This window comes from Sinohyriopsis cumingii, chromosome 2, assembly GCF_028554795.1.
Source record: "Sinohyriopsis cumingii isolate HCF-2022 chromosome 2, ASM2855479v2, whole genome shotgun sequence".
Lineage (NCBI taxonomy): Eukaryota > Metazoa > Mollusca > Bivalvia > Unionida > Unionidae > Sinohyriopsis > Sinohyriopsis cumingii.
This window is the reverse complement of record NC_142962.1, coordinates 105,188,336-105,260,424: the sequence shown is the minus strand read 5'-3', so window position 1 is coordinate 105,260,424 and position 72,089 is coordinate 105,188,336. Positions and strand designations below refer to the sequence as shown.

The 72,089-nt window shown below is 38.4% G+C and overlaps 1 protein-coding gene and 1 long non-coding RNA gene across 4 annotated transcripts; one reads left to right on the top strand and one right to left on the bottom strand.

The window, feature by feature from the left end:
* Positions 1 to 25,569: 25,569 nt before the first annotated feature.
* Positions 25,570 to 46,107, bottom strand: LOC149805543 (retinol dehydrogenase 7-like). Of its 3 annotated transcripts, XM_089950149.1 has the most exons (6): positions 45,871 to 46,107; positions 44,556 to 44,756; positions 39,994 to 40,146; positions 28,963 to 29,156; positions 27,689 to 27,922; positions 25,570 to 26,061 (listed from the first exon to the last, which is right to left on the bottom strand). In XM_089950149.1, exons 1-6 carry the CDS (start codon positions 46,058 to 46,060, stop codon positions 25,972 to 25,974), a joined length of 1,062 nt encoding a protein of 353 aa, XP_089806275.1. In that variant the 5' UTR covers positions 46,061 to 46,107; the 3' UTR covers positions 25,570 to 25,971. The 3 variants fall into 3 exon arrangements, with proteins under 3 accessions (XP_089806275.1, XP_089806276.1, XP_089806277.1); XM_089950150.1 differs by lacking the exon at positions 39,994 to 40,146; XM_089950151.1 differs by lacking the exon at positions 44,556 to 44,756.
* On the top strand, positions 27,935 to 30,772 carry LOC149805544 (uncharacterized). The gene is made up of 2 exons (XR_016419688.1): positions 27,935 to 28,186; positions 30,441 to 30,772. It is a non-coding gene; the product is annotated as an uncharacterized LOC149805544 (long non-coding RNA).
* Positions 46,108 to 72,089: the final 25,982 nt, after the last annotated feature.

Below are 72,089 nucleotides of genomic sequence, written 5' to 3'. Positions count from 1 at the left end.
CGCTGGTGACCTGCTTGTATTGTTTTTAAGTGGTCATCATAGCCGCTCAGGTTATAACTCAAAACGGAATTTTGTTTTACCGCGATAAATTCGCAACTTTATATTACATGGGCTGTGTGCAGCTCCCGGTACGCGCTAGTACTATGGTACTTATCACGAATTTTAAAACTACTATCAATCTCGGAGGGACCATCACAGATAAGGCAATGATTGATCGTAGAAAACTCGCAAATGTCACCGTTGGCCATAATCATATCTGAGGACGAGAAGAGCTGTTGTAGGATCGTCGGATCTACTTCGCGGTCTACTCAGTAAAATTAATCAGTACTTCAACCGATTTTTTTCCCACGAAACAACATCGGCTGCACAGTTTGTCCATCAGATCTTACGACAATGAAATAAAACGCATGGTTCTTGTTCAGATATTTGCGTTGTATTCGACTGAATGTTGTTACGTTCTCATTGGAATGTTTAATCATTTAGAGTCAGCTTAAATCACACACGGAACTTTCATCTAATATTAATTTCCAAATGATCATGCTGGGTTCTGACATGATTGTACGAAGCGGCTTTTCATAAATTCATGTTGCTTAGAAACAGCAGATCAATCTCGGTTCGCCTATGTGAATCTTTGTTTTGTACATGTGGGGATAATGCAACAGCATAAAAGACCTTTATCCCAAGCGTAGAAATTAACAACGATAATAGAACTAAGTTCTTCTAAAATTGTTGAGTGCGGCTTAAGTGACTTGTATTGGAAATTCAAAGTTTCCAAACTAATTTTCACCCAGATATAACGGTATTTCTCTGGATGGTCTGTTTTGTCGTTTACGGGAAATAATGCGGACAAAATCGCCCATTCAAAAGATCGGCAGTCTTCATTTGTTGCACTGGTCACTAGCCACGACGGAGCATACTTTGGTGTTTCAGTCTAATTAGACCCGCGAAATATGTTTGGACAAGTATGAAGTTGAACTTCCACTCATCTGTCAAGAGTACATGCTGAACATACGTGGGTGAATTTATCCAACATCTCTAGATAGCCCTAGTGTGTTGACAGTTTACGATGTGTACCATCATGAATCCGTGGGGTTGCGATTTTTAACCCATCCTTGTCAAATGATTTACGATTAAGTGACAGAGCTATCTGTTTTAATTCCGAAGGTACCAGAGCGTTGTAATACATGAATCATCTTTGTTAAAGTTTTCTAGCATTGAGCGTTTTGAATAATTTTCAAAATCATCACGACGATTAGGTAACTAAAACTCAGGAACTTGGGTTTGTTGAAGAATATATTCGACTGTATCAGTGACGATATTGGCTGTTGAAGCGTCCGTGATTTTGTTCATCCTGGACCATATGTACAATTTCCACTCGCTTGACTCGTGGAGGAATTTTGATATATCATATTCTCACTAACTCTGCCAGTATAAAATAATTTCCACAGAATATTTTGCACAGTGTAATGATGATCAATAATTTTATTTCTGCAGTAGTATAGATACAATCAACAATATAAGCCCGAGTGCGGATGCTACAGTATAATATCTTCACTTGCGAGCACACACGGGGAAAGATCATACAGGTCTTAATTGCTTTCGGTTTAGTATCCAAGAATGTAATTGCAGTCTATTTTCAGAGCATTTGTCCTCTCTCATTCCGGTAGTGATGTCAGAGCTAGATATTAGTATTCTTGTTATTGGGTTAACGGTGATTGTTCTTTAAAATAAGAGCATTATTGTGTGCTTGCCTGAATGTATTTTGGCGACACTGTACAGTGAGTAATGACTTATTGATATTGACCCGGAAGTGAAATATGTGACCCATTGCACATTGCTTTATTTACAGCCCAGCCTCTCAAAAGATGCCAGATAACCTATGCAAAAAATTCACACTGATTTCATCCTTGTAGGTACTTTAGATTAAAATATGATATATTAGGATTTGGACACAGTGAAAGCTCAGTACTGAGAAACAAATGTATGGACTATAAAGGAAAACTAATTGTGATATGAGTCCAAAATGAGTACCACAGATTTTGTATACACTTGCTCAAATCATGCACTCGCGTGTGATTCCATCGTAAAGTCGTGGGATGTAGACCTTATACCAATTATCCAAATTAAAATGCTCATTATGACACTACTACTAATCACGGCATTCCATAACGAAAATTTGCAGCACAGACATGTATGTTTTTCTTGTGATTATCAGATACCTGGCTTTTTCTCCTGGTTTAGAATTCATCTGAGAAACCTGTGCCAATTTTCATGTATAGAGAGCGTATAATTTATTAATGAATATCATTGCTGGTCAAAGACTTTTTATAATGTAATTATAGCACATTATATCGGAGAAATTTTCCCATGTTGAATATAAAAGCAAATAATTGCCCAAGCGGCTTGAGTTTGCTCCTTAAACACTGATCATATCACACACGATCCTACACAAGATATAACACCAAAAGGAATGAATTTTTATGTAAACATCACAATATTTTGCTAGAGGTATATTAGACTCATTCTTTGAACCGACAAAAATGGACGTACCTCCAGAGGAAGAAGAATATCTTTCCCAACCGAAGGCTCCCCAAGGAACCGCTCATATGTGGGAAAGTTTTGATCACTCTGTGTGTGTGTGTGTGTGTGTGTGTGTGTGTGTGTGTGTGTGTGATTTTGATTTTTAATGTAGCTTTAACAATTTTTCAGTAATATCGCTACGATGTCTGCAGTATGACAGTTTATAGTGATGTCTATCACTGGGGCATCATGCCGCAGAGTCTAACCTCTTAATGCTGAGCGCCAAGCGAGGCAGCTGTTAGCACCATTTTTATAAGTCTTTGGCATGACTCGGCCGGGGATCGAACCCACGACTCCAGCATCCGAGGCGGACGCTCTAACCACTAACTAGGCCACCGGAGAGTTCTTTGATCTCTGTGCACAACACCGAAAGGCTGTAAACCAACATGGATCAAATATGTCTGCTAATCAACAACAAGTAAATGACCTCTTGGATAGGATGGAAACACTAGTGACATCAGTTCGCATGGTCAACAAATCACACGAGGACATCAATGAGGCCGTATCGCTTTGTTAGCTGTTGCTCATCAGTGATATCAGTAACCCAGGGATGTTCCGAGCGTTAATATACGAACTTGTTGAAGACATCAAGATTCATAAGACGAACAAAGTTCATACATCGATGATGAATTCTGAATCACTTCGAGTTGAGATGCTTGGCGGCTTACATGAAATACGTGTCGCGTTGCAGCATGTTGCTGTAAATACACCGTCAATTGTTGCCTCGATAATTACATAAAAAACACCAGATTGTTGTGTTGTTTTCTCTGCGCCAATCACCATGGGGTAATCACGCACACTCGAGATCGCATTGGAGACGTTGCTTTCATTTTGCTTGCATTTTAGGAAAGTAACGTTCAGCGGTTATCATGGTAAATAACTACCCAACAAGGTGTCAGTGCACAAAGACATGCGATCGTGGCGTTGCAAACTGATGTTAGGTCTGCGTACTGGACAAATGGCTAGTAAAATTATATTTGACCGGTTAGGATTGTTTGAAATCTCGTTGCGGTTAAATGGATATCAGGAAGTTGCGGAAAATGTTTTACTTGATTTGGACAACAATCATGTCGCACGTGCATATCACATGCTGTGGTCTGCAGATTTCCAAGCAGGACTTTGTTACGTTGTGCCCAATTTATGACTTCGTCTGAACGCTTGGATAAAGTACAGACAGTCTGTGGCCCATTTATATATAATTCATGCATTTTTAACTGAGGTACTCGTAGGCGACGCTTGGCGGTTACAGATGTATTACTGTAATTCTGTCTGAAAAAGATATGTTGTTACATGGCTAAGGTGGTATTATGAGGGTTCTTGACGCGCCTGTGGAAACATGTAATTCATATAGTTGTTGTAATTGAACAATAGAATAAAGTCATATCACGAAGTTAAAGTTGGCCTTAACCCCAAAATAAAGAGCGTAATAATAAAGGATTATGGCAGTGCTGTCCAACCTTTTTTACACCATGGGCCACTGAAAAATGTTTTTATTAAAGCCGATGGCCACAGCAGAAAACTGAGAAGCAACGACTATGTAACTGCTCGAGCTCTGGCGGGTCATTTGAAATCAGCTCACAGGCCGCAGGTTGGACAGCACTGGATTATGGGGTCACACTGAGGCTTTCCCCAGCAAAAATAACTGGAACTGTCAATGTGAGGTTGATTCAAGCACAATTTGATCAGCTTAATGCGGCCAACCGAAAGAACACCTCGGGAATGGCTTTCAGAAAGGCTGTTGAGGGGAAAAAATTATAAAATTTCGTCGCGTAAAGAAATAAGTAAACGAAAAGACCTTCGAACAGCAGGGACAACTTACAAAATAACCTCAGGCAGAAGTCTACTAGGTACGGGTTGATAATTCCAAATACTGGCGATGGTAAAGTGTGCTAAGTATTTTCGAAGTGTCTTGATACGGAATGAGCTGTTAACGATGGTTTCACGCACAAAGAAAAGCCGCATCGTCAACCTAGTTTTGACAACAAGACCTGGGACTCACTGGGTTTCATACGTGTTGACACGCAATCGTATATTATATTTTGACTCGTACTGGATTGCACCGTCATGAGAAGTTGTTGATTATTTAACCCGTGGAGCTAGCGTACGTGCAGGTGGACGACAACCACAGTTTTTATTCTACTCTGCCGTTACAAAGTCAGCTGGACGGGCCAATATGTGAACATCTTGTTGCTGAAACGTTGCATGCACTAGCGGGAAGCAAAGTGTCCTCAACACCAACACATAAGCATATATATTTTTTACGTTGTCACTTAGAAAGTACGTTTACTAGTACATAAAATGTACATTAATATTTACGGGCATTACTCAACCAGATGGAGCACTGATGTAGACCAGAACAGGTTTGCCACTAAAGCGGATTTGATCGAGTTTATAACCGGATTGTTGTTGACACTTACACAGACTAGCTTGTGATTTTCAAGATCGAACTGGAAAACTGCCAACGTAGAACGAAGTAATTCAAGATGTAGATGTGAGCTGCGAGAGGCTGTTGCAAAGAACCTGGCCATGATCAGTGAAATCGGAGGAATCAAAGACTCTGAAAGAATAGCATTTAGTATATATTAAACCTACATCATTATCAATTGGTCATTATACACTCTGAGAAAGTCTAATATTAATAATAACAAATATCACTTCATTTTTAGAATCTATGGATGAAATATTATTTGAAACGCCTCGTATCCTTAATGCACGTTTGAAACAACTGAAAGATATTCAAATTTTGCTCAGTCGCAAGTTCATTTGTGCCAAACAGAAGAGTGTTTGTAGAGATTGGAACGAGCATTTCATTAAGACCAAAATTTTGCCTTTCAACTGTGTATTGATAGCTAATGATAATATAATGATATGCACTTTCTGTTACTACCCCAGAGTTGCATAAGGGATTATCTATCAGGTGATTGTTATGTTGATCTTTTTTTTAAGGTCGCCACATTGGTTTCCGACAGTATGAACAATAAAGTTTTTGCGATCATAGAAAGATAATAAAGATAAGAAGAAGCGCATTTGTTTAGCGGAGTAATGAACTCTTTAAATTTTAACAAAATGCTTTCTGATTTGACATAGTCAGGTTGGGCATTCTATATGAGAAAAGAAAAGTTAAGGAAAGATTTGTTTCTCATGTTTCAAGTCTGGGATTTACTGTAGAAACGTTTTGTCCATTATGTAAATTGTATCTTGACGTTTCTTCCACAAAAGAAGGAAACATTTAATTAACTAACTTGGTGAATCATTATAAATAATTCTATTAAAATTACTTTGTGAGATTTTCTTCTTTCTGAGAGCGGCGACTAGCCGTATTCCTAATAAATACTATGTTAGTCGGCACTCCTGTTTATATCTGTGAATATTATAGGAGCCTCTAATATCTATCATCTGTCTGAATCTGCTTTTGACCATCCGTCGCATACATATGCATATTCTAATATAGGTCTACTATATGATAATTACATTTTAAGTAAGAATTTTCTACTCAGCTTATTTTTTATGCATCTAAATATATTTAGCAATTTAAATCCCTTTTAACTACGTTTTAACTATGCAGATCCCAAGTACATGTGTTACTACATGTAAGGCCTATGTTTTTATGATTGTGAGCAAAAGCAAGTGATTCGTTTTCGAGTTAAATGTGGGAAAGAGTGGACAATTCTTCTTGATGAAAAACATGACATCGGTTGTTGCTTGGTTGAAGATTGCTAAACACTGATATCACCAGTGATGTAAACTTTCTAAATCCGCATGAAGTATATTGGATATCTTCCCTAAGAGAGAGAATTCTTGTAGGCAAAAGTCTGCTGAAACTAAGTAGATCATCATTGAAATATGCAAGTAACAATAACGGTCCTAGAACTGAACCCTGTGGCACCTCAGCTGAAACAGATTGAATTCAAGATTCTGTGGTTTTGAGAACAATAGTTTGTTTTCTATTGGAAAGATAGTTGGTGACCATTATAAATCGGTCGAATCCTTTCGAAACATCGCAAAATATTTTACAAACATCTTCTCCACGAACTAGTGCTTGACAAATATCATGATACATATATGTCCGTTGAGACACGGTTGAGTCATTTGGAAGAAAGCCCGATTGACATTTGTAAAAAAAAAAGAGACCATTTTCATAAATGCAAGTGTATGCATGTTTGAAAATGCACATTGCCATGAATTTGTCTAGGCAGCTACCATTAAGCAAAGACATCGGTCTGTAATTGGTGCAGTCATTTTTGCTATCTATCTTGCAATACTACCGCTTTTTTCCCAAACATGTTCTCATTAAGAGCGTTGAATAAAATACACATTAGTCCTATGATTGCTTGTTCTACACCCTTTAAAAGATTGTGACTTATCAGAGCCAAAAATTATTGTGACTTATCAGAGCCAAAAATTATATTTAGAGGAACTTTTGTGCAACATTAAGAATTTATTGTTCATCTAATTACAGTGCTTGTCAATTTGTTCATTGTGCGAAGCAGTAATTCCGTAAGAGCTACGGTGGCATCGCCGTTATTAGAGACATATGTGTAAAAGCAATTTAAACACAAGGCCTTCTCTAGATCGGAGAATGCAGGGTGTAATGTGCCATCAGAATGCGTAAATAGTAACAGTGGCATATCATTTGATAATTTTTGTTTAACTAAGTGTAGGGCTAGCCTCCAAAAATCGTTTCAGTCGGTACTGACAGTGTTCAAATCAGGTACACACACGTTAAACAATTGTTTTGATATGGAGGATAATTTTTCCTGCGGATTCTTAATAGGTATTTTATGGACAGGTGTCACTTATATAAAGGTATCCTTTAAGGCAGATGTTAATGTGCAGCAAGACCATCTTACTCTTGCGATCCGGACACCTCGGATTAAAAAGAATAAACAACAACATAGACCATGTAGCAGTTTAGATAAATAGTTGCAACTGAATGAAATGACTCGAAATTCGTTTCAATTTTGGTATACTTTCAAATATTGAAATGCTACAGAAATGATAAAATGTCAGCATTTTGTACCAAATTCTTCACCCAGGTTGTTGCTTTAGAAGTAAGATGCCCCGAGAAAGTTTTACATAGTGCTTCTAATATCTCAGTCATCGGATCTGACGAATATATGTCACTTGCGAACACCTAATCTGAAGTGTAAGAGGTTTTGATAGTCTTCTGTGACATCTCGAAGTGACAAATGAAACTATGATTCATCGAAAGTGGTCAAGAAATGTCCGAGTCCATAATTTATGCAAAGATAGACAAAATACTACTCCAATTGCGGTTCCAGTGCCGCAAAATATTATTTTGTTTTTACCTTTTCCCCACTAAACTGGAATAACCTAACCACCTGCATTTGTCCAGTTCACACTGTAGAAGTACCCTAAGGGTGACGAAAACGTAATATCGTAATACTATTACGACCATATGGTCTTAAACTAAGTAATAGACAAGAGCGAAAACCAACCAGTTTTCTAAAATTCACAAGTAATTTCCCTCAAATGCAAAGTGTAAATTTAAAAAGAACTTGCAGTATTATGAATTAAATCCCAAATAGTCCTAAATGTTCTATCACAAGTCCAGTGTATTAAGTTTCAATGTATTAACAGTATTTTGATGTCTTACAATAACATAATCCAAAATGTTCTTGACTTAATTCACACCAATTCCAAATTAATGTTTTATACCAAGAATATTATTGTGCACTTTGTAATTCTGTTAATAATATTTCAGATTAAAAAAAAATCCACCTAAATTAGAAAATGAGCACGAAAATGAAACTGATTTCGCTTCTGATTTTAAAGCAAGGATGAATAAACCTTCAGTAAACTAGTTTACCCCTCTACTTGACCTAGGTCGCAATAACCATTTTCTATGAATATTCTGCCAATTTATTTGAGACTTTCTTTTCTGGAACTTTGTAAGTATAGAATCAAGACTGTATCTTTAACTCAAATTGAAGTAAACATGTTTACAATGAATAATTATTTGAATATCTAATCTATATTCATAGAGAAATATTAGCTATGTATTATGTTGTTTACAAAATAAATGCCAATAGTCAGGTAGGCCATTAACTTGATTTTCTTTTATTAAAGGTCAGCTACAAAATACAGAAATACATAACACATAAACACTGAAAAAGCCAACAAACAATACAAATTAAATATACATATTAATACTAATAGAACCAAGTCTTGTTTGCATCCAAATGAAGTTTAAAATAATTAAAGCTTTGCAGCCATGTGACAAATCAATATGAAGAGTAAGTACTTCTGTAATACGAATCTTCGGCTCCATCTGATGACTCTTCCTTATTCATAAAGGAAAAGCTACTCTTTTTAACATTGCATTCTCCAAAATACGCACCAAGCATTATTTATTTACTTATATCGCTTTAATGCATAAATTGGTATGAATGATCTCTATTCAATCCAATTAATATTCTTCACTGATAAACAAATGTCGAGAGAAAAAAAATTACAGGAAAATAAATAATGATTTTCTCGGGGACAACAATTGATTGGCCAAATTTAGTGTACTTGACACTTTATAGATCAGTGGAAGACGTGGCAAGATAGATGAAACAGGCTTAATCAAGCTGCCTTGTCTGCTACGAAGTTCACTCTGCCTTGTTTGTTTAATCATCTAGACCGTCGTTGTGGTCATGCGTAGTGCAGAACTGTAAACATATCATTTTAGGTTTGCACAATCTAATTTCAAAAGAATCACATTTTGAATACACGTTGCCTATTTTTCAAATAAGCGTACTTGATTAATCCATGTTGTTCCGCCGAAATAACCCGGTTCAGTGATTGACACCGTTACACCAAACATGATCATCTCCAATTGAAGGGAGTCGTCGGTGCTTCGTGGCATGGTATGGAGAGTCACACAGAAACGAAAATAAGCCTTTCGTGCTCCTAACGACAACTACTTATCCCGTAATAGTACAATGCATTAGGAATGTGCATAATGTCTACATTAGGCAACATTGTTTCTTCTATGTTTTTTAAAGTAATTAATTGAAACGCAAAGGTAGGTTCCAGGTGAACTTGCAAAATGACTGGTGTTAAAACATCCGTCAAGTCTTTATTTTGTAAGCTTCATATCTTTTTTTCCATATGATACATAATGGCCATTATATTTTGTTGAGGAAGAACCCAAGAAGCCCCCTGGAAGATCCACCTACTTCTACTGGTAAGCTTTCTGAAATGCCCCCATTGATTGAGCCAAGGTTCTAACTCACGCGGACAGAGATGACACGTCAGTGGTCTGTAAAGGCGAGCGCTTTAAACCACTCGGCCACCTGGAGTCAGTGCTGGATTAAACCTTGCGGAGCCCTTTAGTCAGTCGAAATCTTGCCCCCCCCCCTCGCAAATTATCTTATCTCCTAATAAGTTTTTGATTTTACCAACCAACAATTTTATTACACAAAATATTAATAAATATTAATTATATTAAACTAATTAAAATGTTATGTTATTAAACAAAAATTATTAAATAGTATTAAACAATATTATACAATTATTTTGGTGGTGAAATCTTTCAGGATATTTATTTTATATCTTTTGAAAACAATTTAAGAAAGCTTGATTATAATTTTCTTTCAAGATCAAATCAATATTATTTTGATCCGTTGTCGCGGGGCCCCTAAAAAGCGTGGGGCCCATAGGCCGGTGCCTACTCTGTATATTTGGTAATCCGGTACTGCCAGGTATCCTCTGTATCAAAGCCAAAGGAACGTAGTTCATATGAGATGGAAATATAAAACAATTAATGAAAGTCGTGCCATTCCTTCCATATATAATAAACCAATTATCTGTTTTCTGGCGTATTTTACGTGTCATGGAATTAATTATAAATGTATCCACTCATCTCCCCTAAAATCCAGCTTCAAACGGAAAGTAGTTGGGACTAAAATGTAAAGCAAATATTACGCCTTCTTGATATCTTCTCGCTCATAATAATAATTTGTAATCCTCAAGAACATACATAAAGAATGCCTTTTGTCTTGCGAACATATGGTAGAAATGCCTTAACCAGTCAGATGGTGCCTTAAAAGTTCATTACTATGTGGTATAACTCTATCGCCATCAATTCTACATCACCAAGCATGTTAATCCGTGCATTAGTCACTATACCCTCCACCATAAATCTGGTGAGAAATTATTATTATTATGTAAAGCGAAGCAGCATGAGAGAACATCGTCGTAAAAGCAAGAAGAAAAATCTGGTAACGTTACACATATAACTCTTTCAAATAATCAGAGAATAAATAATGACACAAGCACACCGCAACGACGACGCATTCTAGCTTCACTTTGACCCGAAAGTCCATCCGGTGAAATAGAATTTAACAAATCTGATTCGAATGTGACGAAAAATGGTTTAATTAGGGAGTGTTACATTTACTAATGGTAACTGCAATTCATCAAATGACACTGAAATTTCCCGTGTGACAGAAATACTTACCTTTGCCATGGTTTTATAAACGCATTGTTTGTCTTTATCAAATAAAATTTGAGATGAAGAAAATACAAATACATAAAACATAATAATTTCCACTGAGTCTTCTCGACAACAGACATTCCAGACATCTGCATATTCTAAACGTAATCGTTTAAATGACAAGTGTACTTTTTTTCTGAACACTTTATGGTTAACTTGAAAGTTTAATATCGTCATCACACAGTCTCGCAAGATTAAGGATATCACCAGCAAAATCCTTATTAATAGAATAAAGAAAATCGTATCTAACATTAATCCCTACTGACTACCTGCTTTACCTGGCAAAAATGTCGATTGACACAAGTTATCAGCAAGCGATGATTTCTCTCAGTTAGCGTTTAAAATATTCAAAAAGTGGATGTCTAATTATAATGGTTCTTGATTTACACAAAAGATAACCGTGGCAAGCCGTGTAAAAGGCCTTGAAAAAATCACATAGGAATATGGCCATCCTTTTTTTTTTTTTTTTTTTTTTGAGTTTTTTTTGTTGTTGATTAGTAGAAGGCTAGAGCAGGAATAATGGCTGGTACTTTTTAAAGAAGACTGTTTTCATAAAACTAATTATATAGATATTTGAATATAACCTTTTCCATATTTTTCACACACAAATTGAAAGTTATATTTGTCTATTGTTGGTAGCATCGCTTGCCATCTTTTCACAAAAAAGCAGCACATAATGATTGCTGTTTTCCAAATTCTAAGACAAACGTCCTAAGTGAATTTTTATGTAATAACTATACCGGCTTACTAACAGCAAGAGCTGTGAACTCAAACATTCAGTGACTAGTTTTGTCGTAACCACTTGCATTATAAAAGAGTTGAACTGTTTCGTAGTACATCCCGAATATCTTGTACTTGGATACTAATACAAGTTATATCTTGGCTTGGTCTCTGTCTCAATACTAGCGGTCTAGTCTGAGTGTCTTCAGTAGTCAATACTGATGTAAATAAAATCGTTCAAATAACAAGTTTTCATAATCACGGTAATATTAATAGCTTTGCAGGATTACCGAGCTGCCGATGACATAATAGCATATACAACATATAATAATGCATATTTCTCTCATATTAAAACAGATGATAGATAAAATAAAGTCCTTTCATCCAAACATTATCAGCCGCTTTTAGAAAATAAATAAATGCATTGACTATTTTCTTATTCTGAGGGAGAAGTAGGTCGACCAAACTACGCAAAATTAAAATATTTGTTGTTGAGTTCCCTTCGCAGAATCATGCTTGTGATACAATTATACGTTCCCTATCTTAAGCATGTTTTGTTAATTTGGTACTTAGAATAGAAGTCAAAGGTTTTCCCCAAACAGGTCAAGACAAATAATAGCTCGATAAATAGACTGAGCTCTCATACCTCCTTATATGGATCTCTCATACATCCTTATATGGATCTCTTTCATCTCATTATATGGATCTCTCATACCTCCTTATATGGATCTCTCATACATCCTTATATGGATCTTTCATACCTCCTTATATGGATTATTAACATACATATGTCATACCTCCTTTTATTATTAACAATTGATGGAATATAATCAAATTTGTAATAGTCACGTTAATTTAGAGTTTTGAAATGCTTGTCGGATGCGCCTGACGACACGTATTGCGATCGTCTAATTTACTGCTACAATTTAAGATCAGCCAATATATTTTATGGGACACTTTTAATGTATACCAGCTTGCGTTTATTTTATTACGCTAATATAGTTTTAGCACAGTGCGACTGTTTTCGCGTTAACTGACACTCCCTATGAAACCAAAGCCTGCTGAAAAAAAAAAAGAAGTAAACATTGTCTGCATTTTGCTTATGTAACATGTTATTTAGCCATATTTCTCTATGTTGTCAAAATAATTGTACCTAAGAATTCATCCAGTTAATTATCTTTGAAGGTCTGACTGCGTTACTAATTTCTCTGCACGAAGCTCCCTCAGCTAATCAGTTGCTAACATATTTGCACACTTGACGCCAACCATTGTGCAGTATTAGTTTCGTCTCTCTGAGTTTATCTTTGCTCCGCCGACGCCCCCCGCCTCCCCCCCCCCCCCCCGGAAATTCTTGTGGACGCCCATGCTTTCACATTGGCGTTCTTACGAGTCGCAATATGGGTATTTTTCTTCTTAGACTTAAGTGTTTTACACATTTAAATATCTCCAACATACTTGTATACGCTTCCATTTGGCGTGATTCAGTTAACAAACATAAGACTAATTTAAAGACATCTGCCATCACCGACGTTCATCAGCACATAAAGAAGTTTTCAAGACGCATTGCTAATCAGAGACATTGCATTCTCTCCGTCGGATAACACACATCAAGCAAACACGGTAAAACTGTCATCGAGTCACATGGCCAGATAATATCCACATCCTTGAGAGAGAAGATATGTAACAAATAAGATATACCATTATGTATCAAATGCGATGGTAATGAACTTGTCAGTGCAGTTTACTTGATCCCGTAATTAACATTATATTTTTGCCTGATTGAATACTAATCAAAAAGATACCGCTAAAGCAGAAAACTAGTCTTGCGCAAAAGGTCTTACATTTTCACGAGCCACGGTTGCTCAGTGGCTTGCTGGACTCGTGACCGAAAGGATGCAAGTTCAAATCCTACCATTGAATTAGCCCGGGTTAGTTACCGTTGTGTGCACTTGGGCAAGGTACTCCAACATATACGCACTAAATAACCAGCTTGGTATGCGGTATCATAATTACACCAACCAAACCAATGAAAACTAAACATGTTGACCTATGCATATGTAGTCAACTTTACCCATGATCCTCATTACCAGATAGTGTACTGGCTTAATGTAGACAAGGTTCAAAACTGCAGATTGAAAGCACCAAGAATGCAATACTACGCTTGTTTGACATTTACTTGCATGTGATTCTTTGAGTGAAAACATATACAGGCGAATGAGAATCAAGAGTTTCGTCGAACTGAAAGAGCTAGAAAGAAAATATTTTGCTTAAGGGTAACATCAAAAGTTATGTAAAAGGAGACGTTGCGAAATATAAGTTATTGTATCTTTTAAAATCAATATTATATTTTTTTATTATTTGTTTATTTATTTATCTATTGCATTGAAAGATTTGAGAAAATGAAAAGCTAGCACAGACAACAGCAAAGTATATAACTGTGTTAGAGTTTGACTTGATAAAATACCCACCATGAATGTATCACCTGAAGGTTCAAAAATGAGAAGAAAATTAGTGTGTGCTTTATATTTCCAGTTGTGTTATCAATTGTTCTGTTATAAATTTTGTTTAATCAAAAGGGGAATAATAATGATGGATAGTTTTGCTCGAATCACATTCCGAGATGATGACACCTTGAGTGTTGGCTTCAATCTTTCTGGTATTCAGTGTATGTATCTGCTGAAGACACGAGTGCAGAGAACACAGACGTACCAGACAGTCAGATATCAAAATATATAGGATGAAAAGAAGACAGCAGAAGAAAAGAATAAACAAGACCTCGTATGGTGATATTGCAGATGTTCAAGTATTCTACCAGAGAGCCTGATCAGATATGATGCATTACATCCAATGATACACCGTCTATGGCAATTAGCGTCGGATCAGATGCAATGGGTGCAACTCGAGAGACTCTACTTCCTATCTGTACACGTAGCGACAGACTTTAATTTGCTTTATTTCATGGCAATTTTGTCCTTGGCATTTAGGAGAAAAACAGTTTGGCAAGTAGTGCAAAACATCTTATTTTATAAAGTTTACGCACCGTCCATTTTGCTGTAAAAACTGCACAAGTTCTGTTCAATTTAATTTTGCAATGCAGAACGCAGTTATACGCAGATTTTTTTTAACATCCAGATTTTCGACTATAAGGGGACCTTGGATTAGAAAGCTTTTTTATCGATAATAAGGTTGTGTGTGATACAATAGATGTTATGCATCAGAAAGTTAAGGGATAAAGATAACTGCTGTAGCTGATGCAGCTAGTCAACAATACGAAAAAGCTCTTCCAGTAGGAGATAGATTAATTCGTTGTATATCAGGGGATCAGGTGAGTGGAGACTCAAGTGTCCATAAAATGTTATTCTGGCGTAATTAGAAAAATCCACTTTCCGGCCATCTTGGATTGGACCATTATGGTGTGTAAGGCAAATTTAATATGGGTCAGTTTTGGGGTTTATGGGAATTTAATATTAAAAACGCCAAGAACTTAACATGGTGCAACCAATAGAGATATCCCATTACTTCTAGTTAAGATATCGCATCACGTCTAGTGTGCATGCAAACTTAAACGTTTTGAATAGCTTGCGCATTTGAAAACAAAACTAACATGTACATACATGAAAACAAACAAAAATATAAGCTTCGGGTTAGCATTATCTGGGTAGTCCTGGATATGGTCTTTTCTCTAATCAGAGAGGGAGTTAATGCCCACACTTACAAAGACGACCTCCACATTCAGAATATCTGTTTCCCCCACTTATCCTCCTGCCATGGATATGTAGGGACCGACAGAGAAAAGTTGTTTTGATTATCTTCGCGCTCTCAATCGTCCTTCCTCTGGAGTAACTCATCTAGTGGTAACGTTTAATGTTGTTGTTGCTGCTGCTGTTGATGCTGCGGGTTCCACTGTTCAAAACAGCTAACACGGTTCATCACGGAACTGTTGTTGACAGATAAATTCATAAAATAATTACCATTTTATCCTTTCCAATTTAACATTTCTTACTACGCTCTGCTTACTCAATCATCAACAATGAAAAAAGATGTATGTCAGGGCAGCCTCTCTCTTCATGCACAATATTTGAATTATCTTGTCGTTGTTGTTGTTGTCGGGTTTAACGCCATTTTTCAGCACAAGATAGACTATACATGGCGGCCAGTATAAATGATAGAGGAAGAACCGGGAAAAACTATCGACCCACGAGAACTACGGGTAAGCTTTCTCACATACCCACATTGGCTTTAATTCTCCAATCAATACAAATACAAGTAGAACAATTTAAATATGAACGTATTTATAAGGTTGGCAAAGTTGATAGGTTTGACCTTGGATCGAATTATCTATGAAGGTTTCGCTTTGCAATCGATTAATAAATACTACGCTCATGAGCTAAAGAAAAAAAGATAGCATATATTATCATGAAACTACATTTATATTTTGTCCCATTGTTCCAGGGAAAGTGGATATTTAACAAGTCATTAAATGTTATGAAGGGAATCCAAGGTTTTGTTGATGAAGAAATTGCACACTATATTGTCCACATTCCATCGAATTTAATCATTTAAATCTCGCGTTATTCTATTGCATGGAAACAGCATTTCTTTTCATAAAGACTGTGGGTTAAATCATGTGAATCGATATATTCCACCATGTTCTCAAAGGAAGAATAGACAGCCACCCATTGGGTTCTTGTTCGATGACTGTCGTCGGAAATTCACCATCGGTACTGACAAACTGGATTCCAAAGAGTTTTATACAAACTTTGTTTAAGGAGGTCATGAAGTTTCCATTCTCGTTTGATGATAATCAATGATTCTTTGTACTGGTCCGTCAGTGAGGTATATCTGTATCAAGGATTTGTGCTCTGATGTATCAGAGATTCGAGATAAAGCAAAATAAAATAAATTTTAAACATTTAGAAAAATATATAAACAGAATTTAATGATTTTACAAAATGAAATACATAAAATAAATTACAAAGTTATAAAAAGAATAAAAAAGTATGATTTTTTTTCAGAAACAGTTTAAAAAATTTTAAACTAAGCGAACACAAAATTCCAACAAACAATATATAAAAAATACAAAACATTATAAGACAAAAAAATATATAAATTTGTAAGTGAAAAAATACAAGCAAAAATATTTTTTTACGAAACATTGATAAAATTACAATTTAAAAAGCCAAATATGTATATGTAAATTACGTAATTAACGTATTAAATTCTTGGCCCTTTCAATTCTAATATATCATTGCGCTTGTTTATTAAGCTCACCAAATTATATTTTTTGGAAAACCTGAAAGAATATATTTTAATTTTATTTCGAATAGCAGGGGAGAAAAAGTTAAAGATTTATAATTATAAATCCTATCAATAAAGGAGGCCCCGGCATGCCACGTTTAATATCCTATGAGAAGGCTTAATTATCTAAGTTAAATAAACTATATGACCCATTTAAATGTGCAATATGGAAACAATACACAATAATTTCCCTCTGATCACTGAATAACCGCACATCACAAAACTATAATAATTTCACGTCTGCATGTTTTTCTTGTTTCACATCTACATGATTCACCAGTAGGCCTTTCTAAGCCGATTATTAGTACTTATGCCATGCAATACAAAACACAAGCCATCAACTAACACAAAGAATTATCGCTACCTCAAATTGCTAAACACTTATGCCTAAAAGTTCCAAAAAATTCCCTGCGTTAAGAAATTAAGGAGGGTGCATTTTTATAATAATAATAAGATGTTCCGAATGTTTTTTCTCTTCTAATTCTGTGTCAGTTTTTTTTTTAAATTTTAGTATTATCTGAAACATCAATAATTTAATATTCTATTCCTGAATACTCTCCACTAAGTTCCGTGTCAGTTTAGTAACTTGGACCTTAAGTTTAGTCAAATGGAGGGGGCTTTAAATCCCATACAGACCCCAAATCTTAAACCTATGAATGTTTTCAGCATTAATATTCACATAGATCCCAACACTGTCGCCCAATGTTTGATTTATGGACATTTTTCAACATTAAGTTCCCGTTAAAAGCCATAGCGACCTAATTCAATGTGGCAGGAGCATTGAGGTATGAGTAACATTTGTGAGACTAGAGTTCGCCACCAACACCACTACCACCAATTACTTAATGTCTAAAGGGATTTCCATGAAATGTAGTGTTAGACGTATGATCATAGGGGACGAAGCCATTATTTAAGTTGGTGCTGTAATGTCTAATTTATCAACTTGCTAGAGAAAAACCTCATTAGCCTAGAATTTACCTAATAAAAATTTCAGTTATTTTAAAGGATTTGCTGAATATATCCAACTGTATTATCAGTAAAAATCAATACTTAAGACAAACTTTATCTAAACCTTGAATAGGTTTGAAGTATTCACGAAAAACTTCAATGCAAGTGCTCCACCTAAGCTACGATAAAATGATAACGAATTTGAAACCATGTTCTAATGGCCGGTATTCTTCAACTGTTCAATCTGTTTGATAATAGTCAAACATTCTCGATAAGGCAGCCAATCGAAATTTAGGATTAAATGATCTATACAGGCAAAACAAATACTACCAAAAACATGTAATCAATATTAACGCTAGCCTTTTCCATTATAAGAAAATACGGGTTTATTCAACGAGTAACCTAAAAATAACATTCTACAGAAATTCAGAACTGAAAAATGAATGTTTTAAGATTCTTTTCGCAACAGGGTTGGGGCAACAAAAAAAAAAAAAACAAAAAAAAAATCCAGTTGCCTGAAGAAAACAAAAACCGGTTAAAAAGAGAAAACTATTCGCGTCTTTATTTTACTAATTTACTTCCGACATGACTGAAAAGGTGGTTCCGGCCACCAAGTCCCGCAAAAGGACAGCCGAAAAACATAGTGAGCTTGCAAGAGTACTTAAAATACTATAATTTAGTTATATCATAAAGGTACATAATGCACTTACTATTAGTGATATTCATTCATTTGTCTATGCGTGCACAACGGCTAATTTTAGATGAATCTTAATGAACTTTAGTACAAGCAGTGAGTTTCAACAGAAAACTTAAACTGAATGAGACAACGTTTTAGGACAACACCATGCACATAGAATACGAACGAGCAAATAGTCGTATCAATGCTTTAAGCTGATAAAAATGACTCAAACTTTCTTTATTAATGAAAATGTTTAGTTCCAACCCACAAGATTAATATTGTTTTCCTGAAGCTTTGTATTAAAAGAATACCAGTCTTGAATTATTAGTCAAACTGTCGCTTTTTTCTTATCCACCAACCCGATATGTAATTAAAAAAGTTATTTATCAAGTCAGTCGTTCTCATTTCTTCACGAAATCTGCTAAAACGGCGTGTTTTCCCACAATATGGCAGTGTGACGATTAACTTTAAAATATGATCACCTTACATTGGTCAGTTTTTCGGTTCTTCCGCCAACGTGTCGCTTTCATTGTCACGGCTGTTTGCATTTCTAATAAAATCTCAGCAGGATATTTTGTTTAAGGCAAAAAGTCCATTCACTGATCACAGGGTATTTTGGCTATTGACCTAGGGGCACCAACCCGCCTGGTTTGCTCATTTAAGAATAAAGTTTCTTACTAACTGACATGAAGTAGTATTAAAGTGGGATTGGGATTCCTGGAAATTACCTTTTATTGACAAAATTATTGCATCAAGATATACGAAATGCATACAGTTTGGATTCGTCGTTGGCAGAGGCGCGTGGGGAATTGTGATGGTTACAATCAAGCATGAAATAAGTCCAGTGCTTCTTATCAGAAATGACAAAACTTGAAATGAAAACTCTTACCTGGTAGCTGCAGTGGTATATAGCCTTTATGGGGTATGGTAACGTAACTATGACAATTTAGACTCTCTCAGGGTTGAAGACCTTAACTGAGTCGCGCAGCAGTAGGTGAAACCCTTTTTGAAAACGTCATCTGGGGAAACTGCCTGACAGAGGCCCTCTGTAGACAGCAAAAGCGGTGGTAAAGTCAATTTCCCACTCGCGCGATCATTCAAAAAGACATCACTGGCGGTGACATCTGCATCAGTGACAACTGAATTTCAGTGGATAGATGGTTATTGAGCTCATCGTCCACAACAAGCACGTCTGTCTGCAGACAATTCATTTCGCGGAAGTGCGTAAGAATTTTACGAGGATGATGTTTGGCAGGCTATCCAAAGAGTCACAAGAGACAAGCAAATGCTATAAATGAGTCTCTTGACTGTATGTCGGAAAAGGTTCACTGTAACGTCGCCCTCTTATTAAGCGGGGTGGTTAATTGGATTTGGCTGGCATTATCTAGAGGACCACCTCCCTCGATTGTATAGTCCGGTGAGAGTGGATAGATAGAATATCAACAGAGAACTGAGCAGGACTATTGGGAGAACTAATGCAATACGAGCCCTCTTAGACAAGAAAATAACAAAATAACAATTAATAGCGGCAACTCGAATTCAATATAAGTTATGTCAACAGAATTTAATAGCAGTGTCTAATTTAGATTTATTTTCATCATAATAACAAGTGATGAAAAGAGCGCAATGTCCACGACTGATTGGATCACCTTCCTCTCTTGACCCGTGTATCACGTCTTCCTAGTATCTAGTCTTCCTATTCTGAACGCTTCATTTCTTCCTGGACCTCCTAGTCCCTTATTCTGAACACGTCATCTATTTCCGTACTTCCAACTTCCTTCTTCAGACTGTCCAGTGTCCCCCAGGAAGCTGTTTTTTTAAAGGACAAAATTACCCCATAATCTCTATAAATATCACTTCCTATACGTACATAAAATTTCCTCATTTACGGTACTCAGAAGCATAACTAACTATCGAAACACTGCATAAAGTTTGACCTCATTCGATAGATCATCATTCTCGCTTCACAGCGACCGACCATAAATTAACACGTGAGCGGTGTATCTAACATTACCGTTTCTCTTTACCTACGCTACCACATGCTCGATTACTATTGCATAAAATTCACAAAATTATATCTCACAGCAATTCCTAACCTACAAGATTATTTAAGCTTTACAAAATACGATATAAATATGCGATTATCGTTAATTCATGATAATCAGTATCGTCCTAACAGACAAATGAGATTTTTTTCATATAACCATATGAAATCCTACACATGTGAAAATATGGATCGCATGCAATCCGTCAGTTCTATCAATGAACTAGTAACTGTACAATTGAAGAGATAAATTGCATGATAACTCTAGCATCAACAGATTTCCATGAAACTGAATAAGCGATATATAATACGGATCCTAGTCATATCAAACACATTTGCATAAAACAAACAATCAAAAAATAGAAAATTACGTAAAAAATTATAATTGCGTACCTTAATGCTCTTTTCTTTCAAGAATTGCGTGTCATATCACTAAAACCTGTCTTTTCTTATAAGATAGCCACCTGCTCCCCTTTCCTTGTTTAATGAGAAAAGCGCTATTCTTTTTAGTCTTCATCGGAGCCAAACTTCTCCTCTCTCAGGAATATCGGACTAAAGAATTTCAACCAATGTCGTCACTTTAAATCCACATTACTTCCAAAGTGTACGCGTTAATTTACTTGACCTATCGTACGCAGCGGTTCCTAAATTTTTCGCAAGATAATCATTTCTTTCGTCAAACTTTTTGACAGCCTAGAATATTTTAACTACACTGCAATCAACTTCCATTTGAAAATGACTATTTGACATGGGTTCTTATCAAATGGTTATGGTTGGTAGCTAAAATGTTTACTTTCGCAGAACAGAGTTGCAATGCCCTGGTCAAATCTCAATGAGTCGTAGATGCTGGCCTTACATGTTTAACACTAACATGGAGGTGGGGGAGAAGAAAGGTTGAATTGACCCTTCACAAAGGCTTTTCTGGCTTAAAAGTGATAGCATTTTAAAGCTCAATGCATTTAACTATAAGGTTCATTACTATTCAAAATTCCACACTGTACAGTCGCCATCTTGGGTCACCACAATGCTAGACAGCTTCCACACCCTCTCAATCTTACAGTTTGCATGCGCTCTTTCCGTGAACATCTCTTGAGTTTACTGGTGCGGAACAGCAGCGACAAACGAACTACGATACAGAACCCATAGTTTCGCCACTTTAGCGGTCCCGCTTCCAGCGACGTGCCAACGCGTTGGCGACTTTGGAAACCTTCTTGGTGACCAAGAGCTCGTCCGGAAACTCTCCTGCGTCTTTTCTTCCGGCCCATCGTACACCTTGTTGAGGCATGTGGTCTGGCAGATGTAAGCAATGCAACTGAAGTGTCCTTTAAATGTCGATTCTAGAAGTTCATATGCAAACACGCTCTTTCCAAAGTAGCCGTGACCAACGATCACAGCGCATGTGTCTGAAATTTACCAAGGAACTGGTGGAACGCAAGTTTGCCATGCGGCATCAAAAGTCAATATAATATATATATACGTGCTTATGTTGGAATACGTTTTGAATATCTTTACTGGACATCTGCTGTTCAAGATGGTTATCTGAATTTTTATTTCGTGTTGTGAACATTGACTGTTTTGTCTGGTTTAAAGGTCACTTGCCAAAGAAGGAACCAGTCCTCTAATTTTTGAATATACGAATTTAGAATTTGGCCAGCCTCATTTGGATATTCAACGGTTGTATATAGTGTAGCATCATCAACGAATAGTCTTAGTGAATAATTGATATACACTAAAAATAATAACGGTCCTAGGATCGATCCTTGAAAGACTCCTGCATTTATAGATTGAAAATCCTAGAGTCGGCAATTCAGAACAACTCTTTGTTTTCCTAATGACAAGTAATGTAATAACTACAACAGTAAACTACCTCGAATTACAATCTTCTTAAGTCTAACAAATAATCAGGAATGTCAAATGTTTTATTAATGTTCTAACTTCCTTTCCATGGTCTAGAGCTAAACAAATTGTATTATATATATCTAATAACTGATTTTTTTTATAGTCACTGGATGATAAACCTGATTAATTAGGTGAAATCAAATTATTTTGAACAATAACATTATGTAATTATTGGCAGACACATTTTTCAAAACCTTGGACAAATGCAAAGGAGTGATAATGGGCAATAGTTTGAAACATTTGTTCTACATCCTTTTTATATACTGTGACCACATTTGCTAACTTCCAAGGATCTGGAAATATTGAGGTATTAAGATAAATGTTAAAGATCCAACACAGTTGATACTTAATTGAATAAGCAATTCATTTAAGTAAAATGGGATGCAGTACAGCAATTGATGTATTTCAGCAAGTTGACATTGTATCTTATTATCAAGTTTGTATTCAAGGTCGTTCACAAAAGAGATCGTTAAATATTTTAGCTTTTTCTCCATCATCTGTCCCATTTGCCCCGTTTTCAATCAGAGAATCGCAAACTTTATTTCTGGACTTTTCATTAATGTTTAACAAGTTTTCACCACTCTTTAAAATTACCTGAACAACTTTTAATTTTGACAGGCAACCACTGACTGCGAAAATATTGAGATATGTGTATTGCAATAATTATATTTCTTTTTGGCGACATAACAACCAGTGTTGTTGGATTTGTGTGCGTTTTGTTTGATCGTAAAGACGCTTTCTAATTTCATTTTCCAACCAGTGTGGGTCTTTAACACATATAGTAACCTTTTTTGTGGCACGGTATTACTTACTGCATCCTAAAGTAGACTTGTGAATTTAGTAACGTTATAATTTTATATCGTTTATGTTTTCTTCAAATATTTCATCCCATAGAACTTTCTGCAGAAGTGAATTTAACAAGCATAGACTCTTTTATCATATAGCTGTATCTCTTATAGCACTCGCATTTGGGTAGTAAATTTTAATGTTGCATATACTCGGCAATAATATATGATACCGCTAGAATGAAAAGGATCAAGGACACCAGCATTAGATAAAAATTCTGGGTCTGGTGATGCATATGTACTCGTTCAACACGCACGTTGCCTGTGCTCTTTTCTCCATTTTGAGCGTAACACTTTCGCTAGCGCTACCTGATGTCGACTCTGGTGTAGAACATTGCCATATTTCCCATCTATTGCTGCCCAACCGTACGGTCAAACTCTGACTGGTTCACAACGTCTAACTCCAGCGAGATACTGCATCTGTTAGTGCTCTAGATCATCCTGGCATAGTAGTTGAACATCAGCTTAAAGGTGAGACTCTCTGAGAGGAGGAACTGATAGTATGACATGTGATCATAGTGGCTCAAAGTCGAGCAACTCTAAGATGCGCTTTACAAGGGCGGTAGCGATAGTGCTTGATATTACGAGCCGTACTGTTAGTGCAGTTACGTCTAGCGGCAATGTTAGTGCCACTCATACACAGTTCGACCGCGATGGTCCACTCCACTCTTTTTCGGTTGACAGAAGATCTTTATGAGCGCCTGTCGTCCATGTTGACAAGCTCAACGCCTTGACCTTGACATTTATCTTCTTGACGATGGCAAGGCCCTCATTTTTCACTGTTGTGATGTTAGCATCTTCCTGAGCTCCTGTGCAGCTGATCCAAGCAATTGTGAATGCCAGAATCGCGGTGACAGGCATAATAGCATTGTTGCCCAATCCCCTCCCCCCGAAACTGGAAAGTCTGACAGTAACCATCTTGTTACCAGCTCTTCCGAGTTGGAAAGCCGGCTACTAAACTAAGGTGGAGACGAACTAATAACATCTCAGAACGAAATTCGCGACGCGAACATTGATGACATTTTTAATTAAAAGGGAATAAAAGCAAAACCACGTCAATAACGACTATATCGTGCAAAACAACAAACTGAAATAAAGCCATATAACCATCTGTATATGAAACACAGCGCAAGTAGTCACACGTTAAATTGCAGCTAAGGAAGTGGAACTAGGAGTCCTTGGCCAGGAAGTCGACGCGTGGCGAAGAAGGTTCGGCAACCTATTTGCCACTATCTGGAGTTTATTGGATAATTTGAGCACAAAGAGTCAAGAGTCAACCTTCGCGAAAAGCTGAGAATCTTCTTTCGCCAACAGGGATTCACTATAGCCTCGATTCTCACGGCACTGGGGTTTATCATAAGCACGATTGTACTCGTAGTAGTGTTTGTAACCACATATTAGATGCCCTACATTTCAACGAACGCTAGAGAATGGATCATAAACATACTAATCCGCCGACTTAAGCAACTCATCTCTTATACTTGCATAACTTGAATTCTAAATGATATAAATCATTTCAAATATATTCTTTAATATACTCAGAGAAGTGGAGAAGGTCCAATTATCTTTGAAGCTCCATTGCACTTTCCGTGGACCTCGGGAGTGGATCACCTTTGTCTCCCGCGATTATCTGGTTTACATAAGTCTGGTTTTAAATCTTCAATGTTTATGTCTATGTTGTTGTATCAGCATAAAGTATTTTTGTGTTCATCTGTTGTTTTATTTGAGGTAATTTACAAATAAATACTTTCTATCATTCTATAAGGTCTTGTAGAATGTTGTGACCCAGTTGCGGCGTTTCAAATGCTGAAGGTGGCGAGTATCGTAATGTGAAGGCGCAACGCAACGTTTTTAAATGTAGGCCAAACCATGTTTAGAGGTAAGATCATCTGGGCGGGGTGGTGGGGGTGGTGGTCGTACCCTCCTTGCCCCTATGTGTGGGCGCCCAGTGTTGTCAGTTATTTAGTCTGTTCGTTGGTCAATCGGTTACTTAATTGCTTTTACAATATCTAGCTTTGAAAATGCAAAAAGGAACAAGCAAAACAAACCAACGTTCGGCGTCATGTTTAATTAGTACGATTTAAGGCATGAAAATTAATGAGCTTGTTTCAGACAAATTTTTCAAAGGTACAAATTCGATCTTGCGATAAAAAGTATATTCAGCAAACGTGTAGTACATTTTTCACAGGTAATAATGACAACGTTCGTAACGAAATTATATCATTCATACAGTAGCCAGGTATATAAATATGCATGTAAAGAAAACGTTTTAATATAAGCCTATTACGCAGTAAAATTGAAAAGGTCCGCGGAAACATATTCTCTTTAGAATATACAATATTTTACTTATATTATGGCTTGGGACGCATAATTTATGACATGCACTGATCTTTATTTCATTTAATTTGTCTGTGTGTGTGTGCTCGATGACGCGTAGGTGTTACAAAGTTATACTCTACTCTGGTAATTTGTCACAACCAGTCCATTTCGCATACAGCCAGTCAGAAAGCCAGGTTGGTAGGTATGGATGCAATCGGGCGGCAGTCTAGAAGAAAACAAGAATTGAAATCAAAAATTGAAGAATGTAGAACAATAATTAGTCCGCTTTCGATTAATTATTCCTTATTTACGGGGTTTTACATGTAACGCAGGCACTGAGAACCAAGTGTAATCAAACAAATAATTAAATCCAATTGACTATCAATATACATTCGATTAGACCATCGACATGTTAAAGGTTTACATATTTATCTCAATTTGAGCAATGATTTATTATCAATAGTACACTGCTGCTGTAAATGAAGTCATACACGTTTCTCAAAAAGAGATTAACATTTTAATTTTCTGCAGGAAAATGTCTTTTTCCCTCTTTTATCATCTCCATACAGCAATTGTTCGTGGGGAATGAATGTGACTTCTCAGATTTCATATAAACATGCAAGATATAAATCGGCATTTGCTATACTCTTGAACAAATATGTGGAATTCAACACTACAAACAAGGTACGGAACCTCAAACCCATCAATGTATAGTAGCATCCCATATATAGAACTAGAATTCCGTGAACGACATATTATACTGCCATCCCGTGTTTAATACTTCTACCTGTAGACACAAGTTGGGTATGGTGAACTCTGGAGATTATTGTCCAAAGGATCTCAATCACCTAAAATTTTGATCGATCTGCAAGGTCTGGAACTAAACTTAATATGCATAAACCATTATTTTCTTATTAGACTTAACCATAGCCGGGATTTTATGAACTTTAGACCCCCAAATCTAATGATTTGCATAAAATACAGGCCATCCGCAATGTTTGGTCAAGGATTTTACAATAGAACAAAACTTATTCAACAAAAAAACAGGAATATTTTGAGAAAAAATAACCTGGGCCTTTGACGTTTCGACCTCAAAATCGACAACTCTCTTTCTTATATTAAGTGCATGCCTACCGAATTTTTTTGGTTAATTTATGTGGTCTAGAACTGAAGTTATTATGCAAAAACAAGTATGTCTTTTTTTAATCACATTGACTTCTTCTGTATCCAGTGTTCAAACCATCCATAAAGTTCGTTTCAGGTCCATGATATAGAACTATCGCTATTGTTCAGAAACCATATTTCCTCTTTTAAATGTATCAACTTCGACCCTGTTAGATAAGTTTTACCTGAAGTCATTTAATAAGCCATATGATGAAGTACAATCAGAAAAAAATCATAGACTTTTCAAAACATAATGCTTTATTTAATACAATTGTTTTCACATTGCAGAGATTGAATACTTTCTACCTATTTTTTAAACAAATTGATTTGCTTTTTAAAGAATTGTAACATTCTTAACTTTTAATCGTATCTTGTAGGAAGGGCTTATCTTTCTAAACGTTTGCTTTTTCGCAATTGTTTATCGTCACATTGTAAGAACTAACCTTTAATCTGTACAGTGCAACCAGCATCGTGCTCAAGTGCCGATAAACCCCATATTTATTTACGTATATGGATGTGAATAAAAATTTTGCATAGTCTATAAGTTCTGAAAACCCCAAACCCGCAATACCAGTTGAATAGGGTTATACGGGTAATAAATATTTTGGCAATGTTTTTTTTAGTCTGTCCCCCTTCAGTGTATCTTTGACAAGCACCGAGATTTCTCATATTAATATTTTGACACTTACTGCATTTATATCAACCATTTTGTTTGTTCCTCCCACTAGGTACCTCGTTCTGGGAGTCAGATTGATCAGAGCGTCCTCTAGGGCATCGATAACTGGTTCCGTGATTGGATAGGAATTTAAAGATGCAGACTGCTTTTCAATCATCGCCTCCAAGTAGCGCTTTCCGTACGTATTTCTCACGCTGTCTGACGCTTCCCTCCACATTTCTTCTGCTTCTTCTCTGTATCTTTTAAACTGAATGGGGATGGCAAAATTCTTCAGAACATATTACAACTCTTCTATTTTACTACTACTTCTAAATTCTTTGAATCTATAAAAAAAAGTGACAAATTATAAAATGTGAAATTCAGTGGAAGAGTTTCGTATTGCCTTTTGTTTTAGAAACAATGAAATTTGGGACCGAAAGTTTATTTTTCGGTTAACGTAGTAGAGGGACTTCATATTACAGAAGGAAAAGGTCTGGACCAAAATAATAGCTTCGATTTCGAGGGGACTTAGGTATGTATGTATATAAGTTACTTATAAATCTGTTTTATTGTGTGCTTTTTGCTGATGGGTTTCTACATTTGCAAAAATTCTGGGATACAATGCAGAACAAAAGTAATAAAAAATTACGTTGCATTAAATTTGTGCATTCGGCTTAGTTCTAGTTTAGTAATTAACATTGACCTTGCCAAGGCAAATCTTTAACCTGGCATTCAATTTGTTATCGTATATTGTTGACTACGTATTCAAATAAGAGATTAAGCTACGTATATGACAAGCTAGATATTTAATAATTTAATATACTTTTTAGAATTGATTGTCTGACCATTATATTTTAGTTTGCAGCTTAAATTGTCCAAACTCATAGTCTTTTTAAGACGATACTAAATTGTTAACTCGTTCAGTGATATAGTACACGCAAGATACGACGGCTAAGGCTAAACATACATATAAGCAAGTAGCTCTCTGCAAGAAAAATTGCTCTCACAAGCAAACTTTGCATTGATATTACAGCCGATGTATGTTACAATAAAGTAGCTGTGACGCTTTTCGAATAAATGTGAGCCTGAAATCTTTATCCTCTTTTCAATCTTTATAATTTGGATCAAATCACAGATTATGTAACTTATGTCAAATTGTTGCTAATTAACCGATTGTAGTTGTCTCCCAGGCCAGACATGCTGATCTCAACGATCCTTCGTCCCTTGAAAGGGGTTAGAGTGATAGCATGGCCAGTCCGTCCTCTGCCATCGTATCTTGCAAGAACAAAGAGTGGAGTGATTTCATACATGAACTTCGCTCTGACAAGCTGTTGCAGTGGAGAAGTCACCTGGCTCGATGACGGATACCTTCACATCAAACTTAATCATTTCCAGCCTAAGAGAATCGGCCACCGTCTCCATGGCGAATTTGGTCGCATGGTACGCACTATCACCCGGGCATGGATAGCAGCCCTTCACACTCGAGACTATCACAACTCTTCCTGAAGAAGATTCGTAGTCCCAGTCTTATATCTTAAATGGGTAAATTTCTAAACTTGTAGACGTCTAGTGTGAAAACTGTCTCTAAATGTGGCACAATTAACTTTGTTTAATTTAAATATGTTGCCATAATGAGTCATGTAAGAAAACAAAATCCAAAGAAATTACAAGTACTTCTACATTGTCAAAATGCACATGATGAATAGAAAATAATGAATAAGTTAAATAGAAAATTAAATGTAAAGACAGGTTTGTGGCATGAACAAAAAAGAATGCCCATTATTAAAATTAGAAGGATAATAGTTGCATTTGCGAAATACCTGTTTCATACTGTACAAGGCATGTATTGAAGAATACAAACTTCAACACGTACCTAGTATGGTAAGAAACAGAGACAGATAAATAGAAGCAGACAAAATATCGCGTCTAATACACAAATATTACACTATTTTGAAGTAAATCTGGTAATTATCAGCATACAGTTTTAATAAAGACTAATTATAAGCTTACAAGATTAATAGGACAATACGTATGTAAAGTGTCGAATTTTGAATAGTAGTGAACCTTAAAGTTGAATGCATTGAGCATTAACATTTTATCACTTTTAAGCCAGAAAAGTCTTTGTAAAGGGTCACTTCTACATTTCTTCTTTTCTACCCCCGTGTCAGTATTAAAAACTTGAAAGGCTAGCATCTATGACTCAGTGAGATATGACCAAGGCACTGCAATGCTGTCCTGAGAAAGTAAACGTTTGAGCTACCGTCCATAACCGCTTGATAGGAACCCATGTCAAATAATCAGATGCAAAGGAAATTTTATACGCACCGTAGTACACAGATTCTCGACTGTCTAAATCTGACGAAAGAAATGATTATCTTGGGATAATTTAGCAACCGCTGCGTACGATTGGTCAGAGTAAATTAATGCGTACACTTTAGAAGTAATATGAATTTAAAGTGATGACCTGGGTCAAAATTCTTTAGTCTTAAATTTCCGGAGAGGAGTCATTTGGCTCCGAGGAAGCCTGAAAAGAATAGTGTTTTGCTCATTAAACAAGAAAAGGGGACCAGGTGGCTGTCTTGTGAGAAGACAGGGTTTAGTGCAAGGACCCACGCGTGTTAATTTATGACCGGTCGCTGTGAAGCGAGGGTGATATTCTTTTGGATTAGTTCAGAATTTATGCATTGTGGATAGCTAGTATGCTTCTGAGTAACGTAAGTAAGAAATTTTTTGCACGTGTAAAAAGTGGTACATATAGAGATTTATGGGTAATTTTGTCCTTTAAGGAACATATTTCTGCGGACAGACGGGACAGTCTGAAAACGGAAGTCAAAAAAAAAAAGGAAGTGACGAGTTCAGACTAAAGGAATATGAAGTCCAGGACGGGATGAAGCGTTCGGAATAGGAAGTCTCGAGGAAATAGGAAGATGTTGATACATGGTCAAGAGATAAAGGTGATGCATACAGTCGTGGACATTGCGCTCTTTTCACCACTCGTTATTATGATGAACAAATCCAAATTAGACACTGCTATTAAATTCTGTTGACAGAACCTAAGTTGAATTGGAATTGCCTCTATTAATTTGTTTTGATTAAATTTGTTATTTTTCTTGTCTAAGGGGACTTGTATTGCATTATTTCTTCCTAACAGTCTTGATCAGTTCTCTGTTGATATTGTATCTGTCCACTCCCACCGGGCTATAAAATCGTGGGAGGTCATTCCCTAGATAACGCCAGACAAATCCAATTAACCACCCCTCTTACTAAGAGGGCGACGTTACAAATTAATCACGAGTATCATCATTACCACCAAATTATCGTTCCTTGGTTTGGTCGTGGTCGAAGTGTTCATATTTGTAAAACGGATAAATTTCTTAACTTTCAAATAATAATGGATCAAATTTTATTCACGTCATTAAAAGAACTAATACTGTGTTTTAACAATTCGTTAATAACTTTTCTGATTTTTTCTACAAATAGTTCCCATATTTCTCTCCTATCTTGCAATTCTGCTTTTTCGGTAAAAAGAATGTCACTTTTTATCTTTATTAATTTGAATATCTTGTTTAATTTTCTAATATATAGAAACATAACTAACTGCAATGGAAAGCAAAATTGCAGTGAATTACTTCAGCATGGACTCCGAAGTGGATGTAAGGAGGGACAAATGAATAGTTATAGATTATGCACTAGGAAGTGGTTGCAATAGCAATTATTTTTAGCCCTTTTACCTGTTGAATAGCACCCACGCGGTATTACCTCATATCTGTTGATTATAAAAATGGTATTTTATTTCAGATTGATAGATGATATAACTTGTATCCATGAGCATTACCTTTACAGTGAAAACTGGTTAAATTGCTTACAATCAGTCGTCTCATGATGCCCATATTTAAATTCGTCAATGTATATGTACGTAGAAAGATATTTACATGGATATACTTTATAAATGTTACACATCACTTTATGATATGATTCCCGTATTATTTAAGTTAATATAGTCATATTATATTTATTCAAATAATGTAAAAAGAGAAACTATGTTGGGGTTTGCACCAAGACAAAGAAATCCCAGTCCATGGGTAACATTTGTTGTCTATCCACTCGACATAGCCAATTTGGTAGACAAATAATGTTACTATTCGACTGGGATTTCTTTGTCTTAGTACAAACGTCAGCATAGATTATTTTTCTCACCCAATTTTTTCAATCAAATTAAAATAACCCTGCAATTTTGCAATTTAGTTAACTATTTCAAAGCATAATATTATTCATCAGGTATTGTTTTTCAATCCCACTCTATATAAAGGTCATCAGGTTTTTGTACTCTTTGATGAAAATTTTAATAACTAACTATATAAGTAGAATATAGCTATATATGCCGTTCTCACAAAGGAGAAACAAATCTAGAAAAAAACCTATAATTGTTAAGTGTTGAAAAGTATTGGGAAAAGACCATCTCGAGTCACGTGCTATTGCAGTTCAAACTACAGTACTGCTAATCGAAATATTATTTGTGAGCAGAATTTTATGGACTTTGTCCTTCCTGATGCACGTAAGTACAAAATTTTATGGACTTTGTCCTTCCTGATGCACGTAAGCACAGAAGTTTACATTTTAATACTGAGCTAGATTAACTGACTGTTGTATAAATGTAATCGAATATGATCCCATCTCAATTTTAACAGTTTTGTCAATTTTTTCATATTACACTGGTCAACAGTGAAATCATTACTGACTTGAAAAGGCCCTAATCTGTAGTATTTTGGTGTGCCGAACACGAATATAACCGTGAAAAATTTGTATTGGCTCTCGTTTTGAAGATATTCATATACCTCATTTTCTATGTTTCACTGTGTAAATTTCTCCAGTAGGACTGCAGCAACATCCGGAATAATGATGTAACATTGCATAATACCATCATGCTCACATCATCCACAGTTGATTGCATCATTTTCTGATGCAATGCAATACTAATGCCATGCGGCTGCTGAAGTAAGTTGACATCAGCAATGTACTATACATGTGTAGGCCTATTATACTAATGCCAGGCGGCTGCTGAAGCTGACGTAAGCAGTGTACTATATAAAGCCCAATCAGATAGGTTCAGCATTTAAAATATTTTAGACGTTGTGCGAGACAATTCAAGCTACTGTTACATAAAACTTATTATTTTATCCATTTACGTACAATAAAGAAACAGTAATGCCTCGAAAGTGTGTTAATACCGCGGACAATTTTTGCTATATTTGTGGGGAAGTGACATTTGCCAACCAGAAGAAAAGTATCAATTCTCAAGTGAAGAAGGCATATCATCTTTACTTCGGATGCAAGGTTGGTGACCAAGACAAGCCTTGGGCTCCGCATATATGCTGTGCTACATGTACAACACAGCTTTCACAGTGGTTGAATTGCAAAAGGTCATCAATGCCGTTTGCAGTCCCAATGGTGTGGAGAGAGCCAAGCAACCACCTAAATGACTGTTACTTCTGCTTGGTTCCTCCTCTTTCCGGCGGAATAACAAAGCGAAAGAAGTCGAGAATAGTCTACCCAAACATTCCGTCTGCATTGAGACCAGTTCCACATGGTGAGGGACTTCCTATTCCAGAACCTCCAGCAGAATATTCTCTTGATTCATCTGACGAAGACAAAGGTGAGTCGACCTGTTCTTCTCCTGGTCCATCAGCATGCAGTGATCCAGATTTTCACTGTGGTGCATCATCAACCCCACACAGAATAACACAGGAAGAATTAAATGACCTGATTCGTGATTTGGACTTATCAAAGAACAAGGCAGAATTGCTAGGATCAAGACTCCAACAATGGAATCTTCTAGAAGAAGATGTCACAATTACTGCATATCGAAAGCGCCACCAGCAATTGGAGCCTTTCTTCAGAAAGGAAAGTAATCTGATATTCTGTTCCGATATTGAGGGCCTCATGAATGCTTTAAAAATCACTCATGACCCACAAGAATGGAGACTATTTGTGGACTCTTCGAAACTGAGTCTCAAGGCTGTGCTTTTGCACAATGGAAACATTCTTCCATCTATTCCAGTAGCGTATGCTGTCCACATGAAAGAGACATACGATAACTTAAGGCAGCTACTGAATTCCATTGAGTATAACAAGTACAGCTGGCACCTCTGTGGTGATTTGAAGGTAGTTGCCCTTTTAATGGGACTGCAGCAAGGATATACAAAATACATGTGTTTCTTATGCGAGTGGGATAGCCGAGCAAGGGAAATGCACTACATGAGGAAGGAATGGACTCACAGGCAGAATGTAGCCATTGGAGAGAAGAATATCCAACCCCCAGCTCTGGTTGAGGCTCAGAAAATCTTGCTACCACCCCTTCACATCAAACTAGGTTTGATGAAGAACTTCGTGAAAGCCATTGACCGGACTTTGCCAGCATTCCGATACCTGCATGAAAAATTCCCTCGACTCAGCGAAGCAAAGATTAAAGAGGGAGTTTTTGTGGGTCCTCAGATTCGAGAGCTTTTCAAAGATGACCGGTTCAACAACTTGCTGGAAGGTGACGCGAAACAAGCATGGAATGCTTTTCGCCTAGTTTCTACAAACTTCCTCGGAAATGTTAGGGCAGAAAACTATAAGGAACTAGTAGAAGACATGTTGATGAAGTATAAGAAACTTGGCTGCAATATGTCTCTAAAGATTCACTTCCTTCATTCCCATTTGGATTTCTTTCCTAGCAACTGTGGTATTGTTAGTGATGAACACGGCGAACGTTTTCATCAAGATATCGCAACAATGGAACAAAGATAGCAGGGAAAATGGTCCACTACAATGCTGGCTGACTACTGCTGGACACTCCTCAGAGATGCTCCCGAACAGCTGTACAAGAGACAGGCGAAGAAATCTAAGATGTAGTCAATGACTTGATTTTTTATAGGTAGGCTATTACAGTTGACCTTTTACTATTGGAATGCATTTCGTTATGTAAACATTAATTTCTTGCAGATTACAAAAAAACTAGAGCCAATTTTGCAATTTGACTGTCATATTCGTGTTCAGCACATAAAAATTGATAAGAATTGACTAATTTTATTTCAGTAACATGACTTTTGTAAAAATTTGTTGTCCAGTGTTATGCATGCGATAAATCGAGATTTACAATAGTTTTTATTTATTGTTTTGTGTATTGTTTGAATTTGCATGTTGTGGTTGTCGAATGGACGCTAAAATTTCAAAGGAATATTGTAATTATGTTTCTAAATGATAAAAAATTAAAAATCATATCGAAGCAATAATACTTTTCTTTATCTTCTGTGATTAGTTCATCTCTCTCTCTCTCTCACTCACTCACTTTAAAAATACGGTAAATTCTTTTGCCATAAGGATTATGTGTTATTTCCTGGTATTTTCAGAGAAAAAAGGAAAATAAACTCTTATATTTTCATATCATATATCCGCAAACATTTTCAGATGAAATAGAGGTAGTTGATTATTGACAGCGCTGGTTCAATTCCAAATAAAATCAGTTATACTAACAGTTATGGGCCATTTCAGAATTAACATTTTGTTTATCATCTCCTTTTGCAATAGTAGAAGACTTAGGGGCCATTTGTAAATTTTAAATTAACACTGTCCTGTGTTTGGATGCGAGAAGATTTCAGAGCCATTTGAAAATTTTAAATTAATGCCATCTCATGTAGAATAGGAAAAACCTTTTTGGACCTTTTGTAGATTTTTAATTCAACACCATCTCGTGCAAGGATACTAGAAGATTTCTGGGCCACATAAAAACTTTCTTGTTGTTGGTCCTTCGAGGTTAAAGATGACACTGACAGCACTGACTGGTCGGTTTCTGTGAGTACGTTTTCATTTTCAGCACAAGATGAACTATACGGCGGCCAGTATGCAAGGTGGAGGATGAACCCGGACAAAATCGGAAAGAACTACCAATCAACGAGAAGTTACTGGCAAGCTTTCTCACATACACACATTGGCTGAATCCGATACTCGAACCCAAACAGACAGGGGTGAGATAGCAGTGATCCGTAACGGTGAGCGCTTTAGACCATTCAGCTACTCAGGTCCCCTTGGTGACTGGTAATAGTTCAGATGACTCACTGCCATCCACAACACGAGAAAGCATGCCATCATGGAACTGCCTAACCGTCGCGATGAGGATCTATGGGCAACTAAACGTTGCCATGCATCCTTGTATTCATGGGGGTACAGTGTCCTGAGTCCATATTGAATAGAATAGTCCAGTCAGTTTGTGTGTCATGTGTGAACCTCAGGCTTTGTAGTCTTCTAGTGGTATAGCATATGTTCCAAGTATTTTGCCATTTGACGGCAGCTTTCAGTTTCCGTCAGCTCTGAGGGATCAGCAAGTACTATGTTCATCTGCACTTGATGTACTCAATCGATAGCCTCCTTGCTGATAGATGACTGTTAAATGAGGGTGTTGTTGAAGTGTTCTGCTCATCTTTTTTAAGCGTATTTTCTTTGTCGGCGAGCAGCATGACGCTGTAATCGTTCTCTATGGGAGATGTTCTGATGACTGTGTCCCACGGATTGTCTTGAGAGCATCACAGAGTTTCCTCGTGCTATTTATGTCTGCGTAGGACTGAATTTCCTCTGCCTTATTGCTCAACAATGAGATTTACAACTCTCTTAGTTTACAATGGACAGTCCTCTTGATGTTGGAGAAGCTTGTCTTCTTAGATGTTTAAGCGCTGTCTTTTAGATAGGCCTTCTGTAGCTGAAGATGATTTCACACTCAGAAGTCTCTGTATGGCATCATAGTATTAACAAACCACTCTTGATATTTACTTAAGGTGGGTCAAGGGTTTTGCATGCAGCTGAGTATACAGAGTCTCTAATGGACATTCTCGGAGTTTGCATCGATTGTGTCAAATTAGCCTGAGCAGTTCTTCAGCATATGCCTCTTGCACATTTTACCAATTTCATGTTGGTGACATTAAACCTTTTATGCACTTTTTTGCCTTGCGATCTTCTGCTAGACTGAATCCGGATATTGAGCTTGGAGACTTTGAATCGGTGGTCAGTCCAGAAATCTGCACTTCTCATGGCCTTTGCCACTGACATCCTGCCAGTCTCCTCCCCAGAAGATGACAGTTCTTCGAGCTTGAGTACATCCAGTGCATCTTTGTGTGTTTGGCAAGCGGAATACTGTGTTGGTGATTAGACAGTCATGTTCAGCTCATTTTATCAGTAGAGGAGTCCGTTCTGTTGCTTTACACTTGGCCATGTATGGTGATCTGTGCCAACTCTACCATTGAAATCACCAAGGAGATGGGCTTGTCTGCTTTTGGTATTTCTGCAATAAGAGACTCCGGGTCCTTAATAAAATGTGCACTTGATAATATCTGGGCTGGTCATTGTCGGTGCATATGCACTTATGAAAGTTGCATTTATTTTTCCATACAATGGGAGTTTCATTTGAACTATCCAGTCATTCGAGACTTTTGGGAGACCTTTGGGAGATATGTGGATTTGCTACCTAGCTATGATTTGATGACAAACCCAACACCAGCTTTACGTAGCCCTTCGTTACTGCAGGCGCTCCAAAAGAAAGTGGAGATGGTACCTACTTCTATGTGCTGTCCTTACGCAGCTAGGCGAGTTTCACTCAAAGCTGCTGTCTAAATGTTGTATCAGGCCAGTTCTCTATTATCAAGAGATCTGTTCTTCTCTCTGGTCTATCTGCTGATGAAATATCCATTCCCTGACCTTTGTATTCCTGCTAGATTTTCGACCGTTAAGATGGGATCCTCGTCAGCCAAGGTGTGCTTACCAGCGCTAAAGCGAATCTTGGAATGTTTATCACCTTCTCTATGCCCTGTTTCATGCTTCGGAGGTGAGCAATGTGATCTTTAAAAAGAGTTTCCTTGTCACCCAGGCGGCTACTCAGTCCACTGATGCTTCGGTCCAGTGTAAAGCGACTCTATGCCATGAGCTGCCTGTTTGCATGCATGCAGCTACTGCTCCCTGTGCATCCACGCCTACTACTCTGCCATTTATCCAATGCCACAGGACTTGAAGAAGTCTGGTTATTAAGGGGAATAATGACATTACTTACGCGTGAGTTGGATTTAAGAGAGGAAAAGTCGCTCTAACTCTCCCGTTCAGACCTGTCTGAATGCAATGGTATGACAATGTCGAGATATCAGGAGACACGTCCGAATGCAGCGTCTGATCTTCAATTCCTACTGAACCTGAGCAGATGACCTGCTGTGTCCACACAGCTCTTGCCATTTGCTTTCACTGCCGGCGGATGAACATATCTGCTCTCCCCTCGATTAACAAGAAGGAACTCTCCATAGGGAGCCAAGTGTAGCTGTCCACTCTGGATCTAAAAACGTAAGATTTATATCCCATGAAGAGATTGTGAAACATAATTTGTTTTAACAAATTTAAAACAAATTATTTATCAGCATCACTTCTCGGGATGAGATGATTTCGGGGCCACTTTCAAATTTAAACCAATACTGTTTCGTATAAAATAACATACAAATTTATAAGCCACTTGTATGTTTTAAATCAATACCATCTCTTGTAGGAGTCTGATAAGATTTTAGACCATTTCTAAACTTTAAATCAATAGCAGCTCGTGCAGGAGTAAGAGAAGATTTCTGGACCACTATTAAATATTCAAATGGTACAGCCTTCAGCCATGGTCAATAAATTAAAACACAAAAAAAATTCTTCTTCTTTAAATCTACGCTAGAACAGCTGGTGAGCATGCACAGTGAACGACACATCGCATAGCAGAGACAGCAGTCAATCGAAGGCTACAGCAAACTCGTGGCGTCAGAGTCTGCGGCCTGAATGTTGCTGTGCAACAACTCTTGTCCTGCACCTCTAGTGCGCCTCGTGCAGTGACGGCATAGCCTAATCGACAGAGTCGTATTATGCTGAAAGCAGACCAGGTAGAGTGGGCACGAAATGGACCGGGGACGCAATTTGATTTTTTGTGGTTAAGGGAGGTAAATAGCTTAGTTTGGTTGATTTGCCTTTACGAGCTACTTCCCTTTAAATATAAATAAGAGTCATCATTTTCATAAAGAAACTTAGTTGCCTTCCATTCTGATAAATTTATTTTAATTTTATGATAGATAGTTCGAAAGACAACGCCGGCGAAAGGTCTCTTTTTCATATTCATCAGTCAACCTTGATTTTAAATTTTAAAGTATGAAAATGGGTAAATGATATAAAGTATTGAGCTAAAGTTTATACTAACAAACGTGTGTTATATGCTGCCATGCTTAGAATCAGTAGCAATGCATTTATTCAATGTACTGAGAGTGCACATGCAAATTTTATTAATATATTTTGCGTGCAAATTTTCTAAAGTGGTTCGCAAAAATCCATGGTACAACTTTTCTGTGCCAATTCACAATTCGTCTTTACTTCTTCTTTTGCCACAAACGAATTATTTAATTATTCAGATAAATTACAATTATGCACTCTTGCATATCTTTCTAATAAAAGGACACATACATTTCTTATAATAATAATAATGAATAAGAGAAGCGATACGGTTTATAGAATACATACCATAAATGAGCATCTCTGACCTACTGACAAAAACCACCTTATGATCTCATAGGGCACTGGGATTCCCATTTGTGTAATAATTGGGAACGGGTAAAATATTTCGGGGGATACGTAGGGGGGTTTCCATTTCCCTGTATGCTAGTCTGGGTCTTTATAAGTATTTTTCCGGCTGAATTTCTACTGCAGTCTCGATTTCGTCTCCTCCAACCGTCCCATTTGTACTTAATATCGCTGACCTTGCCGAGGGAAATGACACTTTAGCAGTCTCGGCATAACTGGCGAAGGGGGTGGAGCTTAGCTGTATTCTAATATGCAAAACATTTGAATTAGATTACTGTTTTTAGGTCACGACGCCTAAGTAATTACGAATTTAGTGATTTAAAGCAGGATCACCATGAAACAAAATTTCAAGGGGTCCAATTGTACTTTTCTGTTTTTACCACCAACTGTGATAATATGAAATAAGTTCTTTTCAATGTCCTTTCTACAATATTGTCTTGTTGGCTTGTTCTGAGACGAGTATGAAACATTCTAGCAAACTTCAAAGTGTATAATGAGGTAAGCAATTTTATAAATTAGACAAAACAGTGTTTTCAGTGATAATTTTCGGGAATTCCGTGCACTAAATTAAGCGAATTTTAATTTGCAGACATTGTTTTGTAAAAACCAGAACAATCGACTTATTGAATTTTTTTCATATCAGACCTTCAAAGTCTGATATGTATTACGACAAATTTTTCACCTGCCTCACATCTACGTGCACTTAATATTCCAATGACAACGTACCTCGAGATTTACGTACAAATGGCAGGAAAGCTTTGGTCAAGCGGATCATGCCGTAGAAATTGACATTCATAACTTTATGAATTAGTCCAATCGTCAACCACTCAACATCGCCGATGACGTTAAATCCAGCATTAGATACAATGCCCCATATACCTGCAATAGTCATTGATCAACAAATCTGTAAATTAGCCTTGAGGGAGTCCATAAATTTTTTCCGTGTATCAACGTTCAAATCCTACACTGATCGATAATAGTAATAGTACTAATACACTAATCATGCATTCGTCCGTTTAAGTTTTAACACAAGCACATATAAATCATCAGTCCTTTTCAATTATCCTTCTGTATGAAGATAAATATCCCTGCATCTCCCCCCCCCCCAAAAAAAATTAAACTTTTAGATATTCTACATATACCAATTATCGTGACTATCGTAAAAAACATGAACTGTAATGGTTCCTACCTATACATTTTTCACTGTGCTTCTTTTCAGAGACCGCAGACGTAAACCTATATATACACCAATATTTTCTTGCATCAGCATATTTTATCTATAACGTAGTTGACATAACGTTTATACCTTACTAGATTTGCATCCATATTCCCGCAAAAAAATATGCTATTGAGAAATACTCTAGAGGTCTTGGAGAGGTCACCTTAGCTTTGCACAAATCTGTATATTTTATAAAGGTGGGGACTTCAAAGCCAGCGTCACGTGTATACACTTTTCAACAGTGTTCCCAATTGCAGTCTAGCTAGTACCTGGCCTGGATTTACGGTACGTGTACTTATGCAATTGTAACAAATAAAAATTTCTACAAAAATAAAATTGGTACATTAGAAGAATACGCGAGTGAAGCATTGCATGAAACAATTTTTAATGTGTTTCCTATTTAATAACATCAATCCAAATAAATTTTCTATTCTTACATCCGTATAATTGGAAACAAATTTGAAGGTCTGTGCTAAAATAAGCTAACATTAAATTATATTGAATGATATGTCTCACCTGCTTTGCATGTATGTACATAATTCAGAAAGTGTGATATGGCCATTTTGGCAAGAAAAGTAAATCATTACAATGTTATGTATACCTAATTTGTATTGTGTGTTTGACCTGTCAGTAATTCAGGGTAGAAGCTTGGCCTACCTGACTTTTGTCATTTTTAAAAAAGATATTTACATGGATTTGAGGTCAATGCCTAACCTTATCTAGGGGGCGCTCACCAGTTATTATGTACTTTAGAGAGAGTGACGTATGTAAGGTGAAGTTTTTGCATTTAAAACATGCACAGTGGAGAGAATGTTGGCATACCTCTATGCTACTTTAATGTAATGTGGCTGACATTTCTTTGGATATTATACTTTTGGAAATTGTAAATGACCTAAGCATACTGCTGACTAAAATGACTGCTTCCTTGTGCTCCAAAAATCAGCCTCAGTTTGTATAAAGTACTATCCTTAGCAGTCATTAAAATAGGGAAAATGAATTTTGCCAGAATAGACAATACCAGCTTCTGAAAGTGCAATGAATGAATTACCAAATATATAAAATATAAAAAAAGTTATCGGCTTTTTTTAAACACAATTTACCTCCGAAGTTCCGGAAGTGAAAATGACTAAGTGGAGCTAGCACTTTTCTGAAAGGTGCACATCGGGAGTAAGGCCAAGCTGTATACTCTATAACCCATATTACACCTATCAATCATACACCAAAATAAAGGGAATTAAAGGTTCTTTGAATTATACCTAAGATAAACAAGGTCCTTTTTAAATAGCCAGTATAACCAGTGAGGAAAGCCTGGGAAATTCTTTTTCTTTACAATTCTAAACACGAAACTGTAGAGCGCCAACTTACAAACTTAGTGAAATTGACATATATAGGATGAGAAATTTTTTGATTCCTGTTTTAATAGCAGTCTTTGTAACCACTTTTAGCTGTGTTTTGTTTTAATTTGAGACGAATTATTTAAATTGTTCATTGGAATAACAAAGTGCTCATTGACTTTTTGGACTTAAACACTACTTTGGCATTATTATGAATTCATTCAAAGACATTCTAGATTATATCACTGTGATACGTCAAGACTCAGTACATCAACACATGCAAGACTATTAGTATATCAGCACATTCGAAAAAAGACTTAATTGGGAACGGTGTAAACATTTGGATATGTGATAGAACATCATGATCATTGGGGATTTACTTCACAATACTGTAAGTTTCCTCTTTAATTTTTACTTTGTAACTTAGAGAAATAAATTATTTGTTAATTTTACTAAACTTGATGGTTTTGCTTCTTTCTGTTACTTAGTTTAAGACCACTGAGTCAGAACAACAACGACAATTTACTTGCCTTAATGGGTGTTAACACAAGTGCCAAATGTAACTGCTCAAATGAAGTTGCATGACTATATGTGCAGAAGTGTCTAAGACACAAGCGAAAAAAAAAGTGTCTAACGTGTTGTGCCAAATAAATTATGTTGGCTGTAAAATTTACAATATAAGAGAGAGAGAGAGAAAGAGTATTGCGTACACTTGCACTCGGCAACACAATGAGATAATCCACACGATCCCATTACACGTTAAATGGCTTGCTTTATTTACTGGTCTTAACAAGTGGATCAAAACCGCTTTATTTCTAGATACTACATTTAAATTCATTAAAATTAATTCATCCCATTTGCGACAGCAGTAAATGGTCCTTAATTACAACAGTTATTAATATAAAGCATCAACCCTCTCGAGGCCTGTCTGCTGTTGTGCCATATATTATACTTTGATAAGTCACATGACCATATATGTGTTCTGTTGTTTTTAGATGAGTTCGTTGACTTTGTTTAAGAGATTAACATTTTTACTTTGAAAACAATCTTAATTTCACGATTTTCGACATTTTGAATCAACAGAAAACAAGGCAAAATTTCTATAACGAATTTATAAAGCTGTGTTTTTGCATATTAATTCAGCGCGATCATGACCATGTCTAGCGGTAACGTTGGGAAACGGGCTAGCATTCCTTAAAGGTAGATAGTGAGCACCATTTGATGTAGTCTTAAAAAGTCGAATCTTAGAACCAAATATTGGTGACAAGGCTGGTGTGCTACGCGAAGTGTAACATTAGATATCAGTGTCCATTCCTAAATAGGTCGTAGTGGAAATGGAACACGAGTGCTCATTGTTTTATTTCTACAGTGCACATATGATTACAGGTTATATTTAAGCAACGATATCTCAAAAGCTGCACAGAACCAGTAGAAAGATGGTATTGTAAAACAATACAATTGTATGGTTAATTCAAATATATGTATAAATACCGCAAAACCAGCCTGCGCGAATTCCAGGAACAATGCTAAAGAATCTATACAGATACTCTAATCTCTAAAGTTGCGGGGATCTGACTAGTTTGATAAAGATACACATATATTTGTCCCAAGGGACCGACCATTCAGTATAAAGAAGGAGGAGCTGGGTATTTCTTATACCCGGTCCTCAAACACCTTAAAAAATAATCTTCTTTTGGTTTATAGAATAAAGAATCTTTTTTATCAAGATATATCATCAGAAAAAGAAAACACTATATTGAGGTAAAGAAAATCCCATGCACGCCCCCACCTCCATCCCCACTACGGAAGTTAATTGGACGGTCACTTAGTTCTTAAGCTCCAAACATTATTAAAGGGAATTGTACGAGCTATAGTTCAATCAGCTTTCTTGAGACCACGATTTATATTAAAAGTTTATATTGTTTGAAAAAGGCCGACCATTTTGAATTTCTCAATATCACCGTAAAAAAACAATACAAACATCTGTCTGTGAAAAATAATTTGATGAAGAGTAGAATGGAACTGTTATGCTAAAATGGGTTCGTGTAATGGACTCTCAAAATTAAAACAGGCAAAGAAGTATTATGAAGTTAGAAGTTTCACAGTTGTGCAACTCAAGAATGCCAGACTGGTTGTGGTTTTACAGTTGTGCAACTCAAGAATACCAGACTGGTTGTGGTTTCACAGTTGGTGCAATTCAGATTAGTTGTGGTTTCACTGTGGTGCTATTCAAGAATAGCAGACTGATCATTTTTTCACATTTGTGCAATTCAAGATTACCAGATTGGCAACAGCCACAATATTTTACACAGCATTCTTGTCACTCGCAAAACGATTATGGTTACTCACACAACAGCTTTTAAACAGTATATCCAGAGTATATTTTCTACAGGAAGGATGTAGGATACCACAAATGTTAAACCTGCAAAAATGTTTATTTTTATTTTTTATAATCTCGCTGCACGTAAATAAAATTATCCTGTTTATTTCGCGGCCGGGACACGAACCCATAGCTGCCTGATATGATTTCTTCATTCGATTAAAAGAACGCCGACATGGGTGCAAGATTTTCTGGGTTCGACTATAATTTTCTGCTATGCTTTCCTGACTTATTTTTTTCAAAAGTTGCGGTAAAATGAAGAGTACAAGTGCCGCCAATCAAGCTACCCCTTCTCTCCTTCCCTTTTTAAAAACTCTTTATCCACTGATAAGTATACAGCAAATATTATTTTTACCTTTCTTCGGTAGCTTTGTTTTCACGTAGTCTAATCCTTTAGCCATGCTGTCGTCGTTCCCAACATCCATAGAAACAATGTGAACTCTCTTGCTAGTCTTTTTAGCTAGTCGATTTGCGCCATCGCCCTTAGGATGAAGACATCCAGCGAAAACGGTGAAACCCAGGTCATCTAGACGCTTGGCCAAATCATGTCCAAATCCTTTATCGATATTCAAGACTTGGTAAGCGGAGTGCGGCATATTCTTAAACTAAGTTTTCGAATGGGCACTATGTATATGAATTTGACTACATCACTTTTACAACTGTTCGCAACACATTAAGCATCAAGATCGAGACAAGTATTACTTTATATATATATATATATATATATATATATATATATATATATATATATATATATATATATATATATATATATATATTCGAGTCTAAGATTCAGCCAATGTGGGTATGTGAGAAAGCTTGCCAGTAGCTTCTCGTGGGTCGGTGGTTCTTTCCGGGGTTTTCCCGGGTTCTTCCTCCACCATTAATACTGGCCGCCATATATAGCCTATCGTGTGCTGAAAAATGGCGTTAAACCCCACAACAACAACAACAATATATATATATATATATATATATATATATATATATATATATATATATATATATATATATGGATTCAAAAGACCAATGACAAGTTCTGACTACTTTCATTAAAATGAAAAAGACCAAGACAGACACTACATACGATAATTCCTGTGATCAGAACATCCACCTCCTTTTTTGTGGAAAAAAATAAACAACGGAATGAAACTTATAAAAATGTGGAAAAAGCAGCTATTCTGAATTTCTTTCATTCTCACGAGATCACGTCATGACATAACAATTGATTGTGCATACGAAATTAAAGTTTTGGTTCATTAAAAATAAAAGCTACTTTCAGTTAACATTAGATATTCATACAGTAAGCGTACTATTTTGCTGCGCAAGAATGCTGAGTTATCTGTTTTCTTCCACCCCACCCCTCAAAAACGAGAAATCAATCCGCAATAGAAATCATCCGCGACACTTCCAGGCTTGACAAAAAAAAAGGATGAGTTTTTGCTCCAGATGAGTTCTCTGAGTAGAACAATTTAAAATAGTATTCGAAAACAATGCACGATGCTGTATCAACTTGCTAATAAAAGCAAAATCATGTTAGCATTTTAAAACCTAAGATAATATTGGACCAGCATAATGCGAAACTTCACAATCGTGTATATGGTATATGGAAAAACGCTTGAGACTGAGGTTACTTCTTATTTAAAGATAATACCTCATTTCATTCTTACCTGTGTCACAACCTGAAATCACGACTCCGCGGCCATTTATCTTAATCTCTTCTTTCCGTTGTCTCTTTGTGAGCTCAAGAAAGATGTATAGAAAGAACAATGTCAGAAGGTATAACCATATTGATGAAACGTACAGAATGTAGGGCACTCCGCAAAAGGACACGAGAAATAAAACCTCAAATGGAGACATTTTTTGCGTAAATACAATAACGTTCTCTTGGCTGATAATTTTCTTTATTTAGGTCATTTTACGTCATATATAATGAAAAGAAGCGTTTGTTCTCTACTATCAATTACCATATTCGTCAAGCTCTATACGCCACCTTACCGACAATTCACTATAGGATTGTGTAACATGTAAATAGTGGTTGTTGTTGTGGGGTTTAACACCATTTTTCAGCACACGATAGACTATGCATGGCGGCCAGTATTAATGGTGGAGGAAGAATATGAGAAAAAACCCGGAAGAACCACCGACCCACAAGAAGCTACTGACAAGCTTTCTCACATACCTACATTGGCCGAATAGTGGTGGTACTAGTGTTAACGAATTTTGCTGGCCTTCCGATACTCCCGTACTAGGTTATTGTCCGTCTCAGGTTTATTGCCCTCATAAAGTGTCTGAAGCAAAAAGGTAACTAAGATACAATGAAAGGTTTACTCCGAAGGCGGACCGCTCCGGTGGCCTAGTGGTTAGAGCGTCCGCCTCAGATGCGGGAGGTCGTGGGTTCGATTCCCAGCCGAGTCATACCAAATGGTACAAACAGCTGCCTCGCCTGGCGCTCAGCATTAAGAGGTTAGTGTTAGGACTGGTCGGCCTGGTGTCAGAATAATGTGGCATGATGCCCCAGTGCTAGACATCACCATAAACTGCCACACTGCAAACATCGTAGCAATATGACTGAAAAATTGCTAAAGCTACGTTAAAAATCCAAGTCACACACACTCCGAAGGCGTCCGAGTACGAGCAGACGGTCATAGTTCACTGGCAACACTTGCCTGATCCGAGTTGTTGACTCTTGCTTATATCGACTGCGCCATCGTCATGATTGCAAGTTACATATATTTGCTTAAAATGATGTGGTTCACGGTTGACAAACATATGGCTGAATACGGTAAATATGGCCTCGTGATTCCTCCAGATGCTCAGTAGATAAGGACATGCATTCTATACAAGGAAGAATATGGTCTTTCATGGCGGCGTGAGATAAAAGAAAGCACATATCACAACAATACACTTATATATATGCAGATCCGTGAATCTCAGATTGGCAATCATCGACGTTAACTGTTCCTCACATGCATGTTTCAATGTCACACACTATTTGTCGCATCACAAAACAATTATTTGAAGGTTGTGTAGGAAGTCTCTCTCTCTCTCTCTCTCTCTCAGCAGCAGAGGGGGGGAACAGACCAAAAGCTTTTTGCACAATAAGCCCTCCCCACGGAAACTATTCGATAGAGGGCTTATTTCGACGAAATAAACCCTTCTATTCAGAATACAGGACAAAAAAAAATGTCCCAAAAAAACTCGTTGAGTTTCCAGGGACAAACTCGTTGAATTTGCACTGGCAATTTGGGTTACTTCAATAAATCTGAAACAGTTTCCGTGGCGGGGGTCGTTATTGAAAAATCCATGGGGTCGGGTCCAGCCCCCCCCCCCCCCTGCTGCTCTACGAAATGAGTTTCCAAGGAAAAACATTTTTATGTTAGCGGAATTAAATCATTGACAAATAAATAATGGCAAATATCGGAGAAGCACTTACTACTAGATTAGCTCGAGAACGTCTCGAAGCAATTCAGAAATTTCTTCCTGTCCGTGATTCCGTCAAACAAAAATTACAACTAAGACAGCAAGCACGGGAAGGCTTTGCAGAATCCGCGGAGGAATTATTTAAACCCGTGACCAAAGCTACTGAAACAATAAAAACTGCTATCATAGGAAAACCTGATCCTGATAAACCGCAACAAAGTCTTCTTCAAGCGATAGAAGAACTTAAGAAGGCTCAACCGAAACCAATCAAAGGATTTAATTATAAAACGGATTTTGTTGAAGGTTTTGTGGATGAAATTAAAAATCGTCCAGTCAGAAATAGAGATGAAATAATTGCTTTTGGTACTGAAGCTGCTAGGGCTTATCACTCTCGAGAAAAGTTTATAAAAGATCCTAATAAAAATGTATCTAAACAACAATTTCTCGATGGAATTTATAAAATAAAACAGGGTATCGAACGGTTAGATACCAGTGATGTATTTTATCGAGAGTATATGTCAGGATCAGATCGATTTGATGTCCAAATGCGACAGACAAAGCGACATAAAAAACCAACTCGGAAAACACAAGTTCTAAAAAAGACCCCGCAAATGACACTGCCCGATCCAGTGCCTGAATTTTTATCGCGTGAACAAATGGGCGCTAGCGCTCCCGATGACGATGATGATTTTTCCACTCCTGTTTTGTCGCCCATTCCGCCGCCCGAACCAACACTAAAAGAATTACTCATAAAAAGAGATAACCTGGTGAGGGAAAAGTTCGATCTTCAAAAAGATGTAGAAGAAAAATGGAAACAGGACCAAAGATATAAGAAAAATAAGGATGCATACCAAGCCGCAATTGATCAACACACCAAAAAGGGAGAAGAAATTAGCGCAATAGAAAAAAAAATTGCTGAATTAGAACAACAACAGGGGAAAACAGGCAGCGGATATAATAACCACATCTGTCCTGATAGCGTCGTCAACGATGTGTCTAGACTAGAAGTTCTCATCGGAGGAAAACGCGCCGGAAACAACTCTCCGGAAATTATAAATGAGGCCGCAGGTATCTGTCAGCGACTATTTCAGCGTGGTCTTATGGATATAAGTACATACCGGGGACTCATTGATGAACTCGCAGACGGTTACCACAGCGACTAATAATTAAATTTGCTAGCAAATTCAGTTAGATAAACAATAATTAAATAAAATGATACTACACGATTCTTTTCGCAGACCAAGAAGTGTCAGAGTAGTAAACTCACGATTACCAGTATACGAGGTTGTTTACGGAGATGGAGTCGGTGATGTTGTTAGGGATTTAGTCACAAGAATCGCTCCGAAAGCTGGACCGTTAGCAAAACAATTCGCGATGAAAGCCGCTGATGTTGTCAAGGATAAAGCCATTGGCACTGTTGGTAGTCTTGCCGGGAAAGCATTTCAATCAATCAAGGATCGACTAGCACAGCTGATACAAAAAAAAACCCCAGTCAAGAGGTCCGCGCCAGTAAAACTACCATCCACTGAAGCTATGCCGGCAAATGTTAGTAGCGTAGTAAATAAGGCCGTAAATCAGAAATTAGCTGAGATCGCAACAGCAGGAATTACCTCCAAAGCGTTGCAAGATAGTGTAACTGCTAATTTGATAGCTGGTAGTGGTTTCCGGTGACGATAACATTTTAATTAGATCATCACAAATAATAATAATGTTTGCACGAAAATCCAATGACGCGTTTGATATGTCCAAACCAGTACTTAAAGATGATTCTGTACGTGATTTTCAATATTATTCTTATGAAGCACGTGATCCTAACCAACGCGGAAGAATTGAACTACAGGTCCAGGATACAAGTAGATACTTCTTGCCCGCTGAGGCCTTCATCGAAGTTGAAGGTAGGCTTTTAAAGAATGATAACACCGGCTACGGAATCGGCGACCGAGTTGGATTTGTTAACAACGGCATCATGACGTTATTTAAATCCGCTATTTACATGATAGATGGAAAAGAAATTGAAACAATTCATGATAACGTCGACGTTGCCACAACAATTCTCGGGTTGGCGAGATACTCGGATGATTACACCAGATCAGCCGGACCATCAATGATGTTTGCAAAGGATATAACCGACAGCCCCGAGAACAGGAATGTAACAATGAATAATGCCGGTGACACAGTTACATCGATGAACGAAAATTTTAATTTGGGTTTTGCAACACGTAGATCGATGTTAAGTGGAGATGAAGAGTTCTCAGGTGTGATTCCATTGTCTCACATCTTTGGATTCTGCAGAGATGTCCACAAGGTCATATTCGGTGCCAAACACACAGTTGTACTTGTGCGAAAACCTGATGATAATGACGCTATCTGGCGAGATGCTGCTGTTGCCCCTGGTCAGGTAATACTAACTAAACTGTGGTTGTGGATGCCAGTGTTGTCTCCGTCAATCACAGAAGAACAACGACTGTTGTCTTTCATGGACACGGGCGGTAAATCACTACTATCCTGGAAAACAACAACCACAGACGTTATTCAGGGTGATCACGGTGGGTTGTTTACATGGCATATATCATCGCAACAAGGAGTATCAGCACCACGACATATTTTCATTGCATTTCAATACCGTGCTAGAACAGATAGCCAGGAAAGAAATCCAATGGTATTTGATACACTTGGAGTTTCTGAAGTTTCGTTGAGAATAAATGGGCATCAGGAGCCATCTGAGGATATATTAATAGATTTCGAACATCATCGTGTCGCACGCGCGTATCATCGTCTGATGTCATTTATGGGGCGCGACCTTAATGTAGACACTGGCCTGCAAATATCACAGCGAGACTTTATGAGTTTATATCCGATTTATTACTTTTCGCTGGAACATCTTGATCTGGTTAAACAATCTGTTGTCGACCTACATTTCCGAGCTCGTGTAGGTGTTCCTGCTGGTGGTTACAGAGCGATTGCTGTCATACTCTCCGATAAAGCAATGCTGCTTGAAGGTGTTGGCGGACGAATGAGGGTCATCGACGCTCCAATCGAGAATATGTAACGCAATTAAAATCAAACTTAGGATATAATGTCATACAGTCATGTTAATGTCACCTTGACTTCCGGTCAAACGAAGAAATTGCAATCAAAGAACGCAAGCACGTGCGGGACATCAATAACACTAAAACGAGATCAACTTGTTGGTGGTCCAAACAAATTGTCGTTGACTAATACTCAGCTTAAACATTTTAATAAGGCACTAACAGCAAAAACCGGTGTCCGACTTGATTTCTCTGCTGCAGCTATCAAGGACATGACTAAAACCGGTGGAATATTTCCTCTTCTCGCAGCAATACCGGCATTGATTGCAGCAGCAGCACCAGCCGTAGCAAAGGCAGCAGCACTTGGTGCAGTTGGAACTGCAGCTGGAATGGCACTAAAAAAGGCAACGGGAAAAGGATACAAGAAAAAAAAGGGACGCGGTCTAAGACTACCAGGAACTCCACCATCATGGTATCCAAAAAAATTCTAACGCCGTTGAGCAATTTTGATTTACTCGATGCTGTTAAAAAATTGCGTGTAAAACATTTCAGAGGAGTATTTATGCGAGATCAATTACCGCAACGACCGAATAATCCAGAAACTGGCATTATCAATCTCGACAACAAAGATGGTCCGGGAACTCACTGGGTTGCTTACGCGATCGATCCACGTGGAATTATCTATTTTGATTCGTACGGTTTAGCACCGCCAGTTGAGTTTCTCAAGTATGTCCGCGGAGTGCCTCGCACTCTCAACAGCAGATTCTCCAAGAAATCCGAAGGATTTTCAATTCCAGTGTGGCAGTCGACGCTACCAACACAAACATTAATTGATCCGCCCATTTGTGGGAACGAGGTTTTAAATGTTCTTGATGCAATCTCAAGAAATCCAGCAACTCCTCCTCATAAGGTAATGTATGAATATACCGCATCGAGAAACGCTAGCGTTTCCCATGCTAGCATTTGAAAAACAGCAATAAGAATAATGGTGGATATTTACGGAAGACCTTTCACACGAAGAGGTAAACCAAGCACAGATGCTGATCTCTCAAAATATGCGACCCGAGATGAAGTCGATAATCTTTTGAATATAGCTGGAGTTGACCCAGATGAAGTTGCTATTTTCCAAGACAGGCAAGGAAAACTAAGAACGAGCAACATTAAGTGGAATGATATAATTCGCAGAGTTCTTGGAGCTACCAAGGATAACTTCGTTGCATTTAGTGATGGCGGCCGGATCAAGGACTCGAACATATCAATCGCAAGCATCAAAGACAGTATTGATAAAGGTGTTGATAAATGTGTGAAAAAAGCCGGTGACACGATGACAGGCGAACTCAGCATGAACGGCAACAAAATAACCGTACTCAGAGATCCAGCCTCGAACGACGATGCAGCAAACAAACAGTATGTGGACACAGCCGACAGCGTCATAGATACCAAATTATCCACGTTACGAGCTGAGTATGATGTTCATGTGACCCAGTTTGGAAGACTTCGCAGAAACGTTCTTAACACCGTAGATGAGTTCTTCGGGAAACCTAATGCCGTCAGTATGAAACTCACCGAAATTAAGGAAACATTAGATAACGTAGTAAATGGAATTCCGCAGATAATGGAAAAATTTAATTTAATTAAAATTCCTGCCGGAGTAACCCCAAAAAACCTTGTGTGTACGATAAAATCAGGAAGGGAAACATGGTCACAACAAAACAAGACTATTACACATACTGCAGATGTTACTGGAATATACAGACTGACAGTACTCTCTGCTGTAGAATTTAAGATTTCTACCAGACATGATTTAACTAGCAAGTTTTCCCGAGTTGCGTCTGTGGTGATAAACAAAAGAACCGAAGAAACTTTTACGCTGGAAGCCGAAAATCGGGAAGGATTAGCCACAGTCAATTACTGGTATTGTCTGGAATTTGTCGCCGAAACACCTTAATTGGTCACCGGGTAAAGTAATAATGGAAGCATCCGCGTATAGATACAATCAAGTCCGTGAGTGGCAATCTGAGTTAAAAACTGTCATCGAAGTAACCAGTCGAAAGGTAAAAAAATACCGCAGACGCATAACAGTGTTAGACGTTATGGTTTATTCAGTATCCGCCGTTGTTGCATCCGCGGGAGTAGTATTATCAGCGGTCACTCCGGTAACAGCAGTAGTCGCTGCCACGATCTGTGTTTGTACGACCACTACCGCGGCAGGAGTTTTCGGCATCATAGCAAAAAAAATATCATCATGTGCTAACACAAAATTACACGATTACACGACAAAATTAAATACAGCCACGACCGCATATCAGAAATTATCATCGCTGATATCATCATCGTTAGACGTGCAAAGTAGCGACGCTACGTCGATATCAGATTCTGAATTCAAACTAATGTCAGATGCGTACAATGACTATTTGAAAACTAAACAAATAAATAATGTCACAAGAACTGCTTCAACAAATAGTCACAAACACAACACCGGTAAGGACCACAATGATCTCAGTGTCCTCGACGACACCAGAATTCGGTATTAATTTTCGAACTCCAATTCGTGTGAACGAAATCGCGTTGGCAAAGCTCAGTGTGTATCACAGCTGGCCTAATGTCAGAGCGGCATTATTTGGTGGTCAGCAGCCAAATAATTCGTTTGTGTTTTCGTGGAAAAGCAAAGCCGACTCGGAACAGGATGAACTTGACTGGGATACAATTACACTTCCCACTGGGAGTTATCAGATCGAAGAAATCAACAATGAGATACAACGCCAAATAAAACGAATCACCGGCAAGGAAGCCAAAATATCTGTGACCGCGCACGAACCAACGCTGTCTGCGGTCATTGAAATCTCAACACCGGGATACGCCGTGGATATTTACAACAGCTCAATTCGGACCGTATTAGGATGGCCACGATCCCGACCCGAGGTCCCCCGGAGTCCGGAACCGCCATCGAAATCTGATTTCGAGACCACCAAGGAAGAAATACACGACCTCGTGTACAGCAATTATTTTTCCCTTGCAGATAGATTACTAACAAAAGGAAGGAAAGGAAAAGGAAATCTTAGGCCACCAAATGATATATTCAATTTTTGGAGTATCGAGGTTCCACGTGATGATGGAACCCACATAGCAGATATTTACAAATTTGATGATATAGAATCTAAATTTTTTATTCCGATCAAGACCGAACATCAGCAACAGCTACAATTGTTGCGGAAATATTTTCAAGATTATATTTCCGATACGACAAGACCACGCGGTGACATTATCACAACCATAGAAAAACTAAACAAACTCGCATCCGCGATGGAAATCATAAATCTAAAAATAATTCAGTTGTTGTTGGATGCCGGGGATCCGGATGCGTTAAAGGAGGATCCTCGGAATGTCTTTGGGGAATATGGACAGCAAACTAGATTAGAATTTGCAACTAAATATGGTATTCCCGTGAAGGATATTCCAAATTTTAAATTTCCTGGATATAACGCGCACACGCTGAGAAAATCAGTCCAGGATCTCATCGCGGAATCTTTCGAAGATATTCTTGCCGCGTACACGCGAACAAAACCACAACCTGTTATTTTAAGACACGACAACAGTACTACCGCGGACGGCAGACACATCTCACCCGGGATCGTAAATATCACAGATGTTATTGCGGTCAATCTTGTATGTGACGTCATCGATGGCAGTTACAGCGCATCAGATACTACGACGGCCCAACAGGGGTTTATCCTGTATACGTTCACACCAAAAGACCCCCCTGGTTTTCTGATTGTGCAAGAACCAATCAATCCGGTCTATCTGCGGTGTCATAACCGGTGGTTGTCAACGATAAATTTCAAACTCACCGACCAACGGGGGAATTTGTTGGACCTGCGTGGCGAGACTGTCTCCGTGAACTTACTGGTGAAATCCTAAAATGCTCTACTGGGCGTGGAAACTCGAAGAGTTTCTCGTGCTAGCATCGCCAAGTGGTTATCAAAACCGGCATCGTTGGAAACTCGAAGAGTTTCTCGTCGAGGAGTTTCTCCTCAAGCGCGCATTTAAAAAAAAACAGTTGTGTATAATGTGTGAATACATTCACGCACGAGTTCATATTCATGATAAGCAAATTCTTCACGAGGCAATAAAAACCGCATTTGGAAACTCTTTGAGTTTCTCGGGACAGCCCCCTAGGGGAACCCTACGGGAACAGTATTTCCCCGTTAAAATAATCGTTGACGTGTACGGCGACGAAGACTTCCTGTTAACTCCGTCACAATTAACACAGCTACAGCAAAATCATATGATCATAGTTTGGTGTCAACGAGAACAGATTATGAACTATTCTCATTGTTGTATTGATGTTGAAACGCTTAAGCAAATCCTGAAAATGTAAAACATTTCCAAAATCTGAAAACGCCCTCTGAGAAGTCCTTTGGACTTCCAGAGAAATGCTTTGAGTTTCCAAGGGCAAAAAAAATAATACACTTTTTTTTTACCGTGAAAATGTGCTTTACACTTAAGCGGGGGGGGCTAGCGTTTCTCAGGTTCTACTTTCACTTTGTGCTGTGAGTCACACGCGGCGGTTTATACTTCCTTGTCGGCCTCGTAGTCAGAAACACTAGTATTTTCGTCAGAAATGCAAGGCATTTCCGTGTCTAGATTCTTTATATAACCTTTTAACCGTCTCACCCTGGTGCTAATTAATTTTCGAGTCTCATACTCGGATGACAATCCAAGACGAATCTTCTCAACTGCACGGCACAGTGGAATAAATTCAGATACCTGATTTTCAGTTACCGTGGCAAGTGATCTGTAAATGCGATCTTGCAAACCCTTAATGAACCTATATCTGGCAGGGAGATTGTTCTTCCCCAACCGTGATAGCTCATTCAAGGATTCAAAATCTGACATAATTGTTTCAGTGTCTAGTAAAATATTAAAACCTCGCTGTTGTAATTCTTTAATTTCAACAAGTATGGTATTTATATTTTCGTGATTCATATTATTATATATTTTTATATTTTTAATAGAAACACTTTGCATGAGAAACGCTAGCGTGAGCGATGCTAGCATCGCCAAAAAACAAAACGAGACAGTCGGAAACATTTATCCCCTGCAAGGGCCTAGATCGTCAAATAACGTTCTAGAACCCCACGAGGACTGCTTCCGACATGACAATACAACATGTAACACGAAACACTTTATCCCCTGCAAGAGCCTCTAGATCGTAAAATAACGTTCTATAGGCGCGAGGACGTGTTTAGTGAATTAACAAGGACAAACATATAACACGTAACTTATCCTAAGGACGGACCCCTCTGACTGCCAAGTGACTCAGAGGCACATTTATTTACAAGACGAGACAGCCCTGGCTTCTAGGATCGAGTTCTCTAGCAGGCCCGGCAAACATTTATTTGACAACACAAACAACCTTTACCTCTGATTCGAGTATGACAGCAAGTAAAGGCACAATGAACATGTAATCTTATCCTAACTTATCCTAAGACCTTATCCTATGACGACACAAACATACACAGGTGGGTCATTTTCTACGGTCAGCAGCAGAGCAAAACCATCCATTGAATCGACCATTGGATGGTGCACAAAAGACACCCGCCATTGGCGGATTAAATTTATGGTTTTGCTTGCGCGTGCTGACTTTCGATCGACCCAAAGGTCTTAGGGAGCGATTTCGTATATAACCCAACTGTTACTTGCGAGTTGGAAATTCGCTCTAGCAGTGGGCGGGACTTGTTTAAAATATTTTAATTGTATGTTTTCTCGAGCGCGGTCATATAACAAGCACAGAAGAGCAAAACAGTCGGATATATTCAGTAAAACGAGGATATTGTTTGTAAAAAAATATATATTCTACGGTAAATAAATGATTACATGTTATGAACTCGATAAAATATTTTATCAAGGTGGCTTTCTTAGGGGGAGCAAATCCTCTGACCAGCAACGACAACTCTGCAAAGCGTTACACACTCGTGGAGGAGTTATCGTCGTTTGTGTCAACGATAAGAGTTATATAACAGAATGAAATCTTCTGTTTGAGCTTCTTTGAAAATGCTGTTTTGTAGATCCCGGTTGCGACCTGCTGTACAACAGGTGGACAAATACCGAAATACCTACCGGCGGCGTTTATTGACTGGAATACAATTTCTTCACCTGCGTTTATAGATTTAATAGCTCTTCTTGCAACTGTTTTACAACGCCCTGTGTTATCCAGTAGGCAGTTCTTGCTCTGAGTGACCGCGCGAAGATTGTTTATAGAGTTATCAAGTATGTTACCGTTAATGTGATCAATGACAAAACCCTTAGGGATCACTCCAAAGAAACATTCATAGACGAAACGATGACATAAATACCTCTTTGAGCACGTGGCAGTAAATCTTGAATAACCAGCATTATCAACTGTACCAACTGGTCGTCTTCGCGTGCAGTGTCGTACTATGCCATCTCGGTTTGCCTCATAATTTGGAATAGTTGGATGTGAAACAAATTCTTGTTCGGGGACGAATTCTTGATTCATTATACTATAAGCAAATCATTTGTCTAATTCATAATTTGCCTGAAAACTTATTTATGTAATCACGCTCCGTGAGAGCGTTATCTGGATTTTTTTTATCATAATACCGTTTTAGTTCTCGATAGCGTTTTCCACCACACGCTGAACATAATTGAGTTTTTCCTCGTACTCCAATGCCGCATCTGATACACGGTATCGGTCCTAGACTCCCACCGCGGACCTGTTGAGCATGTTGTCCACAGTATTCGCCTCTGCAGGGTTTGCTACACGGCGCTGATGAATTTAGTTTAATCCACTTGCATGAGAAACTCTTTGAGTTTCCGTTCATTATATATAATATTTTTGTCTATTTAAATACTTGTCTTAATTATAATATGGAGGAATTTGAAAGACTATCCAGAATAAAACCCGCAGGTTCTCGATTCGATCTTGACCGGTTAACCGCTGATCCACGACGAAGAGAGTTAGCAACGGTAATTGGTGTTATCAAGAACGCCAAAGAAGAGTTTCGTCGTGATGGTGCCGGACATGTGTTCTCTACGTATAAAATTATCCCCGACGCGGGCATTATCATTGATGCTACCATGAACGATACAATCGCGCGTAACATAATTGGGTATCTCGACGATAGAAGATATTTCATACAGATAAAATTTATTGTTGGAGTCGGCGACGAAACGTGGATTATCAGAGACAAACTAGACCCTGTTCTTGATGCCAGAGGGGGTGGAAAAACCGTTCTGTTAAGTAAAGACTCAAAACCGGGAGTACTTGTTGGGATTGATATACCATATTATGCCAGAGCGTATCCTGTGACCGCAGTCATTTATGGAATTTATCCGATGAAGAAACCACGCGTTGATAAACTCAAACCGATGAAGGTGTCGCCGTTGACAGAGTCAAAGATGAATTGTGTAGCTGAGCGAGTAATGGAACATTTTAAAAATGCAATGCGAGAAAACGGCCTAACACCGCTAAGACAAACTAAAATAACAGCGTGGGCGACACGAGTAGCGGATAAAGGAGCGTCAATAAATGATGTTGCTGAGCTAGAGCGATTACTAAAATTTCCTATAACGGTTTCATCGTTAACCGGTGAGGTATTGTATGAGTGTAAATACAATTCCCGTGGAACACCAATAACTATTATCGATCATAACAGTCACGCCTGGACTGACTCGGTTAGGATATTCCCGCGAGACCGTGTTGTGAAGTATTATCCGGAATTGCCTCGCAAGGGAACCGCTAACGGGGAGAGTGCGAGGCACTCCACGGGTATGTTTGATTTTATTTATCAGATAAGTAAAACCGATCCGGTGTCTGTGTGGTTATTCAGAAGTACCGAAGATGGAGAATATGATCAGTTTGTGAGACCCGACGGGGAAATATATAGAACAACGGCGTTACAGCAGGAAATGAAAAAACTCGCAGAAAAATATCATGCGGGCAACACTGATACATTACTGACACACTGTTTTACTGTCCCGGGTGTTGCCGCACATGTAGCCCGGGAACGAAATTCATGGAGACCAACTCCGAAAAGTTTTCTTGCGGATATCCAACAGAGCTGTGTCGAATACGGACACGGCGGTTTGTGGAATACTCAGTATGATCACTGCGGTATGATATCCGTGGACATGACGGCGTGTTATCCAGGAAGTTTCCTTGGGCGTGGAGAATGCAGCGAATATTTTAAACGGTTTGGCCACGTTACAAACTCGATGACAAGAGTTGCTGTAAACGGACCATTGCCTGATTTTGACTTGACCGGATTTGCTTGTGTGTCGTCGTTTAAATTCGCTAAGGATTTACATCCTGTGTGTTATGTTTGGTTTGGCAGACATTTCGTTGAGAAGCGATGGGCACCGATAGTGTTATTGCGATACATGCTTGACAGTCGAATACTGTTGTCGCTGACGGTCAGCGAAGCGATTATATGTTATTGTCGTCAAACCGAAGTTTGGTTGCCAACTCCAACGCCGGTTACGTTAGAAGAAGTCATCGAAGATTGGTCACGAGAATATCCAGAAACTTCTATCGACGCTATCATCAAGAAAGCTCCTGAAGTACTTAAAAACAAACTCAGAAATGACGAAAGCACAGCAAAAGATCTAGGACGAAGAATAATAGGGAAATTCACTCAAGGTGGAGCGTATGATCATAAACAACATCACAGTCGATTAATCATGGACAAGACTGAATTGGATCTTGTTGTCGCTGATGCAGCCACGAACAACATGTTCTGTAACCGCGAAGATGTGTTTCTGTCAAACGGGGAAAAACTAGGGACTGTTTTTAGTTATATCGACGGAGAATCATCTCAGTACACACATTTGAGATCTTCGATGCTAGCTTATGTATCCATAAATTTGTTGTCGATGATTAATAGATTCCCTGTTGTCGCAGTGAGAGTTGCAACGGATTCATTTTATATCGATAAAAAACACTCAGCGCTGTTGGATAATGTTATATCGGATGATCCATCGTGGGGCTCGTGGAGAATAAAGAATGAAATGTTACAAGGATATTGTGAATCAGCTGACGTTGAAATCGTGGATGAGTATCGCAGCGCAGAAATGTCTTCGACGGTTTCGTTGTCTCCGCCGGTGCACGATCCTGTTACAAGACACAAAACAGTTTATCTAAACGGCCCTGGTGGTTCTGGTAAGACAACTCGGGCGATTGAATTATTTAGAAACTCTGACATGATTGTGCTAACACCCACACACAGACTTGCCAGGGAGATGAGACAACGGGATGTTAACGCGTGCACGTATCACAGTTTTTTCAAATACAGCGGCGGCACGTGGACACCTGAACGAATGGGAACGAAATATATTCCCGAGAAAATAATCTGGGATGAGATAGACACTGTGCCGTTAGATATATTAAAACAGTTTCTGGATTGGTTGCTAAAGAAAAATACCGCAGTGGTGATGTGCGGCGATCATGGTCAACCACCGCCATTTACAGGTGAATCTCCACACGAGTGGCTGAAAACTTTTGTAGATTATTATGAGGAAATAACTAACGATGTTAGAGCACTCGATGAAACGCTGAAAGAGTTTAAGGCGTTGATCAGGCTACAAACCAATAAAGTCCAGTGTGAGATAATGCGTGAAATAATTCCAGAGACGGAGCTGAGCGACTTTTGGGAAACGTGGAAACCAGGCGATTTAATTGTGGCAAGTAGAAAGATAGTCAGGGACACACTTCAGCAGCGGTTATTTCAGTTACATCAGAAGAAATTTCCCATGTTGCCAGTGCCGTTGTGTTATAGACCAGCTGATACGCGATTGCAGAATATTGATGTTGATATTCCAGGGCGCGGGACTGCGTCAGGGACGGAGAAACAGAATTTAGTATTAAATGATATTGTTATCGTTGATATTGATGCTGTTGAACAGGCACTGAAAATGAGCAAATCCCCGTGGACGCTAGGATACGCTATGACCATCCACAGTTCGCAGGGACTAACTATTTCAGATACAACAGTTTGGATTGTTGATGATCGCATCGAGTGGTCAAATTTAGTTTATTTAGCCGTGTCAAGAGTAAGAAGGATAGCTCAGTTACAAAGAATTGTATTAGATGATGTTATCAACGACAGCATCAACAGATCAATCGCTGATGATACAATAAGAAAGAAATTAGCCGGTTACAAACAGAGCGACAAAAAAAATGGTAGAGAGTTTGATCCCAAACAAAGTTTGGATGTTGAATTTGTAATACAATTACAACAACAGCAGAATAATCACTGTGCGAGTTGTAATTGTTTATTGCTGTGGCAGTATTCGAAAAACGACCCAAGACAATTTACCGTAGATAGAATAGATAGCAGTCGCGGTCATACACGTGAAAATGTGATGTTGACCTGTCTTGAGTGTAACCGACGCAGAGGTGTTGCTGCAGTTATTTAAATGATTGAATCACTTCAGTGCGGATCACTTTAGTGATCGGGGTGGTAATTGTGTATCCGTGGGAATCACCTGAAGTTGCTCGCGTTTAAATCCGCGTTGAGGAGCAGTCGAATCTAATCTGTAGATTGCGTTTCTCCCAGTTGATCTGGTTATGCTGGATATCTTATGTGTAGTAACACTCCATGTGGGATCGGTTGCTCTTTTTTTTCCTCCTTCTAGTTCGCCTGGTTCGTATAAATACCTAACGGTGACATTACCCAGCAGTGGGGACGCTAGCGTCCCTGGCTGCGTTGAAACATATCTGCGTGTACTGACGCGGGGTATATATTTTTTTGTGATTGCATTTACAGGTCTCATGTTTGTTGTTCTGGTAATTTCATTATTCAGTGCGGCTATCACGTTTGGCAGTCTTGCAACCCATTCACGAGATCTCGTATCGTAAATGAATTCCCTCGCGTACTGGTATCCGAATAATCTCTCAGCGAGTGTTCTATTAAATCGCTCAACAATTGCCTGATCCCGATGAATTTCAGTATGCCCTCGTCGTATAACAACGTTATGCTGCTTTGTCAGTGATGATACCGCGCCCTGAAATTCTTTACCAGGATCAACTTGTAATAATCGGGGCCAGCTTAGAGGTCCTCGCTGATAAATTCGTTTAAACGCAGAGGCAACTTCAGCGGCTGTTTTAGTCGCTAACGGTTCTGCTTCTTTGTATCTACTGGCAACATCAACTACTGTTAGCGCGTATTTGTATGTTTTTCTACGGACAGTATCATGAGGCAGGAATAGTATGTCAGCCTGATGAACTTCATTGGGGGTACTAACATCAAAATGTGCAAAGTTGATTTGTCGAGGTGGTGGTAAGTAGATTTGCCATATTGCTTGTTTTGACAGCCATTTTTTGGCAACCTCGCGTGTTACTGATGCCGCGTTGGCGAGTTTATTAATTGCTGAGTTACCTCTCCAGTATCCGATTGGGGAATAATAAATAGCTTCCATTTTTATTTAATTATCCAGCGCCTAATACTAATTTAGATTTCATCGCTGATCTTATTAACCAATTAGCGAGTGACTCCTTAAATGATTTATTTTTTATGGCGCTTAGTGCGTGAATTAATTTCACATCCGCGATATGCCTGTCTTGCAGATCTTTACTTCGATAAGCAACATCATGCATGTGACACGCTGCATCAATAGCGTTTATCGGATACTCTCCCGGTTTTGGTTTAGATTGTTCATCAAGTCTGATATCTAGTCGGGTCCCTGGACCGCAGTAATTGTATCCTGGGAGATGTTTTTCTCCGGGATATTTAGCCCAAGGGGTACCTGGAAGTCGTCCGAGGGTTGCTGCGATGTCACCTCCGCTGACTTTGTCAGGCTTTTTTTTTGAAATCTAAATTTTTTTGTGCCACATCGCGTACACTTACCAGAAAGTGCTTGTCTGTTATTTTTTGTTGTAATGGTTGTTAGATCATTTGTAGGGGTTCGTGCCTTACACTTCACACAATATAAATCCATAATTATTATTCCTTATATACAAATGGAAATTACAGATTTTTCTGCGACGCGAAGAAAGGAGCCAGTTAAGCATAATTCAGTGCTACCAAACTCTATCAGAATGATCATCATAGGACCGTCAGGATCGGGTAAAACGCAACTGCTGTTGAACATGATAATGAAGTGGATGAAGTGGGATAAGCTGTATTTGGTAGCACCATCTGTAGATGATCAGCGATGCTATAATGTTATAAAAGATTTTAATGAGAGTGCAAGCGCGCTGAGTAAAGACGGCGAGGAAGTAGTTGAATTTATCACTGATATCGAAGAAGCTCCCAGCGTCGAGGATCTTGATGAATCAATTAACAACCTAGTAGTGCATGATGATGTTATGTTGGACAAGCAAAAAAATCCCGCAAGAATATTTTCCCGGGGACGTCACAAAAACACTGATGTGATTTATGTTACTCAGCGTTATACACAAATTCCTAAAGTAATCAGGGATAATTGTAATCTTCTTGCGATATTCAATGGAGTTGATACACATACACTGAGAAATATTCATCAAACCTGGTGTGGTGGCGATATGGATTTAAATAAATTTAAAAATTTCTTCAGTCATGCTCAAAGAAAACCTCACGGATTTGTGACAATAAATTTACACGATCCCAGAACAAGATACCGTATTGGACTTGATACATTGTATGGTTAACATAAAAATGTTTTCGTAGAGCAGCAGGGGGGGGGGGGGCTGGACCCGACCCCATGGATTTTTCAATAACGAACCCCGCCACGGAAACTGTTTCAGATTTATTGAAGTAACCCAAATTGCCAGTGCAAATTCAACGAGTTTGTCCCTGGAAACTCAACGAGTTTTTTTGGGACATTTTTTTTTGTCCTGTATTCTGAATAGAAGGGTTTATTTCGTCGAAATAAGCCCTCTATCGAATAGTTTCCGTGGGGAGGGCTTATTGTGCAAAAAGCTTTTGGTCTGTTCCCCCCCTCTGCTGCTCTCTCTCTCACGAACAGTGCAAAATTGGTATCTAATTAGCGCCTTCGATTCTAAATGAGTCTTTTTCAAAAGGGAAATACACAGCACAAAACAAATAAACAAACAAACAAAACAACACAGAAAAGCCGATGAAGTTACAAACTCTACATTACTATTTCTACTGGAATATTACTATTTTTTAATTTGTTCTGATTTTTTTCAATTTGATGCGGATGCTGAAAAATACTTGATACTGACCTAGAAATCGACGAGTCACAACGCAAATATATATATTTATTTGAGCGCAAATTATATCCCAGATATTTCATTGATATATATGCAATTATGTTGTTGTGGGATTTAACGCCATTTTTCAGCACACGATTGGCTCTACATGGCGGCCAGCATTAATGGTGGAGGAAGAACCCGGGAAAACCCCGGAAAGAACCACCGACCCACGAGAAGCTACTGGCAACCTTTCTCGCATACCCACATTGGCCGAACCCGAGACTCGAACCCACGCAGACAGGTGAGATGGCAGTGATCCGTAACAGAGAGCGCTTTAGACCACTCAGGACCCCCATAGATACAAGTATATGCTATTGGATGACAAATTAGCAAACTCTGAGAATTATTTAAAAGAAACTTTCGGCTGCAAAAAGACATCCTAGTCAGGGCGAAGCTAATGCCAATCACTAACCAAGACTACCCTACTAAAATTGGCCCTGTGGTAATAAAAGGTACAAAGCCTGTCAACAGGTGATAGAGACCAGCACAATTTCTATCACAGCGACTAACAAAAACAAAAAAACTGAACATACATAGTCCAAATGAAACGTGCAAACCAGATAATATAATTTATTTCATCACAAGTAAGATATGTAGCCTTCAGTATGCTGGACAAACTGGAAAGCAACACAAAAGGATCAAATTTCATAGATTTGATTGGATGACAAAGGAGCTGTACAGAAGTCCAGTCGCAGAACACTTCTCCTTTCGAGGCCACACTTTCAGTGATATAACACTTATTGCAATTACTCACAACCCCAACTGGAGTCCCCAAACCAGGAAAGAAAAGGAATCTTACTGGATAAGCCGACTTAGAAAAAAACTAAATCCCTAACAGTAAATCAGCACATTTAAGCTTGGAATTTATTTGGAACACCATTGAAAATCATTCGGAATACTCTACACTTCTGGATTTGTGATTTAACTTTTAGGAGTATTTGGGAGTTTATTTACAATAATATATGTTCCTTTTAAATTTTCACTTACTATTTTATGACAAATAAATTATTTGTTGAATTTGACTAAACCTATAAAAGTACACACAAAAACTATCCCAACAATGGACAAAGGCCAAGTACACAAAATAAACTCAATTTACACAAGAGTAATTACATGTTCTATATTGTTAGTAGTGAAAGGGGTGAGATTAGCGACAATGGGAATTAGCATTAAAAACACCCCCTGGGTAAGATTAGCGACAATGGAAATTTAACATTAACCACCCTGGGTAAGATTAGCGACAATGGAAATTTAACATGGGCAAAAAATCCTGGGTAAGATTAGCGACAATGGAATTTAACATTGGAGAAAGGAAAAAAAAGGAAATATCCATTTTAGCGACAAAGGCATTCGAACAATGGGAAAAAAATATCGATTCTAGGGGCAAAGGCAATTGAACATGGGGAATAGAGTTTGGGTCTGTCTAGGGACAAGGGGAATTGAACATGGGAATAGAGTTTGGGTTTGTCTAGGGACAAAGGGGAATTGAACATGTTAGAAAAAAAAAACTACCTTAGGGACAAGGGGAATTGAACATGGGACTTTTTTTTCTTTTTTTTTAATTTTTTTATAAAGGGGTAGGCAATCGAAAGGCTATCTCTTTTCGAGAAATGTGGGTGGCCCTGAAAGGGCCTTTGGGTTTCTTCTTCTTCTTCTTCTAACTTCTCCACTTCTTCCACCAAGTCCTCACTTTTTCCATTATTCCTTTCTTCTTCTTTTTCTCCTCTGGCATCCAGTCTGGATGGTTCAAGGCTCTAAACTTTTCCTGGACTTTGATTCAATTCTGATTTAGCCTTTCAAAATCAGCCTGTTTCTTTTTGTTTTCCTGATCTTTTCTTTCTTTATTCCATCTCTCTTTAATCTTCTTTACCTCTACCTCCATCACTTTTCTCATCAACTCCTCTCCTTTCCTCAGTCTTTCCTGACCTCTCTCCACAAAAGAGCACTCTGTCCCATGTGACATATTTTCAAGAAAGCACCTGACTTTGCTTGCATTGTCAAGTGCTTCCTTTAGGCTTCCCACTCTGACATAGGTGGGATTTATCATACCTCTCAATCTCTTTTCCTCCTCCTCTATCATTTCTACTATCACTTCTTTTGCTACGTTTAGGCATTTAGCGTAGTCCAGATACTCTGCTATCTTCCATTCTTTTTCTAGTCTCTCCACTACATAGATACCATCCATTATCCAATTGTATATATGTACCAAATTGTTGAACAACTCACTTGCAACCACCATCTTCGTTTTTATTATTCCGTAGAATGGTTCGAACGTCAAACCTTGTGGGTTCTTATAGTTAAAGTACGGACGTGAAGGAAAACATCCCCTAAAACATAAAATTGATCTAACCTAGATCATGACCAAACAACGCGCGGACGTGGAGGAAAACATCCCCCTACTTTTCTCAATTCATATAATATACTATCCACATAAGTGAAGCAACAATAAACTAACCCCAAATCTACTATTTACACACGCAAATCATTAAAACAAAATCCATAATCTACTATCCACACAATTGTATGTGAGCGGTTACAAAACCCAAACTATACTCTCCACATACGCTAAGAAACAATAAACAAAATCCCTAATCTACTATCCACACAATCGTACGTGAGCGGTTACAAAACCCAAACTTTACTCTCCACATACGCTAAGAAACAATAAACAAACCCATAATCTACTATTCACACAAACTTACGTGAGCGGTTACAAACACAAACACACAAACACATACACTCGCACTATGAAAAAAGAGTCAGTGTTTATATTCACACTACTCTACCTACACACATTGGCAAATTGATGGTTATTTCTTTTCTAGAGTATTGGGTAGCCCTGAAAAGGGCTGTTTTTTGGAACTTCATGGACACCTGGTTAATGATGGCACCTTCCAGGCCTGGCGCCACATACACATCTTGTTCTCCAGTTGCTTTTTACTTTTTTGGGGGAGAGAGCAGAGGGAGGATAAATAGCTTCAGAATCCCAATTTTCTGTCTCTGGGATTCTGAAATTTCTTCTCTCCTTTTCCTCCTCTTCTTTGTTTCTTCTCTTCTCCTCCTCTTCTTTGTATCTTCTCTCCTCCTCTTCTTTGTTTCTTCTCTCCTCCTCTTTCATCCTTCCCTCTTCCACAATGGCTTCCGCGGCCAGTTCGTTGAACAGGCGCCTGGCATAATCCAGATGCACATGAAGTTCCAACAGTTTCGCTAGTCTGGTGTTCATTCTGGTGTTGATCAATCAACAAGGGTAGCTGGACTGCCAAACGAGTTTCAATTTATACTAAAAGTGCGGACGTGAAGGAAAACATCCCCCTAAAAACATAAAATTGATCTTACCTAGATCATGACCAAACAACGAGCGGACCTAAAAGAAACACTCACTCACTTTTTTATACTACCCATTCCTATTCTAAAAACTTTTTTCATTAATCATTTCAATATACTATTCACATACGCAAAGCAATCCAATCAACCCCCCCCCCCAAAATCTACTCTCCCCACACCTCAAACAGCCAAAAAAAAACAACATGATCTTAATCTACTATCCACACCAACGTACGTGAGATGTTACAAACACAAACACACAAACACTTACACTCGCACTATTAAAAAAAGAGTTAGTGTTTATATTCACACTACTCTACCTACACACATTGGCAAATTGATGGTTATTTCTTTTCTAGAGTATTGGGTAGCCCTGAAAAGGGCTGTTTTTTTTGGTTTTTTTGTTTGCTATGGCAATCTTTTAGTTTCTAAGAATGCGATGTCCTCTGAGGATAGACTTTCTGGCGATAGGTCTGCTTCTTCGGAAAGAGAAGAAGAACTCTTTGGTGTCGATACGACAATCGACAAAGCCTCTGTCAGGTTCAGGTTGCTGCTGCTGATGTTGCTGTTGTTGTTGCTGTTGCTGCTGCTGTCTCTGAAGTCTGTACTTCTCTGTCCATTCTTTTTTCTCCCCGTTCACTTCTTCTCTGAAGAGCTCTTCTATCAGGTCTTCAGTAACTTTTAACATTCTCACATTCTCTATCTCTTCTGGCTTCGGTATCAGACTGTGTCTGACCCTATGCAAATTCACGTAGGCTTCGTTTAGCTTAGCTAGTTTGGAGCACATCTTCGTAGGAGGATGAGTCGACAATGGATGGTTAGACTGGAAACAACCCGGTTCTTAAAGTCAAAGCGCGGACGTGAAGGAAAACATCCCTCTATGGTTTTCGAGCCGCAACGTTCAATGAGTGTCATGAGAGGGATAGTAAGAAGTCAAAGAGCATAAATCAACATTCTTTTAGCTAAACAAACCACAAAGGCATTTTTTTTCAAAACACAACATTTTTTATTCAAAATTTTAACAATAATCCAACAATATAACATCAAACATTTTTTTCAAATGACAAACATTTTTTTTCAATTTACACTCTACTTTAAACAGGGTTGGCAACGTTGTGAATGAAATTGTGATTTCCACTGTTGCAAGTCATTGAGTCATGGATGGACACTACGTTTCCTAGCTGAAGACAACAAAATAAGCATACTAGTCACAAAATCAACGATTTACTTTCTCATCGTGTCTAGAAAAATCACGATCAAAATAAGTCACTAAATGTTCTTTTGCTGATAATAAGTGATCAATTTCGATCTCGACTTTCTCTTTGAATTTGTCAAAGAGGGCTTTGATGTAATGGATGTCTCGAGTCGTTAATGGAGGACAGAAATGTTCACGCAAGTCTTTATAAAACCAACGTAACACGTCTTTTTTAAACAGACTCCAAGCTTCGTCCAGATATTCGTTGAATTTTTCTTCTTGACTGATGTTTTGACATCCATAGTAATCATGCTTCATCCATATCGTAATTGTGTCTGCCAGGTATGTAGCACAATAGGAGACCAATTGCTGTTCTTGTTCTGGACATCTCGACTTGATCACGATGTCCTTTTCGTTGGGATTCTCCTTCCACGGTCTCCTCACATTCCATCTTCAAAGCTTCTCCACTAGGTAAAGAGGGAGAACAGTCTTCCATGGCTTCTAATAATCTAGAATGACTTCTCTCAAACTGTTGATTTCTATCGCATTATCGAATTCTGCATACAGGATGACGTTCACTGTCTTGTCCAGTGGTTCTGCAAACTGAAGTTCCACACGAATCTGGCCGGATTTTATAGGGTGGAAATGTCCCTCGTCGCTGCCCTGGTCTGGAGTGAAATCGAAAGCCCACAAAGAATAGCCTCCTGCGTAATCTTCGTACGTAATGCCGTGACTGGTGTTGGTTCCTAACTGTCCGGTGGCTTCGTACAAGGACAAGTACGATCTCAAGTAATTCATTTTATTGGGAGAAAAGTTAGGTTCGAAAGGTCGGGTACACAAGGTCTTGCCATCGCGACTGACTTCGATTTTCTTCACGTTGAAGTGTTGAAAGTTGAAAGGACTTTGATGGAAGGCTCCGTTGAAGGCTGAATTCAGGACCATACCAAGGATTAAACGCTTGGGTAACTGTCCTTGAAACAGATGATCTTCGATCATGGAATGATGGCTAGCGGGAATGGTGAACGTTTTCACTTCCACGCGTCGTATGGGATACTTGGCGGTCGTTCTGCTCAACGTTTGACTGATGTCATTTCCCACTTTGGGTAACACTTCCACGCGTCGTACGTAGAGTTTGACGTCCTCGATTTGGCTTTTAGGATTGCCAGCAGCAGTATCAGCCAACAAATGGAAAGCGGTACTCCTGCGATTCAGTCTCAAGCGAACATTTACCCCGTTCAGCAAATATTTCTCTTGTAACCACATGTCCAAATGCAAACGATCCATCAGTTCTAAACTCTTCTTATTTAAGATTTTGCTTCGTCTTTCCTCAAAGCCGTCATTGTCTTTATCTATTTCGTCAAACTTGCCCGCTTCGTCAGGTTCCCATAGCACACAAGCATTGAGATGAGTATTCTTGGCATCTATTCCGTACGTCAAGAGATTTTCCTGGTAGGCACGGTAAGGGTAAGTATCCATGCTGCTGCTGACCAGTTTGTTATTCAAGTACAAGTCCACTGAGCTGAACAAGGAATGTATGAAATTGTTGATGGGAGCTATATTCTCAGTGTCTTCTACTGCACCATCATCCTTATCTAGAACTTTGATTTTCAAGTACAAGTAACTGCTATTCAGATCGATGTAATCTTCGGGCTGTCCCTTGATTTCAAACTCGATGGGCGCGGAATCGGTCAGTGAGGAGACGGGATGAAATTCCACCCATTGGGATTCTTGCATGGTCATCATGGTGGGCGGCATGGCAAACAGATCCAGTTCCGACTTGGAACAGGCGCATGACTCTCGGTGCATCATTTTTTTGTTGCTGTGTCTTAATAATCGAAAACGTCTAAGTCTCGAACGGTTCTTCTTTTCTTGGCCTTTCTAGTTTTAGAAGTGTGAAGTCTGGTGAAAGGGTGTTTTCTTCGTCGTCTCTTTCTGCCTTGTCCTTGCTGAATGCCTGACTCGGTAGCGTGCAGGGCATTTATAGGTGTGTCTCGTTGGCCCAAAAGGTCTTTACCCGTTTGCAGCAAGACATTTTTGCCTGCCCTCATGAAAGCTTCTTTAGGGTTTTGTTTGTCGATGATGACATTTTGGAGAAATTCTTTGCCTTGCGTCAGTGCCGCATCTTTCAAGGCGTGCAATCCGCGTGTCACCATCGGTTTCAACACCGGGGCCACCGAACGAAAGGCCGATTTTAACATATCTCCTAAACCGTGTCCTCGCTGTCGAGCAACCCCTCGGTACACTGGATACATGACTTACGAGTCGTGAGAGAACCGTTTTCGAAAATGGAGTTTCACCGTGACTTTTCCTTTGGTAAATGGAATATTTTGTCCCAAATCTCCTTTTATAGCAATGTTGACCGTGTCCAAATACGACTTGCTGACAGGCAAATAGTGAGGATGGACAAATTCGCGGTGGACGTGATAAGTGTTTCCACCTTCCTCGTCAGTGACCGTGGCAGAATTTACTTTGAAAGGAATGACACGCAGTAACGGCACAGAGGTGTGTCCCACCACGTTATACTCCACCACATCGGAGTACACAAAGATCAAATTCAGTCCCTGGTTCAGTTCTACCGGGAAACGAAAGTACCTCGCAAAATGCCCGTTGTTGTCAATGTCTGCTATGTGAATCTTTTTGGTCTGCTTATCCGTGACCATATTGAGGTCTTCACCCAAAATGTCATACAATTCAGGGCAAAATTTAATACGTATACTTTTTTCCTCACTTTCAAATCTGATGAGTAGACGGTGAGACAGTTTGTGGTACTCCATGGTGACACGTTTATTTAGTTTGGTCAGAACTTTGTCAAATGCTGCATGGAATTTGTCAGCGATGGCCTCCACCAGATGTTGACCACTAAAATAATGGCCTGAGTTAATTTTAAAGTGACAAACGTAAAAAGGAGGAGAAGTGTCACTGTTGAGTATTGGGGTCTTGGGAAGTGATTTATGTTGAGAAGTGGTCGTCATGGTTTGCTGCACTGTTGGGTCCAGAATTTCGACGTCAAAAGTGTTTTGAGTTTCAGTGATGTTTTTGATTTGTGTTGGGTGAATCATTTCTACTAAAGCCACTTCCCAATGGGCTTCGTGATCTAAGGGGATGGCCTGAGGTAATTTGGCCGTGTAACAGCACAACGTGTTGTGGGGAAACACCTCCATGGAACTATCACTGGGTAAGGTTAAGTAAAATTGGTTTTGGTGACTCATAATTCCAGAGTTCTGTGGCTGTCCAAGGGGTTACTGGACGTCAGAGGCGTGTCTCCGCTCAAAATGGGGTTCTGGTTGTGGTTGGAGTGGTGACTGGCACTGGTACTGGACACAAGGTTCCCGTTGGAAGAGAATTTCAGGGAGGGATTGGGAAGCAGGTAACCGATGCAACTGCTCAATAAAATGGTCCACAATTGTTTGTCTCCTTGTTGCAAACTCAAATTGGCAATGGCTGCCCCGATGACACAATACACCACGAAGATTTGACAGAAAAAGACGATTTGCGTTTTACGCACACGTTCTCCGCACCACACCCACAAGGGTTGTTTTTGTAAATCTTGCACAGAAGAACTAGGTGAAGGAGTGGTCGACGTAGCTGCGTCTGTGTGAAAGGGCATGATGGTCACTTCTTTTTATAGTCGATGACTTGCGAAGCGTCGATCCAAGAATCAAAACTGGGTGGATATCCTTTCCAACGTACTTTGACTTCTTT

Excerpts from the sequence above, each read along its gene's own strand:
- LOC149805543 (XM_089950149.1), bottom strand. The coding sequence starts at position 46,060 with ATGTCTCCATTTGAGGTTTTATTTCTCGTGTCCTTTTGCGGAGTGCCC. Across the intron at positions 27,923-28,962 it reads CTTGTCAGAGCGAAGTTCAT|TTTAAAAGATACAGAGAAGA; the intron begins GTATGAAATCAC and ends ATCCCCATTCAG. Across the intron at positions 26,062-27,688 it reads AAATGGTTGATATAAATGCA|ACTGCCGCCCGATTGCATCC; the intron begins GTAAGTGTCAAA and ends GTTTTCTTCTAG.